This window comes from Cynocephalus volans, chromosome 3, assembly GCF_027409185.1.
Source record: "Cynocephalus volans isolate mCynVol1 chromosome 3, mCynVol1.pri, whole genome shotgun sequence".
Lineage (NCBI taxonomy): Eukaryota > Metazoa > Chordata > Mammalia > Dermoptera > Cynocephalidae > Cynocephalus > Cynocephalus volans.
In genome coordinates, this window is record NC_084462.1 from 70,964,089 (window position 1) to 71,036,177 (window position 72,089).

Genomic DNA, 72,089 nt, shown 5'->3' on the forward strand with positions numbered 1-72,089 from the left:
GGCTGGAACACAGAGACAGAGGTAGTCATGGCATAGAGAGCAGTGACCCTGTGTTCCATTCCACCCTCACGACAACTGTGATGGGGGGATGTCATCAGCCCACTTCACAGATGAAGAAACAGATGTGGAGAAGTTGCCAGGGCCACACAGCTGGGTGTGGCTGGGCTGAGCTTCATATCCCACCCTGCTTGACCACCAGGCACTCAGCCTTCCCATGACCTGCAGAGATGCACAGTGAGGTTGTCTCCATCGTGTTTCTCTAACGACCAGTGCCCAGGGAGAAGGCAGAGGCCCACATGCAGAGCAGTGTGGGACACTGAGGGACACAGAGAGGAGAAAAGGGGGGTGGGAGTATAAAGAGGAAGTCAAAGACACATAGAGAGATGGGAAAATACATTGCTTATCCTCCCTATACGAATGGATTTGGGGGAAACTACACATTCCAGGTTTCATCCCCAGATCTTCAGAATCAGAATTTCTTGGAGTGGGACCGAGGACTCTGCATTTAAAGACAGCCCCTCGAAGTGGCACACTGGGCTGATATCTGTACCTTACTTTGAAATGCATCAGAAAAATGAGATAAACTGATGGATAGATAATATGTGATAATACAAATAGAGCAAAATGTTAACTGAGCAATCTAGGGAGCGGGTAACACTGTTCACTGTACAATTCCTTTCACTTGCTGCCTGTTGGAAGAATTCCACGGTGATTGTGGTGATTAGGCCAGGCTGAGACCACTGTTGTAGGGGGAAGGCTCCCTCCACCCTCTCCCACCACCACCACCCTCCAGCCACCAGCCTCTGGTCTTCTCAGTTTCCTGGCAATCCCAGGATGTACAGCAGACTGAAGCAGGCACCACCCTCTCCCTTGGGTTCTCAAGGAAGTTAGGCTGCCCTTTGGGGCCTCCTGTTCTAATATAGAGAGCAAGATTAGGTGGACCCTGGGCTTTGTCCTGCCAGTGGATCTGAAGATGGTCCCCACTTATACCAATGTGGTGAAGCAGACTGGAAGTGTAGATTTGGGGCAGAGCTTGGAGGGGCGCGGCTAGAAGTTCTCTCGGAAGAATCTGAAGCCGAACTGCTCGCAATGACCCTTCAGCACCTTGGCCAGAGCTGGGGAGCCACAGAAGAAGACCTGCACCTTGCCCTTGTTCTCAGTAGCCACTTTCTGGAACACCTGGAGTCCATGGGGTTGGGGAAAAGCAGAGGGAGGAGAGATGGGACTGCGGACTTGCCGTGACACACCCACCTGGAGATAACAGCACAACGGGTCTCAGCGATGAGCAGCCCCATTTTACAGAGGAGGTTGAGGAACTCCATGGCACAGCTGCTCGGCTTTAGAGCAGAGCCCAAAACAGCCATTCAATTAGGAGCCATTTGCTCAGCTCCTAACATGACCCACAACCTCAGGTAGGGGGCTAGGGCCAGAAATAAATAAGACCCAGGTTGTGCACTGAAGGATCTGCATCTGTGGGAGAGACACACACTGAAATAGATAGTGTTGGAGTGCAAGACTGAGATATGCAGAGGGGGCTCTGAGAGCCCCCGTGGAGCATATCAAACCTCCTGTTAGTTCTTGGGGCTGGCTACCTGCTGCCATTTAAATGTCCCTTTCTTGAAGTCAGTCTTTTTATTTCCAGTGAGGATCCTTTTCCACCCCAAATTCTGCTTATGAGTTGCCTTTTGCTGAAAGTCCTCTTTGACGCCCACACACTGCTGACAGCCCCTCCTGCCTCAGCTCTCATGACCGGGGCATGGGTCATCTGCAACAGTACCTTCTGGGCCACTTCCTGCAAACTCTGTACCCTGACTGGTAAGTGATCAGGGAAGAAAAATAATAAAAGCGATCTGAGAAATAAAATAGAAAGATTGTAAACTTGTGTCTATGGGCCTTGGTTTCCCCATTTGTAACAGGAGAGGATAAGACTTGGTGCTTCCCCAGGACCCTGTCCACTTAGGCCTTCTGACTCTGGTTCACAGGAAGTCAAGGCTAGAGGGGCCTTTGAGTTCATATAGACTAAATTCCCCTCTGAACAGATGGGGAAACTGACGTAATGATGGAAAAAAGTAAGCTAGTGATGTAGCCGGAATGAAGGTCCCCTGCCTACCTCTCCCACTTTGAGATTCTTTCTGGACTCTGGATGCTAACCTCATACTTTGCCCCTGCCTGCATGGCCCTGATCTCCCTGCCTTTGCCTCAGGCTCTCAGCCTCCCTGGTCCCTGCAGATTGTGGGGCTCCAGCTGGCCTTTACCTTGCTCCAGTCTGGCTGTGCAGGCTGGGTGTGTGTCTGGAGCCCTGTGATGGAGTTCTTCTTCTCTTTCTTGGCCAGGAGGTCAAGGGCCATCTGCAGGTCTATGGCCTTCATGTCGTTCTTGCCCAGTGCAGAAGTCATGTACATGTGCAGCTCTAGGAAGCGGCCTGTAGGGTGGGAGGACAGGGTGGTGCTGAAGGGCTGGCACTCATGATGGGGACAGGGCAAGATGCTAGCCACTACCTTACCTGGGGCTGAGACAGAGACCGAGAGGTCTTGTAACTCACACTTTCAGCCAACTGTGTTTGCCCAGGACCTGCCATGTGTCCAGTGCTGTAGAGAGGACAGACGACCTGCTGATTGACCTGGGCCTACTATATGCATAGCATACGTAAGTAACTATATCCACTGTCTAAGGTGAGCTTCGCAACCACTCCAGGAGTTAGACCTTATATTTATAGAAGGGAAGATAAATCCCAGGGCAGCGAGCATTGCAGTCTCTGGGCCCCAAAGCTCATTCCTTTCCATTCCTCGTGGTGTCTGCCCTCAGTCTGGCAGGGGACACAAGCCATGCACATATGAAATGGTAACTTAGACCAAAGGGTCAAGGGTTGAGTGAATGTATCAGAGAGCAAATACTACTGATATACCAGGAAGAGCTGGAGAGGACAGGGCTGCTGCCTGAAAGGGGTGGGGAGTGGGTCACGTCTTGGAAGAGAGGCAAGATCTAAAGGGGAGGTGAACGGAAGGCATCCTATGAATGAACAGCATGAGCAGAGGATGAGATGCTGGAACAAACATGATGTTTGTGTGGCAGAATGTGACTCGCTGGCTGGAGAAGAGGAGATTTGGGTAGGAGCAAAATGAGATGGGACTGGAAACAAACTGAGGCCAGAATGTGAAGGGTCTTGAATGCCCAGCTAGCAATGGAAGCTGCTTGAACACAGAGGTGCCCACCTGGGAAGGTAGAGGGTATTTGGGCAGAACATCCAAAGACTGAAGAGATGGGGGAAGAGACAGGCATCAGGGAGCCCATTAGGCCTGGGCACCCACAGTTCTGTGCTGCAATGGTACAGGTCTGCTGAGATATTGATCATTCAGCTGTCAGGGCAATCAGAGCCCCCAGGTGGGCACCTCTATGTTCAAGCAGCTTCCCCTGTTTACCCAGATGTGACATACAAAGGCTATCATTTTCTATGTGAGATATGATAAGAAAGATTGGTGAGCGCAGCCTTAGACTTGTGCATTGGTTCAAGCCAGGGACGGCAGGGCCTGACCCAGGATGTTGGACGGAGCATTCATAAACTAATAATCACTTCATCTGCTGCTCTCCCTTCATTCTCGCCCAGACTGAGGGATTTATGCCATCTCAACCTGCTTTGTATTGTTTCATACGCCACCATCAACCCATTTTTTGTTCGGCTGAAGGTCTCAGCCACTGCTCTAATACAATGGCCCTAGCAGGGATAACAACATGTTATTTCACATATCGCTTAACTCGGAGTAGTGCTGGGTGGTGTGGGAGGGATGGAGATGTGCAATAAGGGACGCCCACCTGAAAGGACCCTGACCCTTCCTACCCTCGCTCAGAGTCACCACACCCCAGAGAGGGGTAAGAGGAAAGAGGAGACACCACATGGGTGGGAGATGAAAAAGGAGCTGTGGAAGATGACCTGGCATGGTTTTCACCCTCTCCAAACAGTTGTTTTTGAGACAGTCATCCCATTTCTGGGACACTCTCCTAAGGAAGTCATCCTAAGGAAAGAAAAAAAATGACGTGCACAGATATATAAATTTCAGCTTTGTTTGCAATAGTGAGGAATTAGGAATAAACAAAATATCCAGTAGGAGGAGCTTGGTTAAATAATTTACAGCACAACCACTATCTGTGTTATTCATTACATACCTATTAAACATTAACACTATTACTACTGCAGCTACTTTTATTGAGCAGTATTTACTACTACTACTGCCACTACTACTAAATTTATTGAGCAGTTATCAAGCTCTAGTCACTGTTCTAAGTGCTCTAAAAATGATATCTCATTTAATTCTCCTGACAATCCTATGAGGTGGGTACTAGTAGTATCCATATTTTTCAGATGAAAAAATTGAAGAAAAGCAGTTAAGTCATGTGCTCAAGGTGCTATAGCTATTAAGGACAGAATAAAGACTCAAACTCAAAGAGAATGATTGAAGCTTAAGCTACAGACATTAAAAATTATAGATCACAAATTCTTTAATTCAAACCTTGATGTTTAATTAAAGTTGAAATAAGAGACCACAAGTTTCAGCTGCAGTTAATGAGACACCTTAAAGAAACCTGATGTAGTAAAGCTGTTAACTCAAGTGGCTTTGAGAATGCAAAGCTCTGGGTTAGCTGTTGCCCTTTGTTTACACAGATTAGGAAGAAGCAAACAGCAAATATTTATATACCAGTAGCTAGAAATTTTAAATGAAATAGAAACTTTACCTCTAGCTTGTCATCATAAAATTGAGTTTCTAAAGAATTAATATATGTAAAAGCATTTAGAACAAAGTCAATACTACATAAATATTTGCTGTAATTGTTACTTACAAGAAAGGGCAAGGAGCTTTACCACAATATTCTAAACCTTAATAGTTATCTCCCAAAGACTGTTGACTTGAACTTTAAGGCCTTGAATGTTTGTTATAGTAAACTACATCTGCTTGAACATTTCTTGTAGAAAACTGTGTTTGATTACTTGAACTTACAAACTGTGTTTGTCATAGGGATTCAAATTTGCTCATGGCAACCTTGTGATAATGAAATAGCCAAATACAATCTAGTTCCAATGAACTCTATCTACAAAACTACATCAATTCTCTTAAAGTCAGGATATTTCTCCTTGTATAAGTTATTTCACAAACAAAACAAAACAATGACTCTAAGAGATTAACTTTAAAACACAGTGTAAAACCTCAGTAGTCCACAAAGTTGTTCCGTGAAGACATTTTATCATAGTTAATAACAATAGCAAATGCTTAGTAAAGATGTAGAATACAACACTTGGGAGGTGGGAAGGAAGAATTGCAGAGCTGGGGGAAGGACACTCAAACATTCGTTTTTGATGAAACTGTAAAAGAAGGGACCAAACAGTTAAAGACTTCATACATGCTAAGGTGTTTAATCTTTATCCTGGATCACTCTCTAAACTTTTTGATTGCCACTTCATCAGGAAAAATGTTGAGCATTCATCCCCAATAAATACATATGTTTATTTACATATTCATCTCTACTAACAGATTATATACATTAAAAAATTTGTGTTGGAGTAGAAGAAGCTATATTCACCCTCCCACCTTAAACAACTAGAAAAATGGACAAAATATATAAAACAATGGTTTCCAGACATTGGCCAACAGGTAGCACAGGACTATAACTGCTGAGAGGGGGGGAACAAATAAGGAAGCCCTACAATTGCCCAGATTATTGCTTGGTGCTGACCTCACTGAAGTGAGGAGACTGAAATTGGAGTTAGGAAGTCCAAGACAGCTAGAACTCGCTAGGCACAATACTGGAAAAGGGAACTGCAGAGAGAAAGAGAGGCAAGGAAGAAAGCAGGGAGGGAGGGAAGAAGGAAACTCACTAGCTCTGGAAATCAGCATAAATTTCCCCTGAGTCTTTGGCTAAGTATTAATCTGTAACTGTGTGAAAGAAAATTACCAGAAAACACTAGGATGAACAATATCTGTGGTTCAAACAGAGCTGAGAATAGTCTACGTTCCCGCCAAGAGTGGAGAGACCTTGTAGTATACAAAGAACTAGGTAGAGTCCTCAGAATGTATCATCTTAGCATGGGGCTAAATTAACCCTCTACAGAAGGCTTCTCTGGACTCACCCTAACAAAAGTTAAAAGCAAGTCTTGGAAGGATCCACAGAGTTCTAAATACCTGTGCACCAGATCAAAGTACAGTACTATTTAAAGAAATACTACAAAATCCAGAGCACAACAACATAAAATTCATAATGTCTGCTGTTTGATAAAAAATTGCCAGGCATGCAAAGAAGCCAGAAAATATGATTTAACCAGAAGAAAATTAGTAATTAGAAGCAGACCCAGAAATGAAAGAAATGATAAACTTAGTAGACAAAGATGTTGAAACAACTAGTATAAATGTGCTCAAGAATGTCAAAGTGAAAAAAAAATTTTTTTAAAAGATGAGAAAAATGAAAGACATAAAAAAGGCCCAAATGGGACTTCTAGAGAAGAAAAATACAGTAATGGAGATGAAAAATACATTGGATCGAACTAACAGCTATTCTATGTCCTTCAGTTTTCCACATAAATTTTAGACTCAGCTTGTCATCATCAATGTTTTAAAAAACTGCTGGAATTTTGATTAGGATGCAAATAATAGATAAGGTACTGCAGAAGAAAAGATTGGTGAACTTGAAGACATAACAATAGAAACTATCCAAAATGAAGCACAGATTGAGAGAGAGACAGAGACAGAGACAGAGAGTGAGAGAGAGAAACAGAGTTTCAGGGATCTGTGGAATAATATCAAACAGTCTAACATATGTGTAAGTGGAGTGACAGGATGTGAAAGAGGAAACAGAAAAAAATATGTAAAGAAAAGTGACTGAAAAATTTTCCAAATTTGATGAAAACTATAAGCCCATACATCCAAGAAGTTCAATAAACTCCAAGTACAAGAAACAAAGAAAACACCACCAAAGAGCATCGTAATAAAATTTCTGAAAAATAATAATAAAAATAAAAACTTAAAAGTAGTAAAAGGAAAAAATATACCATGTAGAGAGGAACAAACATAATGACAACAGTCCGTCCTCTTATCAGAAACTGTGCAAGCCAGAAGACAATGGAAAAATATCTTTAAAGTAATAAAAGAATAAAAATCAACTGTGACGATATCTTTCAAATATGAAGGTGAGATAAAGACTTTTGCAGACAAACAAAAGCTAAAATTTGTCACCAGCAGACCTGCACTGCAAGAAATGATAAAGGAAGTTCTTCAAGCAGAAGGAAAATTACACCAGAGGGAAACCTGGATCTATGCACGAAAAAATGAAAAGAACTAGAAATGGCAAATATGTGTATAAATATAAAAGAGGAGTTTTTCTGATTTTAAATCTCTTTTTAGAAAATAATTGACGGCTTAAAACAAAAATAACAACAATATATTATGGGGTTTGTAACACACATTGAAATGAAGTGTTTAACAACAGAGACATAATGAACAAGAAAGGGGCAATAGAAGTATACTATGGTGAGGATCTCATACTGCACAAGCGGTATAACAGTATTTGAAGACAGATTATAATAAGTTAAAAAAGTATATTATAAACCCTAGGGAAACCACTAAAATAATAAAATAAAATAAAATAGTTAATGATCCAATCATGGGGATAAAATGGTATTATAAAAAATATACAATTAATCCTACATCAGGCAGAAAAAGAATAAATAGGACAAAGAGAAAACAAAAACAAAATGATAGACTTGAACCCAGTTATATGAATATTTATGCTAAACATAAATGGGCTAAAAACTCCAACTAAAAGACAAAAATTATCAGATTAGATTTTAAAAAATGACTCAGCTATAGGCTTTCTGTAAGAAACCCACTTTATTTATTTATTTATTTTTTTAAAAGATGACCGGTAAGGGGATCTTAACCCTCGACTTGGTGTTGTCAGCACCACGATCTCCCAAGTGAGCTAACCGGCCATCCCTATATGGGATCTGAACCCGTGGCCTTGGTGTTATCAGCACCACACTCTCCTGAGTGAGCCACAGGCAGGCCCTAAGAAACCCACTTTAAATATAAAAATGCAGATTGGTTCAAAGGATGGAAAAAGAAATACCGTGGCATAACTAAATAAATTTTTTTAAAAAGATGAAGTGGCTCTATTGATATTGGGAAAAATAGACTTCCAAACAAGGAATATTATCAGGAATAAGGTGCTTAATTCATCAAGAAAACGTAAAGATTCTTAATGTGTGTGTCTCCACTTGCTGTATAATGAAGACTTTGGCAGGTCTTTGTTTCCAGTCCTTAGGAGGAAGACTCTAGTCACTGGAATTTCCTAAGTAACAGGAGTGTGTTGTTCACGAGCCCATTGGATCACACCTAAATTTATGCTAAGAGATGAGACGATTTAGGATGGAGGCTGGTCACCAGAAAGACCAGTGATACGATTAGAGGGTTGGGGCTTTGAGTCAGCCTGACCTCTGGTGAAGGTAGGGGGACTGAAGATTGAGTTTAGTCATATGGCCAATTATTCAATCATAAAAACGCCAGAGCTCCATGGAGCTTCCTGGTTGGTGAACACATTGGTGTGTTGGGAGGGTGACACACTTTGGATCCATGGGAGAGGGCACATCACAGAAGCTCTCTGAGACTTTCTCAGACTTCTCCCTATGTGTCTTTTCATTTGGTTGGTCCTGATTTTTATTCCTTATAATAAAACTGTAAGCACAAGTACTGTACATATGTCAAAATGTCATCGCATTTACTGTACACTTAAATCAGTGAATTTTATCATATGTAAACTACACCTCAAAAAGCAAACAAAAAAAATTAGTGTAAATAAGAATCATCTGAGAACCACATTGAAATGTACATTTCTGAGCTCTGCTCTCAGAGAACCTGATTTGGAAGGTCTGGAATGAGGCCTGGGAATCAAAATTTTAACAAATGCCCATTAGAAGACATATCATAAAAAAAGAGAAATTGCAAAAATAAAGGATATACATTTTTACAAAGTGTAAATCAGAAAATGAAAATTGGAAGGAAATTCTTCAAAATGCCTGGAGTAACCTGGACAGCTGCATGGAATTATGAGTTACGTTTTCCCCTTCTACGAGTATTTTCCCCTTATTTTTTAACTTTACAAAACGTTGCCTTTTAGTGAGCACCCCCCGTTGATAGAAATGGAATAAATACCTTCTTAAAAAGAACCTGAGTTCCTTTTTGAATGGTTCATTTTCTGTTATGTGAACTTCCTCTCAATAAGTATTTTATTTTTAAAAAAGACCCTGACCACCCTTCCCAGCCCGCCCCCCTTGCCCCATTCCCACTGTCCTCAGGCCTGTCCTTCTCCTACCATCTGGAGTCTCCTCGGCCTGGTCCAGCTCCAGTTTGGTCAGCAGGCTCACAAACCACTCAAAAGCCCTCTGGTCTCGATTGATCCCGATAAAATCCACCTAGGGAGAGGGAGCCTTCAGTTCAGAGGTGACGTCCCCCTCATTCGCAGCATGCTCACATCTGTGATCCCAGGGCTCATATGACCGCCTAGAGTTAGCAGGGCACACATTTTCATCCCCACTTACTGGACGGGGAAACCAAGGCTCACAGGCATGAGGAGCCTTTCCCAGGTCACAGAGCAGCACGGGACCAGAGCCCCAGTCCCTGACTCCAAGGCCAGAATTTTCTCTAATACAATCTTGTTTACAGCAAGCAGTGCTCTGAAATAATAGCTTAGGATAGCCAGAAAAACATTAATTTTTTTTTTTTACAAACTCTTTTAAGTGGTTTCTACAGAATAATGAATTTTTAATAGGCAAACATGTTTGCATTTCTAAAGCCACCACGAAGTCGTGGATAACAAGCATCATGCCTGGAACTGAATCTAGACTGCTTGACTCTCAAGCTATGCAGTCTTCAATGAGATGCTCGCCTTCAGGGCCCAGAATGTCTCTCAGAGGTGGTAGGAATGTTGACAGGAGGGGCTTGAACATTTAGGAGGCACCAGGAAAACTCAGGGTATTGGGGCAAAGAGAGAGGGTAGCTTGTAAGGAGCAAGAGGATCCCAGCAGAGAAGTCATCTATCCCTCCCCTGCCTCTGCACAGGATGGCTGGCTCCTGTACCAGGCAGTGTCTGGGAGAAGGTCAGAGGCCTGCCTGCAGGAGGTGGCGTTCACCTTGTGGAGCTTCATGTCGTCATCCTGGCCGCCCTCCCTCCAGGAGTATTGGCATTTGGGGCAAATGTGCGTTCTTTTCTGGTGCCTGAGGGGAGGCAGGAGGAGGGGATTTTGAATTTGGAGTGAGTATAAGACTTTTCAGGACTCCAGACAACAATGCAGGGGACAGAGTGGAAGTGTGGAATGGCAGAGCCCACCCTATGAGAAAGGGGAGGGATGAGACATGAAAAAGAGAGGGAGGAAGAGCAGGAGAGGAAAGAGAAAGGGGAGAGGGAGGCAGGTGAAAGGAGAGGAAGAAGGAAGAAACGGAGGAGGAGGACGGGGAGGGAGGTCATCTATCAGGGTTCTGACCCAGGATGCAGGCAGGGCCACACCCGGGCCACCTACCTGTACATGAAACTCTGCAAGATGGAAGCAAAGGGGGTGATGCCAATGCCCACCCCGATGAGCACCACATGCTCAGAGGTGAAGATCCTGCAGGTGGGGGTTCCATAGGGCCCGTCGACATAGCACCATGCATGGGAGGGGTTAGAGGAGAGAGAGGAGCAAGGGTGGGGGTGGGGAGCTGGGCTCTTCCTGCTACCAAGGAATGGCCCAGGGCCGCAGGACCCCCCTTTATACACAGACAGTCATCTCTGGGGCTAGAACACAGGGCTAAGTGGCTCCTACTCCAGTGCCCTTTCCATGCGCTGTGCTCCCAGCACAAGTCTGGGGGGAGCCCCAAAATGTCAGAATACAGAGTTGGTTGAGAATAAAGATCCAGCTAGCTTTCCTGGTGTGCACCACGGGTGCCAGGCAGACAGGGAGAGCATGCACGTAGCTCTGCACACCACATCTCTGTTCCTGGAGAAGAATCAGGCAGAGAACCAGGCTGGACATTCGTGGATGTAAGGAGCTGGGGAATGGTTTGGTTAAATTATCTGGATACCTGGAAGTCAGCTGTGGGGATCTGAGGAGCTTGGGTATCAAGAGCCACAATGACCCTTCCCCAAAGGCCCCAACTTCATTTCCTCTGGTTGGGGCAGGAGTTCTTGGTCATGTCCACCCACTGGAGCCTCTTACCTTGATGTTACAGAATTGGTGGTTCTCTGAGGACATCTCAGAGACCTGCAGGGAGTAGAGCAGAGAGTAGGGAATGGGAAGTGTTAGGCATTTTTAAGAAGCTTCCCAGCTCTTGCTAGTCTGAGCAACTTTATAAAAAGGGAATTGCTTTTTCCGTCCAAGCCATGCCAGGAACATGGAGCCCTTTTGAGAGAGAACATCAGTGGTGTGCTGGTAAACTGACTTCTTGGAAAAAGAAAACAGCCACCCTGATTGTTAGCATCTGTCCATTACTGTGGTGTAAATACTGCCATCATGGCTCCCACAACAATGACTGTGTTTAATACCCAGCTTGCAAAATTTCTGAACATGCTAACAATGGGAGCTTATGGTCCAGTACAAGTCAGTTTCAGGGTGTGACTGCAGAGCGTTCACCCCATTCACGTCCTCAGCTCCGTCTCCAGCCGCTCCCTGCTTTCTCCTTTCTAGACATACCTCCTGGCCTGGAACATTCTTTTCCCTCTGCCTAGAACACTAGTGCCTCTTCCCCAGCTGGCAAATTCCTTCCACACACACTGTATTTGTCAGTGTTCAGCTCACTTGAATTGCTACCCCTCTCTGAAGCTCTGCCCAGCTGCTCCAGACAGAAAAGCCGGGGCCTCATCTGGCTCACAGCACCATCCGCCCTTGGGCTCTACTCTGGGGTTGCTGATTGTGTGCTGCCCAAGGGCAGGGAGCAGCCTCCCTGCCTGCAGGACCTGACTGCTCCAGGCCTGAGCACATGGTAGACAGTCAGACAGGGCACAGTAGACAGTCAGACAGACTTGTCCAAGTCAATGCCCTGCCTTCCGGAAGGTGAAGGAAGCAGACCTCAGGATGGGCCTGAAGGGGTCTGTGATATCTCCCACTCTGGGGCAGGAAGGCAGAATCAGGAGCAACCTTCACAGTCATCCAGACCAATCCCGCAGCCCACAGAAGAGGGGCCAAATCTGAGGATGTGGAAAGGACCCGTCCTCGTTCCCACAGAGCTGGTGGGGTGGGGGGTAGGAGGGGAGCCTGGGTCTCCTGCTGCTCATCCAGTGTCATCTTCTTTGTCGGGGAGTGACTAAAGGCTGTGTTCTCCATGGCGTGGACATGAACCCCTTGCGGTATCCTTGAGGGAGATGCTCTCCTTTTAATTTTCTTTAATTGCAAAGAGCAAGCCTTACATTCTCTCCTAATACATCCTGAACACCTCTCTAACGCTTGCTAATCCCTCCTCTTTTTTTTTTTTTTTTCTTCTAACAAAGTGAAAAAGAAAGGGAGGGTCGGAGGGAGGGAGAGAGAGAGAAACTAGTGGTAGATACAGCCTCAGGCTCAGAGCCTTAGCAGGCAGAAACATCTAGCAAGAATTTAATATTAATTCTCGTTGTTCTTTACTTTTAATTATTTATTTATTTTGTACACTCCATTGCTCTTTACTTTTAGAGCTATCCTCTGTTCATCACACACAATACTGGTTTTCCATTAAAGATAGCAATCCAAAGAGTCCTTTTTAAATACCATTAAGTTTGAAGTTTAAAGTAATGTTGGGATGTAAGAGAAATATTAAGTAGGCAGTGTTACTGGTGGGCAGTGAACACTGCAGAGGTTATGAAGGTGGCACACAGACGGTGTGGCTGCAGACACACATGTAATGTGAGGTCCTTCCTGAATGAGCACCTGACCCAAGGCCTTCTCTTCTCAGTCCCAAGCACCCACCATCCCTGGAAAGACAAACCATCTGACTCTCCCGCCTCCAGCCCCAGCTTCCTCAGCCTTACCTGGCCCTGGTCTTCGGAAATGGCTCCCCACAGTGCTTGAGTCTCTTCTTTTTTCTCGCATAAGCCAGGCCTGTGCCCCACTGCCATGGAGTGTCCTTGGGCCTGTAGGATGTCAGCTCTACAGTGACATCCTTGCTGAAGGCCACCGCTCCCTGAGCTGAGGCGCAGGAATGAGTGAGCTGGGGCTGCAAACTCTGTTTTGTTTCAAAACAGAAACTGCTTTATTATTGATATGACAAAATTGATACAGACTAGTTTTAAAAAATTCAGATATTATGGAAATGATTAAATAATAAAGTGAAAAAAGTATCAGATGACATAATTACTCTAAACATCTTCTCTATGCCCTTCGAGACTTTTTCCTAACACACACACACACCTCTCTCGTTTACATAAGTGGAGCACGCTGCCTAGTAACCTGCCTTTTTCACTTACTACATCTTGATGTGCTTTCCATGCTAACACATTTAAATTCACAGCCTTTTTTAGGTGACTTACTATTCCAGTATAAGGGTGATTAGTGATTTATTTAGCTACTTCCTATTGTTGGGGATTTTGATTACCTTTATTTTCTCCTTATTGTGAACAATCATCTTATAAAAAATAGCACGTTTCCCATTGCTATCTCTTGACCCTGATTTACTTTTTCTCATAGCATTTATTAACAACTGACATGTTACGTATGTATTTTGTTTGTTTGTTATCTGTCTCCCCACCAGAAGGTAAGCAGTGACTATGTCTATTTAGCTTATTGATACATCTCTGGCATCTAGAACAGAACCTGGAAACAGTAGGTACTGTGCTCAATAAATATGGGCTAAATGAATGAATGAAAAAGGTGATTACCATATTCTTGTGCACCTGTCCAATTAGCTTCTTAAATAAATCTCTAAAAATGGAATTGCTGGGCCAGTGGGTATACATATTTAAAATGCCAACACATATTATCAGACTACCTGCCAGAAAGATTGTGCCAACTTATTCTGTGGCAGAGGTGTCTGAGGTCTCAAGGAAAGAGCTTTTGGTGTATTTACCCACCGATCCCCAGTGAGCCATGATACATCTAGTTTTGAAAGTCAGCTTCCTCCTTCAGGAAATTTCCCCTACTCCTCCATATCCCAAAGCTTTGCTCTTGGCACAATTCTGGAAAGGTCTTCTGGTCCAGCCAGGCAGGATTCCACCTTGTTTTCTCCCCTGGACTTTAAATTCCCCAAGGGCAAGGCGGGGCCCGGCCAGGCCTGGTGACCTCTCTTCCCTTGACCTTCCTCAGGGTTTCCATATATTAACCTGTCTCCCAGCCAAGAGGTGCAGCCTACGCTGACTAAGTTTGCATTTGGCCATCCTCAGCCTCCCTTGTCTATCCTTATTTTTTCAGTAGCTTCTCTGATCTCTTTTTATTCCTCCAAAACCTCCACGGCACTAGCAACTTGTCAATTTTATGGGTTTCACCAGGGCTCAAAAGATAATGCTGACATTGATGATGGTGACGAAGATGATGAGGGTGTCCCTCTGGACCACGCAGCCCATTTCACTCAACACTTTACATGCATTTATTCAGTTTGGACTTTAAAAGAATCATGTGAGAAAGATAAGCCAAAGATAAGAACTACCTCCATTTTGCAGATGAACACACTGAAAGTCAGTGAGGTTAAAGGACATGCCCAAGGCTCTATGGTTAGAAAGTGTTGGAGCACACACTTGTAGGTGGGTTTTCTGATCTCAATTTCCCCTCTCTTTCCATTGTCCCCTTGTCCCTTCTAATGAATGATGCCAAACTGGGAAGGACCTGGGGTGGTCAGGCTTCCAGGAGGCTCCCAGACCACACAGTCAGCAGTTGCCTAGCCTACCTGTGCTGCCATCCAGACTGTGTACACAACAGTTGCTCAATGATTGATGGCCACTGACCAAGAAGAAGGCCACTTGGTCCCCGTGGATTCGCCACCATGGTGGACTCCTTCTTCCTCTGTAGCCACCTACCTGGGGCCTCTTCTGACTTCTTCTCATCCTTAAACTCCTCGACAGCCTCTTGGAATCACAGCTCACTAGGTCTGATGTCTTGAAGGATTCATACAGGTTGTTTGTCCACTGGCCTTGGGACCGGATGTGTAGCCAGATGGTGTCTGAGCAAGAGACAGGGCAGGAGGGGAAGGGGGTCCCTGCTGGCTTCCAGAAGGGAGTAGGCCTCGTTTCACTGGAGACATTGATGCTGGGCCTCAGTGGCTCAAGTCCCTGGTTGAATGTCCTTCCTCAGGACAAAACTAGCAGCCACAGCTATGGGACTCGGACAGCTGCTCTCTCTGGTACAGACTGTGTGATCTATCTTGATGCAGTCAACCTAAGCTTACTAAGGGGTCAGTCTCCTCTACCAAGAAAGGGATCAGAGAACCCCAAGCACACTAAGAACTCCCTAAGGTTGGGGACGCTGCCTCCTCCATCAGGCCAGGGCAGGGACTATCTCCCTCCCACCATTCAATGGCTCTGCACACAGTAGGTGCTCAATCCATGGTAGGACCAATTGCTTTCATCACACCCATGCCTGGGAAGTAGCAGATGCTACCAAGGTTCTCTGTTGTGTGACTGGTGGAAAGGCGGCCCCTTTCCAGAGTGTGAGGCGGCCCCTCTGCTGAAGGTACCAAAGAGAATCCACGACATCTGAGTAAGAAAGACCCAAGAGACCCCCTGCTCTGAGTTCGTGCCCTTCTCCTTTTTTCAAACCGTGGACTCTTTTGGCAGACTTGTGAGAGTAACAGTCTCTTTCTCCGAATAAGGTTTTTAAACACATAAAGTAATATACATAGAAATTACAGATGAAACCAATTATAATGAGATTATCAAAACATTAAAAAACAAAATTTGTCATTTAAGAATACATGTGCTTCTTTGTTAACACACAAAATAATGAGAACTGGCAGGACCTAACGACCATTGGAAATGTGAAGTAGTGACAAGCATGAATGGAATCCCCAAGCATCAGCAGCAACCATGATGTGATAGAAAAGAATCTACGATTTTTATTTGGAAAAAGTCACAGATGTTAATGCTACTGTCTGCCCACGTTCATAACTGAAGAAAATGCTAAATTTCAGTTAGAGGTTAGTGAAAATGATTCCAAGTTTATGAATAAACTGGTGACCTGGTTTGATGCTATATCTTACAGAGACCTTGAGGGGTGTGGCCATGATCTCAAAGTTTTATGAGAGGCAAACTGAGAAGTCAGGACCGGATCTCAGGTCCTGTGATCCCTGCTCTGTCTGCCTCCCAGAGGCTTCCTCCCCCATTAAGGTGAAAGTGCCCGGAGGCGCTTGTATGCCTTGTCTACATAGATGTACCCTGAAGTGCCTCCCACTGAGAGACTTACAGGCCTTCCTAGAAGTTGGTTCAATTCATTCAGCCACAGCTGCTGAACTGAGGCCCACTCTTGACTCCAATCAGCCAGCTCTGTAAACAAAGTCGGTGTATCTACCAGCCCCTACCCAGACTCATTCAACTCCCTGCAGGAGACTCAGGACCCATGAGACAGGCAGATTTCAAACTGAGACCCAGAGGAAATCCCTTCAAGAACTGGTCAAATAAACGACACATCCATATAATAAACATAGTCATAATCGTATTAGTATCCATACACTGGAATACTATGCAGCCACAAAAAGGAAAGGTCTATATTCACTGATATGCGAAGATCTTCATGACATCCTGTTCACTGAGAAAAAGTGTGCCACAAAACATGTGTATAGTGTGATCCCATGTGTGCAAAATCATCTCTACATCTGATTATCCATGTAGATATACAGAGAAAGATCCAGAAAGCTGTTCACCAAAAGATTGGCAATGGGTTTTTTTGGATGGAATTATTTGAGGGATTTTAGCTTTCTTCTGTGCATATTTCTATAATGCCTAAATTTTCTGAGAGCATAGATGTTTTTTACAAAGTAGAAAAGGAAAGAAAAATAGGAGAAAATACTCCCACCCTCTCCAACCCCCACCCTCTCCAATCCCCATCTCTGCCTTTGCCCCATTGTACATTCAGGACACAACTCAGGAGATTCCAGGGCGGAGGGTGTGCAGCCTCATATGGGGAACCCTGGCCTTGGGTCTGACCCTGAGCTGTGGGAGCTGGGCCAGGGGTCCTGCTGGGCTGGGGCAGGGAGGCAAGCTTCCTCCTTGAGTAGAGGTCAAGCTTTTACCGAGGACCCTTCACCCCTCATTAAGCCAAGTGAGGGTCTTGCTGTGGTAGATCACCCAAAGCCTTCCCTGACAGAAGCATCAATGCAAGCCACCCTTGCCACACGTGGAGGCACATCTTGGGGGCCTGGCCTGGAGGGCAGGGGTCTCGGTGCCAGTTTCAACAGCAGCCCAGAACAGAACGAAGGTACATGCAAGAGCAAAAGTCAGGGGTAAGCTGTGCAGTTCCACGGGTGCTGAGGACCCTGAAAGAAATGCGAGTGGTTCAGGGACAGGGGAGAAGGATTTCAGGGATTCTGCTGTCTTGGGGCTCTACAGAGCTCATACCCAGGTGGGAGTAGGAATCCTGGCCTTCCATCACAGTCCCCTTGAAAATACTGGCTACACTGTCCTCTGAGCCCGCTACTCCTCTGTGCAAGAACCATCCACGGCTCCCAACCGCCTGTACCATCCATCCAGATTCCAACTCTACATTCAAAGTCCTCCTCAGTCCCAACCTGGCTCTAATTGGCTTTGCCAGCCACATCACCGGCCTTTCATCCCTTTTCTCTCTGTCTCTCTGTCTCTGTCCCTCCCTTCCTTCCTCCCTAATTCCTCTGTCCCCTGGCTCTAGCTACATCAGACTGTTGCATGTTCCAGGTTTTCATGCTTCTGCTTTTTCCTCTGCCTCCTCCCCCGTTTCCTTCCCTATCTAGTAAACTCCTACTAATCTTTCAAAATCCAGCTGAAATGCCACTGTGTCTGTGAAGACTTCTCCACTTATTCCCACCAAGGAGGCTGTCCCTGTAACCCTTCAGCACAGCCAGTATAGCCCTTGCCACCCAACTCGATTAGCATTTGCAGGTCTGCCCCTGTTTCAGAGGGAGCTTTTTGAGGCTGACTCTGAGTCTCCATTCTTGTTCACCCAAGTGTTCCGAGTTCCCAGCCTGTACTTGGCACAGGGCAGGAACTCAGTGAATATTTACTGAATGACTAGAGGAGCTGGCCATACCTTTCTGCTCAGGAGCACTGCTGATGGTGAAGGGGTGCCACTCGTAGCGAGCAATGGTGGGGATGTTCAGGTACAAGTAGTCTCCAGGCCTATAGTGGAAAAGAGGGGGCCACTTGATGACGACATGAGTGACCTGGGAGAGAAGGAGATCAGCATCAGCCCTGCAGGTCCAAAGCTGCCAGAGTCCAGGGCAAGAGGGCAGAGGCTGGGCCATTGTCCTCCTCCATAAACCAGGCAGGCCCAAGATGTGACACCCTTCTGTGCATTTCAGTGGGGGCTCACTCCTGCAGCCAACCTACCTGGAGGTGGGCGACAATCAGAGAAGGGAGCTCATGGTTTTACCCCACTTCTCTGGGTGTAAACACTGCTTTTTAGTGGATCCCTTTTCTCTGAAGCCTCTCTGGCTGCTCCAGCCCCTATCTTAGAACTTCTGCAGCACTTAGAGCCAGTACTTGGCCCGCATTCCAACCACTGATGGGCATTTCTCCTTGGATCATGGCATCCTCTTGGACAGTAGCTTCAGTTTATTGAGCACTTACTATGTGCCAGAACTGTGTGGAGCACTGTAAGTGTCATCTCTAGTCCTCACGGCAACTCTGGATATTATTTTCTCTCCACTTGATGGATGAGAAGCAGAGGTTCAGTGAGGTTAAATAACTTGTCCAAGGCCACCACGTAGGAAACTGTGGGATTTGAATTCTACCGAGGCTACCTGAGGCCAGAGCCTAGACACAAACCATAGCCTCATTATTCAGCTTCCCATGTCCTCAAACTCAAGTTGTTCAGAGCTAAGCCCACCCCAAACTGCCTTCCTTTTCTCCATAGATGGCACCACTCAGACACCTGGAAGATGTCTTACGTTCCTTTCTCTCTCTCACCCAAAATGTAGCTAGATACCTCTCGGGTCTTTCTGTGATATGCACCCCACTCCACCCCACAGCCACTGCCACAGCCTCACGGCCCTCATGAGCTCTCTTCTCCAGATTTGCAAGTGCCTCCCAACTGGTCTTCTCCAAGGCATCTTTTACAGAGCAACTAAAGAAATCCAGTTAGAATATGAACAGACCACATTTGTACCAGCGTAATACCACCATCCCCTTCTCCCACCATGCTCGGGGGTTCCCTATGGCCTGCAGTGTGGGGGTCCCAGCATGGGAGACTGTTAACAATCAGACTCTGCCCACCTCTCCAGCTTCTCCCCGACAACTTGGCTCCAGCTATGCCAAATTGCCTGTGGTCCATCAAGGACAGTATACCCTTTCACAGCTCTGTGCCTTTACATTACCCCTTCCTGTCTTGTCTAGCCAACAAACTCCTATTCATCCCTCAGAACCCTGAAATGGCATATCCTCCCTCACTCTGAAGCCTTCTCTGACTTCCTGAAGAAGAGGGGTTTGATATCTCCAGACACTCTGCTTCTCTCACCAACACAGCCCTGCTCCGTAATGAAAGGGCTGATCCCCTAGAGAGCAGGACAGTGCCTGAGTCTTCTCTGTGTCTCTGTCACCTGTGCAGGCCTTGTAGGCATTTAATACAGTATACGCTTACTAAGCTGAATTGAGAATGTTCTACCTAGACCTGGCCTTTAGTGGTATCCTGCCTGCCCTGCCACTCCTCTCCTACAGTGTCACTCCTGCAGGGCTGGACTGGGTCTTGTGTTTCCTTGTCTCCTCCACAGCACTGGGGCTGCAGCTACACTATTCTCTATTTCCTTGGTGGTCTAACAGGGTACCCGATTGCTCCACCTGACTACCTGCCCCTGGGAGTGAGATGGGAAAAGGCCCCCTTCACACCTTGGAAGGGAGGAGATTGACTTCCATGATGTGCAGGGCCACCATATGGGACACTGTCAGCCCGATGGCCTTCTCCAGGAAGAACAATATGCCAGGGACCAGAAGCCACTTCCAGAAGTTGGGCCCATGTAAGACGAGCAAGAGCCACATGGGAAGGTAGGACAGGTGGGTCCAATAGTATACCTGTGGGGGTAGGAGGTAGTAATCTGCCAGAGCTCAAGGCCTGAAAAGTGGAACAGAGCCAGGGCTCAGGGCCATCTTCAAAGCCAGGACAGTGCCCACAGCCTTGACCCTCTCCTGGGGAGGGGGTTGGGTTTGGGGTTGGGAAGCTTCATTGCTCCTTTGTTGTGAGGGCTGGACCAAGGGAGTCTGTAAGGAAAGATTCTGAAACCAGAGGCAAACATCTAAAACATCTGCCTGGGGATGTTCTGGGCAGAATGGAGTGACCCCAAAAGGATTGGGAGCAGCAATATCCCCATCCCCCTGACCCATTCTCAGGAGGAAGAAAGGAAAGACAACAGTGGTTCCTGGAAGTGGAGAAGAAAGAGCAGAAGACAGTTTTAATACCTGCTGTGCTACTAGCTATGGGACCTTGGGCAAGTTCATTACTTTTCTGAGTGTCAGATTACTCATGGTCAAATGAGGGTGCTGATTCCTACTTCAAAGGCTTATTGCTGGCCCAGCATAGGTGCTCTGTGTATGTCTATTTCCAGTGTGGCCTGGTCAGTCCAGAAGACAGTCAAAGTCTCCAAACCAAATCGTCTGTGACCTCCTGAATCTTGAGGAGGCTGGGGAGAGGGAAGCAAAGATGGAACTAACATTTTCAGAGCACCTATGTGCCAGGTATTCAGTTAAAGACTTCACATATATTCTCTCATGTAATTCCTAAAATAACACAAAGGTAAAGGATTACACCTCTGTTTTACAGGTGAGGAAAATGAAGTTCAGAAAGGCTGAGTAACGAGTAAGTAGTGGGGAGAAGATATGAACCCTGGGAGCCTGTGTTCCTTCTCTTGCTGTGCTGTTTTGAGACCAAATTATTCAATTAGGGCAAAGAGATAAGCCAGGAAAAAGGCAGAATCTCCCATAGCAAAACATCTTCACTGGGCAGACATAAACCACAGCCCAGTGGCAGAACCCAAATCACATGCAATAACATGCAGAGCAGTCTGAGAACTTCCTGAGCCCTGAAGTAAATCTGATGAAATGCAGCAAGAACTAGGGAGGGAGCCTGGCTTGGGGATAGGCAAAGGGGCCAGGGCTGGGGCACCTCGAAGTGGCTGCTCCTGTGGACGCATGAGCTGGAGCAGGCAAACATGAGGAGGAACAGCAGCAGCAGAGCGACACCAGTCGGGGAGGCTGAGCCGTATACCCAGCCAATGTCAGGCCTTGTGCTGAGCAGCAGCTCCCAGAACCGGAAGGGGCTGGCCTTGGACTGAGCCTGGAGTGCTGGAGATAAGCACAAGACCAGCTCTTCCCACTCCATCTTCCCTTTGGGGTCCCCACCCCTCCCCATCCGACAGCGGCACAGCCAGGGACTTTCATCCAGAGTGCTGGCTTATCCAGGGCACCCCTTCTCTGCCCACTGGGCAGACAGGACACACAGGGACTGTGCCCCATATTCTAGGCAGGGGGCTGGATAACTAAGAGGTGTAGGAGAGGCCAAGGGTGCCCACTAGCTATCCCCTACTCACCAAACTTCACAACGTGGGCCACAGTGTGCAAGAGGGACAGCCTGACCACCACGTAGCCCATGAGCTGATGGAACTGGATGTTCTGGTCCAGTGGAAGGACCTGAGCCAGCCATGTGGCCCGAAGCCACGTGAGGCAGCGCCTGAGCATCAGCACCTGGCTGGGCAGAGTGGCAGAGAGCCCCACTTCACTCTTTCTGTCCTGTCCTTTCCCCCTCTGTGTCTCCCTGCATCCTCTGAGCTGGCTGTGCTTTCTGAACAGGCCCCCTCACCACACCCTCCTGCCCCCAAGACTCTGCTGCTCCTCTAGGTCCACAGCTGGGGTCTCCAAAGGAGGATCTTCAGAATTGGGATGGGAAGAAAATGTCACAGAATGTCTGCCTGTATTACCTTTTAGCTAAACACATGAGAAACACATAAACTTTTGCAAATATTCAATACCTGCATTGACATGGTGCCCTTGTTTACTCTGCATGTCAGATGGGCACATGCCATACGGAGCTCTCAAGGTGTCCTGGGAGAAGACCAGGCTTTCCAGAATGCAGAGTGGTTGACAGGGGCTACCTCACTTGCTCCTTTACTTTCAGTTTATTCACATGTGCCCAGATATGTGGACTTGCAGATTACAGTAACCGGTTTTAACTAAACTAAGCCAACTACCCCTCACAGGACAAGTAGCTTAAAAAGATTCCCTGCAGAGAAACCGCAGATTAAAAGTAGTGTCAATAATGCAAAAGCAAGTGATCAAGAAAACGTCATGTGCTCTGAATGATAAATGCTGGCGAGGTTGTGGAGAAAAAGGAACTCTCATACATTGTTGGTGGGACTGCAAAGTGGTGCAGCCTCTATGGAAAATGGTATGGAGGTTCCTCAAACAACTGCAGATAGATCTACCATATGACCCAGCTATCCCACTGCTGGGAATATACCCAGAGGAATGGAAATCATCAAGTCGAAGGTATACCTGTTCCCCAATGTTCATTGCAGCACTTTTTACAATAGCCAAGAGTTGGAACCAGCCCAAATGTCCATCATCGGATGAGTGGATACAGAAAATGTGGTACATCTACACAATGGAATACTACTCAGCTATAAAAACGAATGAAATACTGCCATTTGCAACAACATGGATGGACCTTGAGAGAATTATATTAAGTGAAACAAGTCAGGCACAGAAAGAGAAATACCACATGTTCTCACTTATTGGTGGGAGCTAAAAATTAATATATAAATTCACACACACACAAAAAAGAAAACGTCATGTGACTCCCCCTCCTGGTATGAACTCTGTCTGCCATGCATGAGATTAAAAATAAAACCCACTCCAACAAGAAGCTGATATCATCAAAAAGTGTACTTGTGGAAGAGATCTTCATCTCTGATCATTAATAATGAATCTCACCTTATAGTTATATTGAGCCATAAATTTAGTATCTAATAACAGGGCATATATATAATGGCAAGTAAATAAACATGTAAGGTTTTGTTGTTTTCTGTTTGTCTTGTTTTAATTGTAGGAGTGCGTGATCAAAAACGCTTGGAGACCTCACTCCATGGCCCAGAGTATCATATTCTGACTTCTCGGTCTGGTGTTCAAGGCCTCTTGAAGTGTGTTCTCTCTTTGATCGGAGCCCTGCACAGGGGTCCGCCATAGGGTTGTTGTGAAGACCTAATGGGAAGTGCTCAGCAGCGCCTGGTACATAGCAAGTGCACAAAAAGGCCAGTTATGTTATCATTTACTAGCTCTGTGAGTGTGCACAAGTCCCGGCCCCTCTCTGGCTTAGGCTCCACCTCTGAGTGTAGGCCCAGCTGATTTCTAAGGTGCCGCCCTGCCCTGGCATTCCAGTGTCCACTACGGGTCGCTTTGCCTATGAGGAACCCGCATCGGTCCCCCTGCCTGTCTCCCTGCAACGTGCCGGCCGAGCCCTACCGCGATGAAGCTGCAGTCGAAGTTGAGGCACTGGCCACAGCCCTTGGCCACTATGACGCTGGTGCCAAGGGCCCGGTGCGCGCTGGCCGCCAGCGTGAAGAGCAGCACGTGGAGGCCGGCGTAGACCGCCAGGCAGAGCAGCGGGCTGCGGTGGTTGTGCCAGTGGGCGAGCGTCAGCGGGCGCGGACGGCGCGGCCGAGAACGGGCGGCAGGGGGCGTCAGCCAGCGGGCAGCGCTGGGACAGAGGGACGGGAGGGAACTGCGAAGGACTCGGCAGGGACACACACACACACACACACACACACACACACACACACACACACACACACACACACCCCCCCCCCCCCACACACACACACACACACACACACACACACACACACACACACCCCCCCCCCCCCCCACACACACACACACACACCTTTCCGCCTTGTGGCAAGCCGGCCGGCTTCCTTGTACACTAGGAAACAGAGAGGTCAAGTGACTTCGTCACAGTCATACAGCTAGGTGAACTGAGATGGTCTGTCTGATGCCACAACCACGGCTATTTTTATTATTTCTCTTTACTTGCCAATTTTTTTTAAGGCAATCAAAAAGGATAGAAGAACCTGAGACGTGTTTTGGTAAATAACCCACCAGAAAGTTAATATACAAAATGAGTGAACTACAAAACCAGCGCTATTCCGAGCTTGGAGTCAAACTTGGTTCTGTCGTTACACTCTATTTTCTGCGCAGCACTTACTCATTTTGTACTTCTTTAGTTTATGTATTGGTATAAATTACACGTCTTTCCCTCTGGAATGTAGTTCCATCAGGGCAGGCACGTCATTCACTGCCATGGCACTGCCATTATTCAGAACAGTGCCTGATACAAAGGAGCTGCTCAACCAAAATTTGTTGAATAAATGACTACCTTTGCTAATTATTTGTGTGATTCCGGGCAAGTTACTTCAGGCAAAGTTAACTTTAATTTCCTTTTGTAAAAACGGGCACTGCTATAAAATACACTGGTTTATGTAAAACAGCCCCAGCACAGTACACGCTTAATACTGTGAGTCGATTCTGGAGAGACATTGCAGCATTACAATGGGGGCATTATGATAGCTGCCCTGCAGGACAGGCCTTTGTCCCCTAGAGAAAGGGAGCAAGGCTGGGCTAAGCTGGGAACCGGCTGGGACGGGGTGGGGATGGGCGGGGCCGTGGCAGGGCGGGGCTGGGGATCCCAGGTGCGCTGGCGCCACCCTTCGTACCTGGCATCTAACCCCGACACAGGCGGTGTCCATACCCGAGACCGGCTGTACCTGATGGTGAGGTTCTCCATGACTCCGGGGAAGCTCTCCAGCTCGTCCCGGAGCTCGTCGATGGTGATGGCACCGTTGCCGTCCTTGTCGGCCGACTCGAAGAGCGCCAGCGTCAGCTGGTCCAGCTTCTCGTCCGGCAGCGAGATGGCGCTCTCGCGCAGGCACGACTGCAGCACGGTGCGCAGCTCGTCCGCGTCGATGGAGCCACTGCCTGTCCCAAGTGCGTATGAAGCCGACTGGAGGCCTGCCCCAGCACCCGCTCTCTACCTGTAGACTGTCCCTGCCCTGCACACACATTGCACCGAGTGGTGGGCTTTTCCTGTTCACCCACCTCCAGCTTTCCGCCAACCAATTCCCCGTAGAGGTGTGGATCAGACAACCAAAGGACCAAAGTTACAGCTTGGAAACCTTCCACGGCTCCCTACTACCTAGCTCAACGCAGATGAACACCGGAGAATCTAAGGCCTCAGCGGGTGCCTTTCTACAGAATCGACAGCTTCCTTCTGTAAGTACCACTCAACTTCCAAGTCCATCTGCCTGGAAAATACACCTTCTTGCTTAATCTATAAGGAGCTGTGTACCCAGAGCCTCAATTATCTAAAGGCAAACTGTTTGGGGGGTAGTGGTGAGGGGGAGTGCCCTGTTGTTCCCCCAAGTTATAGCAGACCCTCTGTTTACCGTGTTCTGAGAGAAGCGCTCCAGCCCTGCTAAGCGGCCTTATGTGAACACGAGTGGTTATAGTGTGACGGGCAAAGAAAGCCAAAACTACCAACGGAGGTGAGGTTTAGGGCGTTTTCCCCCCTGTATAAGTTTTCATTTTTCGTTAACAGCAGGGCCCGCGACTCACCACTTCTTGCCTGCTTTGTGTATAGGCATACCCAGGGTGGCAGCCTGCTTCTGCCCCTCCCTTACTGTGTGGTGGTGGCTCTAAGGCCTTGACAGTAGGAAACCTCACTCACTTCGCTCGTCTATAAACTGGGGATCATCATTCCTCCCTTTCAGAATTGATTCAAGGATAATAGAAAATTGCAAAGCACCTAGTGGTCATCATTTGGGCCACAGTCTGTAATTGCATTGCAATGCAGAGTCTAGCATGCCACTCCAGCCACACTGCCTGTCCTTCTGCTTTCCTAGTCAGGAGCAACAGGTTTCTGACCGCATCCAGAGCACCAATCCCTCTCCTGCCCCCTCTTGTCCATCCACCTTTATTCTCTCCTTGGCCAGTTTCAAATCCAGAGTCCTCCTTTACAATTATTCTTGTGCACACATTCTCTTCTTGTCCTCTGTCCATCTATTTTACCGACCCTAAAAATACCCCATCCCTGGGTGAAGCCAGCTACCTGTTTTCTCCCTGCTTACACCAGGGCAGCCAAGCTAACATTGCTGAAGAAAAGTGTTTGAAAGAGCAATATGTTTTTGATCCCCAGCTTCAGCAAGGCCTTCAACTTGCCTGGCAATTGTCTCATGCTCGTCTGGTAAGATCACTATTCCGCTCTCTGCAAGGACCACTTTACACCTGTGTCCACCCAATCCCTGCCTGGCTTTTGGAGAACACCAAAGCCATTGGAAGGGAATGCCCCGTAGTTCTCGCCACAAAACAACAAACCTCCTTTCACCTGCCCTGCCCTGTCTTCCTCCCCACCTGTGTCCACCTGGAAGAGGTTTGTGTTTCTCCTTCCTTGTGTCATGGCCAATCTCTCCATATGAGGTCATCAGTAAAACCCCAGGTGTGAACAAAGCTTGGCAGTCAGAAAGCAGTCAGTGATGAGGGTAACACGGAGACTGGAGTGGGGTCTGAGGAAGATGCTCAGGAAGCAGGCATGGTTTACTATCCATGGGGTGGGGGGAGATGGGAGGTCAACTCGGGGAGTGGGTTCCAGGAATGAGATCTGGATAGACTGAGTCAGGTGGGGATAGGAGCTAGAGAAACCCCACAGTTCAGAAACAGGTCTGCAGCTAGGCTGAGCTTTTCAGAATGCAATTTCAGTCCTGTGACTCCCCTACTCAGTACTCTTCAATGGCTCCCCACTGCTCATTAAATTGAAACTCCAAACCATGGCCTCGAGTCGGGTCCTGCACAGTCTGGCCTCATCCAACATCCCAGTCTCTTTGGGGGCCACTTCAGCCTCCTTTCCTCTGTTGATTAGGTCTTCAGAGACACCCCCCCCCCCCCCCCGCAAGCTGCATGCAGCTTTTAGAGCAAGGTTTGTGAAGCTTGCTTTCATTATACACTGTGAAGCAGGGAATGCTATTGTTAAAGTCCTCTCCTGGTCCCTATTATGTTTTCTCCCACCATTCAGAACCTCTTGAAATATTGCCTTTTTGCTCTGCTTTGCACTTTCCAGGAATAAAAATGGGAAAATGGCATCCAAGTTAATAAAAGGTAAACAGTCCTTCCTCTCAATCTCTTCTAGAGCACCTCCTCTCCTCCAGCTCCTTCCTTCTGCCTTCACATTGGCAAATGGATGTACTGCTTCTTACAGAGAAATCGAATCTAGCAGACTGGGGTCTGCCCTCCTCTGCAGAAAAGGCCAGCACCCCAAATAGTCTGGCTCTGCCCTGAGGAAACTCTAGATGTGTGAGCTTGGAAAGGCTCATGTCACAGAGAAGGGAGCTTATGATTTATAGGGACACCGGTAACTGAGGAAGGGGCTGTGGTGGGTTCCCAGAGCCAGGGGAGATTGGTCAGTGTTGTTTCAAGACAGGGTGGGATGAGTCAAGGCTGTGCCCCCAAAAGGAAACTGGCTGTTCCTGGGGGCTTCTTAGCTATCTGTGTTTATTTCTCTTTTGTTGCCCTTGGTGTTCAAAAGTCATTTAAAAAATCTCCCGTCTCAGTATGTAACATAAGCCTTTCTAGGAATTTATACCGAGGAAATAATCAAGTAAGTCACCAAAGATGTATAGATCAGGATATTCAGTGTTGTTTATAATGCCAAAAGGGGGGCATGGGTGGGGGGGAAACAATGGAATTCTTCATTTTGGTAATGGGGTTTGGGTGAACAGTAATAATAACAGCTGACACCTGTAAAGAGTGTATTCTATGCTAGGCACTATTCTGAGTTTATGTAAGTTAACTAATTTAATCATCACCTCAACCCCATGAGTACGTACTATTATTAATATCATTATTTCCATTTTATAGATGAAGAAATTGAGGTACAGAGAAGTTAAGTAACTTGCCTGAGGTCCAATAATTAATAAGTGATGGAACTGAGATTTGAACCTAGATAGCTTGGCCTGAAAGTCTGAGATCTTAACTACGAGGCTATGCTGTGTGATACATACAGTGGAATATGATGTAGCCACTAAAAAATGCTGCAATAACTACAATGAGTTGCCATTTCACACCTGTTAGGATGGCTATTATCAAAAAACAGAAAATAGCAAGTGTTAACAAGGATGTGGAGAACCTGGAACACTTGTACGTTGCTGGTGGCAATATATAATGGTGTGGCCACGGTGTAAAACAGTGTGGTGGCTCCTCAAAAAATCAAAAATAGTATTACCATGCAATCCAGAAATTCCATTTCTGGATACATACCCAAAAGAACTGAAAGCAGGGAGTCAAACAGATATTCATACACCAATGCTATAGGAGCATTTTTCACAATAGCCACAAGGTAGGAACAGCCCGAATGTCCACTTATGGATGAATAGGTAAACAAAATATGGCATATACATACAATAAAATATTACTCGGCCTTAAAAAGGAAGGAAATTCTGACACATGCTACAACATGGATGAAACTCGAGGACATTATACTAAGTGAAATAAATCAGACACAAAAGAACAAATATTGTCTTATCCCACTTACATGAGATACAGATTCCTTGAGACAAAGTAAATGGTGCTTGCCAGAGAATTGGGGGAGAAGGAAAGAGGAGCTAGTGTTCAATAGGTACTGAGTTTGAATTTGGAAAGATGAAAAAGTTCTGGAGATGGATGGTGCTGATGGTTGCATAACAATGCGAATGGACTTAATGCCACTGAACTGTACACTCAAAAATGGTTAAAATGGTAAATTTTATGTTTATCTTACTACAATACAAAATGATGCTATAAAGCAATATAATTCTTATATGTTGATATTATTCACTGAAAAAAGGCAGTATGTATCGTATAATCCCATTTTGTTTTTTAAAAAAAGGTGTGTGGAGGGAGGGAGGTTTTGGTGATGGGGAGCAATAATCAGCCACAATGTATATCGACAAAAGAAAATTAAAAAAAAAAAAAAAAAGGTGTGTGGGGTGATTGTACGTAAGTATGTGAGAAAGCATTACAGTAAAATATTGGCGGTGACTTTTGCTTTCTTTTTTATACCATTCTGTATTGTCTAAAATGTTAACAGTGAGCTTATATGGTTATTATTATAAGGGAAAAGCAGCAAAGTGATTTCTTTTTTCAAACATAGAAAAAAACAAAAGAAGTTTCTGGCTTCTGGTAAGTTGAATCAAGGGCATTTGTCTCTTGGGCCAGAGTCCCCCTCTCTGCACCGCCCCCAGAAAGGAGGCAGGGATCAGACAGAGAGATGGGGGGATTGGGGAAGAGACACGAGGGAGCTTAGTGTCAGCCGCACCTGGAGAACACATCCCGTGCTGGGCTTGGGGGTTCTGGGTGGCACTTCACTGAGACAGCCCGCTTCTCACATAGAACTCCTGCCCCCTCTCCCCACTCCAGCCCACACCCAGGAAGAGCCCATACCATCGACGTCGTACACCTGGAAGAGGAATTTGAGTTTGTCCATGGGGTTGCCTCCCGCAGCTCCTGGAGGGTGATGGTGCCGCTTCCATCAGAGTCAAACAGGGTGAAGAATCGCTCCGCGAAGAAGGACTGTGGGCGGGAAGGGCAGGAAGCAGGCACGAGTGTGGCCGCAGGGCCTGGGCTTTGAATACATTCACTGTCTTCGTGTGCGTGTGCATGGTGCCTGAACGCCCAGTGTGATCCTCTCCAGCGGAAGACCTGTTCAGATCCCTGCAGCGAAGATAACTTGATTTGGGGTTCAGGGCCCCTTCTAGACCCTGGGCTCTCTGCCCCCTACATGTCATTGCTTCATCAGCCTTGCAGTTCAGACCTCTGGTGGCCCCTTACCCAACATGGGAAAAGGATCAGACAGAGGGTCCCCCTGCAGGCTCCTCCCAGAACCTGTCTCATCCCCCTTGGGGTCCCAGTAAATCTGGGAAGGACTTATCAAGTAGATTCCACTTTACCTGTGTCTTTTCCTTTTCTTGTTCTTGAAGGCCGCTACAGCCTACACTTAAGGCTTGTTCTAAAGTGCTGATTCACTCACTCATTCATTCAACCATTATGTACTGTGCAGCCCTGCTCACCAGACCTGATGTTAGACATTGCAAGCACAGAAATTAAGAAGACAGGATTGGTTGGGTCTGTGTCCCAGAGGTGCTGTGTCCTGGGATGCTCCCTTCGAGGTGGGGGAGGAGCCTGTAAGGCTTTAGTGTCTGACAGTGAAACTTGAGGAGTTCACAAGTATGCAGTGTGGGCCGAAGTCCGCCATGGACAAACCACCCTGCCTTGTAGCTTTCTTCTTCTTCCCCTGCATCTTTTGGGCAAGGCCTTTATCACCCTCTACCACCTCAAGTGGCTTTTATCTCAAGATGTTTTATAGCCTCCTGTTTTGATGGGAATGCATCATTAGGCAGAATGGACTTTTTTCCCTTCTCCATATTTGCTGTGTAAGGAGGTGTGGCATTAGAGTTCTGAGCAGTAGCCCTCCCTGGTCCCCCAGCAGGTGAGGGTCCTTCTGATCCACATAGGGTGTTCAAATGCTCATTGGTTTGCTCCTGTCAAGGACACAGACCACCACCCCATGCCAGCCCAGAGGGCAGTGGGGAGAGGCTGGCATTTCAGTCTCACTCTTTCCATCTCTGTGGACATCTGCTTCCATCTCTACTGTTGTGAGCATGAAGACTGTGATGGAGGTGGGCGGAGGGGCTATGAAGCTGGGAATTCTGTGGTCCTGCAAGCAGGGCTTTAATGGATACAAACCACTGAAAAACTTATTTCACGGAAGGAGACTCAAGTCAGAGCATCAACTCTGTCATGAGGCTAGTGGAAATTGTAAGGTCAATAATATTCCCTTAGATTTGACTAGCTACTGATTTCCAACTTCATGTGCTATTTTGAAGACCCCAGGAGCCCATGGTTACTAATAGGGATGGAAGAACACCAGAAATATCCTGCCTGCCATGCCTAGAGGTGGGGGTCTCAAGCCCAGAGGAACCGCAGGGAACTTCCTTTCCCTCCTTGTCAAGTCTGTGTCCTGAGAACCAGGTCGCTCTTCCTCTATAAAATGTAAATGCAGGGCCCCCACTTTGGGCCGACACTTGCCTCTTTCACATTCAGAGCTGTTTTGAATTCTTGCAGGTTGATCTCCTGGTCTTCTCCCGCAATGGTTTCAAACTGATGCGTCAGCCACTGAAGACACTTGGCATACTCGTCTGCACCCATGGTGCAGGGAAACAAAGGAGACAGGTTTAGGGGTTGCACAGCCGAGGGCTCATGAAGCCTTCTGATGGTCCCAGGGCCTCTGCCCCCCCCTCTCCCGTGGGGTTGAATCAGCTCTGGGGTGGGATTAGAGCCTCCTGCAGCTGCTCCTTCTCCTGCTAAGTCTCAGTCTCTTCCTCCCTTCTGGTGTTGGTTGGCCTGAGCTTGCATCTCTTTAGGTTCTGAAATGACAGGGCCCCAGTGGGATGGACCCACACTGTGGGGATCAGGTCAGAGAGTGGCCCACTCTGGGGGTGCTACTAACACAATGATGACAATGACTTTCCCACCTCACATTTATACAACTCTTTACTGCTTTCCAAATACTTCCCACCACCACTACTTTATCTGGCCTGTATGACAGTCTGGTGGGCTATGACAGTTGACAGGGAAGAAATAGGCTCAGAGCAGTTAAGTAACTTAGGTAATTGTACTCAGCAGGTTAGAGACAGAAACAGAGCTAAAGTCCAAGTCCAGTGTTTCATTCCTAAATTATGCTACAGAGCCTCCAGCCTCTGCTTAAACACTTCTAGTAGAAGACAGGCCAAGCCATGACTCAGACCTCAGACCTTGGCTCTCCAGATCCAGGGCGTAGTCTACAATGTCACAAGGGTATCAGCCATCTAAAACCCTCCCAGGTGGGCTATGTATACTGTGATCCAAACATAGGTTAGTGATAAAATTAGGAAATCCCTTTCTGTGGCATCAGGGCCCAGCAAACCAAAACTGAGGCAGTGAGTGAGGATTTATAGACTCTTGTTGCTAGAAATCCTCCGAAAGGATGGCTTTGTCTATATCCCATGAGTTTAATATAACCCTAAATGACTTAGCTGTAGTCAGTCCTCATCACTTGTGGATTCTGTGTTTGCGAATTCGCCTGCTCGCTGAAATTCATTTGTAACCCACAATTAATACTCACAGCACTTTCATGGCCAGTTGTGGACATGCCCAGAGTGGTGAAAACTTTGAGTCACCGGATGGGCTTGCTCCCCACTCGGGTCGCACAAGGACACACTCTGTCTTCTTGTGTTACCCCTCATTCGGTAAATAAGTGTCCTTTTCATGATCTTTTCAGTGCCACATCTTTTTGCATTTTTGTGCTTTTTGTCAGTGATTTCACTGTTTAAAGTGGCCCCCAAGCATAATGCCGAAGTGCTGCCTGGTGTTCGTAAGTGGAAAAAGCCTGTAATGTATGTGCCTACGTAGAAGATACTTGTGTTAGATTAGCTTCCTTCAGGCATGAGTCGTAGTTCTGTTGGCCATGAGCTCAATGTTAATGAATCAAAAATACATATTTTTAAAGTCATCTTTAAACAGAAACACACATAAAACAATTTTACATATTGATACTTTCAAAAAATATTGTGCCCAGAGGCTTATAGGAACCTAACCTTGTATTTCCTTCTAGGAGCAATAGCACAGAATTCACTAATTCAGTGTTTGCAGTGACTTTGTAGAGAACATAACTGTCATGAATAATGAGAACCAACTTTATTTATAAATAAGGACTAAAAATAAATGAGCTAACTTTCACTTAAAGAACAAGATAAATAATGAAATACATATACAAGTATAAGGAAGGATTATTAAATATAAAGTCTGAAATTAAGGTGCTAAAAAGTTTTTTAAAGTCAAGATAATAAATTAATTTTGATTATAGCAATGGTTTTACAGATGTATACATATTTTAAAACTCATTAAATTGATGCAGTTTATTATATATCAATTATGCCTCAATATAGTGAAAATCAAGTTTAAAAAGATAAAATAGAAAAGCATATTTAAGGAAAAAAGAAAAAAAAAAAAACCCCACAGTATACAACATCAGTATTGAGAAAAGCATTAGAGCTCCAGAAAAGGAAGAGGCTACAGAAATACAAGAGTATTGAGTGCAAATGTTTGGTGGACTTGGTGAAATAAATTAATTTATAATCATATAAGAAATTAGAAAGGCAGTTAAATGTCAACCATTTAAAATAATGTCAGGGCCAGCTTGTTCTTTCAGTTGAGTTCTATCTAATTTTCAAAGAGTGATAAATCCAATGCCACTATCTTAGATTATAGAAAGAGATAGTAATATTCCCAATTTATTTTACAAAGCCAGCATTAGGCAAACAATAAAAAGAGCAAAAAAGAAAAATTCTATATAAGTTTAACTTACAGAGATAACAAAACTCTAAGTAAAATATAACCAAGTCAAATCTAGTTTATTTTAAAAAGTAATAATTCACTTTAATCAGGAAGGATGTATTCCAGTAATGTAAGTATTGCTCAGTATTAAGACATTTATCAACATAATTCATGATATTAACAAATTAAAGGAGAAAAATAATTTTATTATGTCCCTAAATGCTGAAAAAGCATCTGGTAAAATTCAATAATCATCATTCTTAACAAAAATAAGAAAAATGGAAGGAAACTACCTAAACATGACAAACATGTTTACAAACTATTAATTCTCTCTCTTGTTCTATTTGTAATGCTTAGTTAGTTTCCTTAGTTTATTGCATTAACTCCAATCTCCAAATATTGGATAATAGCTATGGCTAGTTTCTGGATCCAAGATAAATAGATCAAAATCAATCATCTATATCTATGTCCATCTATGTTTATAGGGATATAAAAACTGATATTGATATCTCTCTGTATCTATAACCACCTTTCTTTACATCTCTAGCTACCTGTTTATCTATCTATCTATCTCACCAGCCAAAGCAGTTAGAAATGGAAAATTTAAAAAACCCCATTTATAATTGTTATAAAAAGTTGAATTATTGGGCCGACCCTGTGGCGCACTTGGGAGAGTGCAGCGCTGGGAGCGCAGCAGTGCTCCCGCCCGTGGGTTCGGATCCTATATAAGGATGGCCGGTGCGCTGCTCACTGGCTGAGCGCAGTGCGGCCGGTCACAAAAAGACAAATAAAAAGTTGAATTATTAAGTATATGCTTTTGGCAAAATGACTGTCTAAAATAATTATACAGCTACTGTATACGACCTTATTTACATTTCCTTATCTAAACAGAAAGACCTAAATATAAAAACAAATAAAACTATAAAATTTAGCAGAAATTATAGGAAATTATTTGTATAATCTTTGAGTAGGGGCACAAGATGGAAATCCCAAAGACATTAAAAAAAAAAAGAAATTGGTAGATAGGTAAAAATTAATTTCTGCCTGATATAAGACACCATAAGAACATTCATTTGAAAGATGACAGGCTGTAGGGAAATATTTGCAATACACATTAGAGAATAACAATAAAAGGGCAGTAACAATAGACAATGGTTTTTTGGGTACTGATAAGTTACAGGCTCTGTGTTAGTGTTCTTTTAGCATAGAAAGCCATATAGTTTGATTAAAAACTAAACCACAAACAGCAGCAACAACAAAAAAACAAAAGCCAGAAATAGACAAGTAAAAAAAAAGAAAAAGAAAAGAAAAAATATATATATATATGTATGTATGTGTATGAAAGAGCAGTTCACAGGAGAGAAATCATATTAGCTGATAAACATTCGAGAAGATGTTCACCTCACTTCTTACACTCAGGGAAATGCGACCTATAACAATTACACTTTTTTTGGTGGGGGGAGGCATCAAAATGACAAAAATCCAAAAGACTGGTACCATTCATTACATATAGTCCTGGCAAGGGTGTGAATTGTACAACCTTTTAGGCAATTCTGTTTTGGGGAATGTATTCTACAAAATAAAAGCATTATTATATAATGTCCATGTCCATCGTTCAACCCTGTTGACAACATTGCCGTTTGAAACAGCAACACTTTGGAAATCTGAACGTCCATTGGGAGGAGAGTGGTTGAGAACACCCACCCCCATAACATCAAAAAGAGCTAGTTCCACATGCACTCATTAGAAAGATGTTTGTATATTTCGGAGTGAATAAGACACTTTTGGGGCTCAGAAAAAGAGACCCTACAGTGAAGGCCTCAGAAGCAAACTTTCTTTCTGATCTTCTCCTGCCCTCCTGTCTCTGGCCCCCCACTGTCCCCCTGAGACAAACCATGGAAATTAGAATCCCTCTTCCCCACAGCAGGTCATAGAAACCAGAGCAGTTTTTCTCTAAAATTAGCCATAAACCTAAAAATATTACTCTAACCTTCCCCCACCTTTCTGTGTAACAGTTGACCATAAAAAAATTAACAGCCTCATTCCAGAGGACTCCTACCCGATTCCTGAGAGAAAGGAATGCTGCACAGAGAGGCCATGTAGAATCTGGGCAGACCTTGCTGGGTTTCCCCACTCAGTCTATTAGCATTAGCTCATACCCTTTTTTGTCCAATCATATTTCTACATGGCTGTCCCTGCTTCATCACACCTAAAACCAGACAGGTTCCCCTGTAGCTTTGGGTTTCAATCTGAAGGCTCCTGTGTCACGTAAAACTATGATCAAATAAGTTTGTTATGGCTCTTCTCTTGTTAATCTGCCTATTGCCAGTTTATTTCAGCAGATTCAAAAATTGAAATTTCCCACAGAATGTTTGAACTATCTTACAGCAAGTTGCAGAGCAATGTTCATGGTATAAACACATCTTTGTTTAAAAAAAAAAAAAAAAGATTAAAAAGATTGCCCCAAGTCACTTATGATATGTGTACATAGGTTTTAATAAATATAGTGTGGAAGAGAATTTACCATGCTGGTAGCCTTAAAGAGATGGGATTAGAAGGATGTTGGGAAAATAGAAGAAAATGGTCAGGGCCCCTCAGATGTTCAGAATCTCAGGCAGCATCTGATGTAAATGTGCACATGCACCCAGGTGTTCCTTGTTACTGTCTAATGTGATTGCACGTGTGCTCTCAGGTGTTCTGAGTTAGGGACTTAGGTATGAAGGACTAACCACTCTGATGATCGAAGCTTCTGGAGACGCTCCAGGAAGCCATTAGGTCGGCTGCTCCTGGCTCTGAATAAAGCCTATTATTTCTTCACCCACTGCTCCTAGGACCTTTTCCTATTACCCAGCTTGTAGACCTGCGTGTGAAGGGTTTGTGACCCAGTCTGGAACGGGCTCGGTGGGTGTCTGAGCTAGTCCTAACTCTACAAAAGGAGAAACAGGGTTTCAGTTCGATGCTGCTTTATGCCTCAGTATGGTTGATCTGATTACTGCTGTGAGCATGTACTACTCTTGTGATAATATATTTTAAAACTATTTTGAATTTGCTTTATGTTTAGTTTGCTCTACTTTTTCTATTTTCTTAAGGTAGAAGTTTACATTACTTACTTGAAGTTTTTCTTATTTTTAATATAGGTATTTACAAGTATAAATTTTCCTCTAAGCAGTGCATGAGCCCTGCATCCTATAAATTTGGGTATGTTGCGCTTTGATCTTTATGTCAAAGTACTGCCTAATTTCCTGGTGATTTTTCTTTTTACCCATTGTTTTTCGTTTTTTGTTTTGGCAGCTGGCAGGTACATTTTTTAACCCATTGTCTATTTAGGAGAGTGCTGATTAATTTCCACACATTTGTGAGTTTTCCAAATTTCCTTCTGTTAATTGTGGTCAGAGAACATATTTTTTAAGATTTTAATCTTTTTCTAAAAAAAGAAAAGGAAAACTTTAAACAAAAAAATGTTCACGGAAGGATTTTCATTGTCTTTCAATTCTGCTTTTCCATGAAACTTTTGAAGTGCCTTTGTATTTGTATTGTGTTTTACTGATTTTTTATGCAGTTTATTTTGCTAAACTTAGATATTTAATTTCTGTTCTTGATTTCTTTTATTAAGTGGACTTGTTGATTTGCTTAGAAATTAATTTGCCTTTGAAAAGTTTATTCCCCTTCCTCTGAAATTAATTTTGTATTTGCATGCTTTTGGAAGTCTTTAGAGAGCTTTACTAATAATTGTAGAGATTATAAAATGAAATATGTAAATTTTAGTAAGTTTTATATCACCAGTTTTTGTGAAAATTTGAAACCCTGCTTTCTACAGAGGGTAGAAAGCAGGGTTATTTGTTATTCATCTGTAATGCAGTTTATGTATTTGTTATTTGAACAAATAAATGTGCATATCCTTGTTATGTTAAAAGAAAAAGAGTAGGACAAAAAATAACATACTAGAGAAAAATCATAGAAAAAGTAAGTAAAACTATTTTGAGATCATTAAGGATTCACATACAGTTGCAAGAAATAATACAAGAGATTCAATGTACCCTTTATCCAGCTCCCCCAATAGTAACATCTTGCAAAATTGTAGTACAAGATCACAGCCAGGATATCAACATTGATAAAGTCAAGATACAGAACTTTTTGTTGCTACAAGGATCTCTCATGTTGCTGATTCCCAGCTACACACACTTCCCTCCTGGCCCACTTCCGTGCAGGGGGTGGCCAGCGGTCTACTAGGCCTCCTCTGACCACCCCAGCCTCTAATCCTGTGCCACCCGGTGAGCTCTGTTCCTGGGATGCAGCTCCCTACGGGGCCTTCTTTGTAGGGTGATACCAAGAGTATCACTGGCCTCTTTCCCCTGGCAAATTAATACCTTAGTAAAACAAATGTTTTACACAACACAACCTCCAGTGGACCCCAGAACACCCTGTGAGGCAAGTCAGCTCAAGGGGTATAGCCCATTGACCAGATGAGAAACTGCCCTCTGAGGTGCAGTCCTGCCATGGGGCTTCAGTAACACGAAGGTGTCTTGTGGGGTGCTGCTAGGGGTGGTCGTTACTAGGTGGAGGAGGTGCACGTGTACTCTTAGCCTCTCCCTAGGGTGTGTCCCAGCATAAGTGTAAGTTCTCTGTTAGAGCAGAGCTCCCCAGCTCACACCAGCACTTCAAACTGCCTCTGGGCCCGTCCAGAAGGCATCCAGGGTCCCCAGGCCTGGCCCTTCATCCTCCATGCCCGTTCTGTGTGTCTGACCCTGGGAATCCTAGGTCTTCACTCCCTTCTCAGCCTTCTCTGCCCCCACCTGCTGCTTGTTCCTCCTTCTCCAACACTCAAAGTGGGCTTGGGGCTTTCCTGGAATGCCTGAGCAACGGCTCCGGGGCGGTCCGTGGACCACCCACGATGAATCGCCTGAGTCATTGAAAGTGTAGGTTCCTGGGTGGCCCCAGACCAGAGGCTCTGAGATGTGGGGCCTGAAAGTGTGGATTTTAACAAGAACAGAGTTACCGGTTTTACCTGAGTAAAAAGAAACCCTCAGACAGTGCTTCTATGGTTTTTTTAGTACCCCTTGTTTTCTGGGTGACCCTGTGCAATTTACCTCACTTCTCTGTTTCTCTGACCTCTTCACAGGTTATGTTTTATGCTCTATATGTGTGATATGTGTGTGTATATGTGTATGTATTCTTCAGTTTCCTCATCTGTGAAAAGAGTTGGCAAAGGGTCACCTTGCAGAGTTGTGGCAACACAGAGAACATCTGTCCCACACATAGTAATTAGTTGCTCAGTACACCTTTCTCCTCTTTTTCATGCCTATTAACTCACTTCACCTTCCAAGTCAGCAAGTCTGGTATGGGTTCCCATTTCTCAGAAGGAACACAGAGAGGAGATACCCTTCCAGAAACCTTGCAGTGATGGGGCAGGGCCAAGCCTGAGTCCCGACTTTGAACTTCTTGGGTGCTCTGTAGGGACCAGCCTGCTAGGTCCTTGCTCCCTCATCACCTGTAAACATCTGCTCCTGGTGAATGTATGGAGCTGCAGGCATCTCTGAGGTTGCTCCAGGGAGCCCCTGCCAGCGGCCAGTCCAAAGCCCCCAGGCCTACCTCATTCGGGAGGAGGGCAGAAAGGTGAGGAATTGAGAGAGCCTGCAGCTGGAAGTGGCAGGGGCTGTGGCAATGCCCATGGCCGGCCCCCACCGATACAGGCCACTGGAGCAGGGACCTCAGGCCTTCTAGGGTGCCAGGCACTTTACTCCTAGTCTACTGGCCCCTGGCACATTGGCCCCTTTGATCTTTGGAGCAGTCTGGTGAGGGAGGTGTCCTTATTATTACCACCCCTACTGTGCCATCACAGAAACAGACCATATCTTGTGAGAGTGGAAGGAAACTTCTAATCAGACCTTCTCATCCCCATGGGCCTCAACATCAACCAGAGCACTTCTTTTAAGATTTAGCTGCCCTGAGCTTCCCAGGTGACTCCATACCAACCCCAGAGAACTGCTGCCCCAGGCTCAGCCCCACCCAATAACAGCTCAGCTTGAGCCTTCACTGACAGGGATTTCACTGCTATTGGCAGCGACCAAGCCTGGAGTGCCTGCCTCTGATGGCCTGGAGCTGAAGTCAGCTTCCCAGCACTGCCACCCAAGAGCCTCGCACCTCCCCCTGACCTCGAGCCACCTCTCCACAGTTTCAAGGCTGCCCTCCACAGGCCATAGGGCACTCTTCTGTGGAGCAGTGGCTCCCGACTGCCACAAGTGCCTGTCAGAAGCAGAAGGTGCTTGTGGAAATGCACATTCTGCCTTGCCAACTTTGGGGAGGGGCCCAGGAACCTGCACAGTTAACAAGCACCCTGGACACTTGTGACCCATGTGCAGGTGGTCCAGGCCAACACCTGAAGACATGCCACCCTGAGAGTTAACCAGCCCCCACTTACTTCACCTCTCAGGACCCCTTGGGAAGGCATTTCACAAAGCAGAGAGAGGACTCTGAAAAATAGGCTACTTGAAAGTGCTAACCGAGGGAGGTTGGGGACAGGGTATCTGGTGTTCACTTTCCACTTCTCAGAAATGAGTTCAATGTGGTGGACCTATAGAATGAGACAGGTAACTCTGGGAAGGGGTGAGAAGTGACTGGACAGCTAGAGGGATGCAGGCGACGAGGGCATGGGGAGGAAAAGAAGGTAGCACTGAAGATGACAGAAAAGGAGCTGGAATCTTCAGATTTCAGAGCTCAAGGGGAACAATGTGCTCCCCAGAGGCCAGAATTTGCCCCAGAGGACCAGGATTTTAGGTCTAGCTGAAAGACCACCCCATAAGCATCCCTTCACAAAGGGCTGCTATAAGAAACAAATGAGATGCTGTTTGGGAAAGTGCAACTGGAAAGCACTGTACAAATGCTGGTTTTCACTACTAGACTGACTTGGCCAATTCCTTATTTTACAGATGAGAAAACCAGCCCAGAAAGGACTGGCGACTTATCCAAGATGGCACAGCTTGCTAGGAACAAGGCAAGTGCAGAGCTCAGGTCTCCTAACTTCTGCCCATGGTAGATACAGTCATCCTCTGTAGATCCCCCAAAGGCAAAGATTCCCACCTTTCCCTTGTCCCTGCTATCGAAAGCCAGACAAATGAGCCACTTACCCTATGTACCCGTCAGGGTCTGGCTGAGATGGCTCTCCAGGCGTGCTCATCCCTTCTCCTGTCTTCTAGACCACAGGTCCCAGAAAGGCTGCTGTCCCTACAGCAGCCTGTGTCATGAAGCCACCTCTCCCAACTCCTCCTTTTCCTGTCTTTTCTGAAGACTTGCCCACACCCACAGCCCCTCAGTGATCCACATACTGACTGGTAGCTGGCTTGGTCCAGGGAAATTCCAACAAGAAGGGCTGGAGCAGGGGCGGGGCAAGAGTTTTGCTGGGAAAGAGGTTAGCTGTCTTCTATCTGGCCCCTTATCTCCCACTTTCCCTCCTTAAAAGAGATGGCTGTGCGGCTGGGGAGTCTGGAAGAGCACCACAAAAAAATCACCAACAGCTCCAGGTAGACCCTGCTCAGTGTCTGATGAGCCACGGAAGACTTTATTAATAACAATGATAACAATTCTCAGCAAAAATGTTTGAGCACTTACTCTGAACCCTGCACTGCGCTAAGACTTTTACATGTATTGCTCAGTTTAATACATAACACGGCCCTGCTTGGTGAGGGTTATCATCATCACTTTATGGATGAGGCAAGTGAACCTTAGAGAGGTGATATCACATGTCCAGGTGGCTTGGCACAAATTCAGCCTATGCTGAGCTGACTCTGGAGATTGTGCATTTAACTACCATGGAGCTAACTGCGGTCCCAACATATTGTGTAAAAATATACTGGAGCAGTCGCATGCAAAGGTTCAGCTGTTTTAGTCTGTTTCTGTTGCATATAACAAAATATCTGAAACTGAGTGATTTATAAAGAAAACAAAATTTATTGCTTGTGGCTCCTGAGGCTGGAAAGCCCAGAGTCCAAGGAACACATCTGGTGGTGACAACAGTGACCCAGGGATCTCACACTGCAAGATGGTGGAAGCAGAGACAGACTCTCTTCTCCTTTCTTTTAAAGCCCTCAGAACCACACCCCTGACCACCATTTTTAATCCACTCACTACTGCACGGTCCTACAATCTAATCACCTCTTCAAGGCTCCACCTTTCAATTACCATAATAGGATTTCCCACCCTCTTAACAGTCACAGCGGATACCAAGTTCCTAATACATAAAACTTTGGGGACACAATTCAAGTTTCATTGAGTTTGAGAGGTACACAATTCAATCCACTACACCAGCCCAGAGGGGGCCTGAAAGCTATTTTTTAAAAAAACTTATGGGAAATTGTATAATACTTACATAAGGCCACCCTGCAACTAAAATTCAAAGTGATTTTTACTTTTTGTCCTGCCTGGCAAGAGATCAGCTCCAGTTAATAACTCTGGTTGTTTTGTACAGATTAGGGCCTCCTAGTGATGATTTTAAATGTCTCTGGTTAATTTCCAAAATCAGGGAAATAATTAATTATTTCATTTTGTTTTAAAGCAGAGTGGTAGAAGAAATCCCCCCAGTATGTGGCCCATGTTGGGTGTATGTTAAAGGGCTCCTCAGATAGTGGCCTTGTCAGGACTGCTGAACCAGCAAGGGCACGACAGAAGCCCCTTTGCTGTCATCCACATGTCCCTCTGCCCACAGGCTCAGTTAGTTCTCATTTGGGCCAGTCCCGAAGGAAGATAAATTCTGCAGAACAAGAATGATCTTTTGGTGACCTCTGGAAATGCTCCCATTCTGACTTGGCCATATATCAAATCTATTGGGTTTAAAACAGAATCTCAGAAGGGCATGAAGAGCATCTGTTTTTCTTTCCAGGGGTACTGTTCCGGGGTTTGTGCTGTGATGATAGCATTTTAGAAATTCAGTTTCATAATCTTGGTTTAGGCTTGACTTGTTTTCTTAGAATCAGAGTTGGAAAGATTTTCAAGGTCATCTAGTTCAACCAATCCTTTTTAGCTTCAGTTCCTCTTCCACCTTTCCTGACTTGCTCACCTCCATCTATGACGTGCTCAGTTGCTTGGGAAGCAGCAATCTGGGGGCTACTGTGATTGTTCAAATAGTCTTTCTCCTACTAGTGTGAAGAGAGAAATAGAAAAGCATTCCATTAAATGACTTCAGAAACAATATATAGGAAATGGAAAATTCTTTTGAGGAAATAAGCCAAGTAGTAAATATGGCCAGTTAAGGGAAAGAAACAAGAATGAGAAGTGAGACAGAGCTGTCTGTATCCCTCAGTCATTGCAGTTATCTGTGTGTGTATGTCTCTCTGTCCCATTGGACTGAAAGATTCTAAAGGCAAGGTCTATGCCTCATTAATTTTGAGTCCCAGGAAATTGGTATAGTGCCCAGAACAGTGCCCAGCATTTTGCGGGTACCCCATGTACATTTGTGGAATGGACAAACCCACCTCAATTCAACAAATATTTATGAAATACTATGTGCTAGGCATACACAGAGATAAGTAAAACAATCCAGCATGATAAATGCAGATACAGAAGTGTATCAAGAGAAAGAACTGAGAAGGGAGCATTGGGAAGACTTCCTGATGGAAGAGAGTGAGCATATATATGAGTTTGAGAGGTGGAAAAGGAAAAGGACATTCTGGACAGCTGGAAGATCATGTACAAGGCCGTGGAGGCATGAGAATGCTTTCTGCTCAGTGAACTATAAGCAGTTCAGGTGTAACTAAACAATGACACAGGGAAGGACAAGTTTGAAAGCAGAGCTGGAGCAGGAGCAGAAGTCAGATCATGAAGGGTCTAGTATGAAGAAAGCTAAAGAGCTAGGACTCCGCTGAGAGCGGGCAATCCAGTAAAAAATGTTAAGCAATGGGTGGTATGATCAGATGCTTGCCAATCTTCTGAAAAAATCTAATTTATATCCTAGTGTCAAAACATAATGCAAGTTTTTAAAACATTTAGAAATGTATTTCTAAAGATTTCTTCCTTCTAACAAACCTTTTGGAAGAACAGACTTTTTTCCTCAATAACAATTTTGTATGATTATATAACTTGTAAGCATTAATTATAGAAAATAAGAAAAATGAAAGCACAAAAACAGGGTACAAATCACTGAAGTCCACCCACCCAGATAAAATCACTGTTAGAATTGAATGTTTCTTCCTACTCACTTGCAGAAGGTAGCCCAGCATGGGATTCAGAGGGGAGTTGTGTTTGATGAACTCATTCTCATGAGCTGGTTTGCCTTGTGGGAAGGGGGCCACTCTGGAGAAAGCTGGAGTGAAGGGCTGGGGGAGGGGGGTGCCTGGGGAGTGGAGGAGGAGGGCATGGATCTGTTTTCCAGCTCTGCCCTCCAACTCTGGTCTGAGCTCTCTGAAGAGAGAAGGGGATGCTCTCCCCAATTTTGGAGAGAATTCAGGGGGCTCTGGTACTATTTGAACACTCAGGGGTCTTGAATTTTAGAGGCCCAGGAGATTGCCCCTGACTGGGAGATGCTTTCCAAAACAACACCAACTATGGGGAAATGGAAGAAGAAATGTCCTCAAATGGCTGCCAGGTGGTAGACAGCTCCAAGAACCCCAGAGTGACCACATGTGAGCAGGCTGGCTTGTGAGCACATGTTAGATACTTAGCTGCCCACCCTGAGAAACAGCTGGGGAAAACTGGGAGTGGACTGAGGGAGGTCAAGATCCTGCAGTCAGCAAAAGGTGGGCATAAATGCTAATGTCACTTCCTTCACACCAACAAGCTGAGTCAGAAAAGGAGGAAGCAGCACCTTGGGACTTCTGGTTAAGATGTATTAAGTTCATTCTTTGAGGACCCTCATCTATACCACACACAAAGTAGTAATGACAGCTAAAATATTTTTTAAAGTTTAAAAGACTAACAGCTCTCAAAAATAAGATGGGCATCTCTGTTGACAAGAGATAAAGCAGAAACACGCAACAGCAAGTAAACCTGAAGCTATGGCCTTACTCAGCTCTGGGTTCAGAAGTGAGTGGAGGCTGCCAGGAGCTCTGCTGCTGGCAAGGGATGGGAGCCACTCAGCTGAGTGGGGCCCCCTGCCTATGGTAGAGGGCTGAAAAAAGCTGAGACCAACCATTTCCTGGGATGCTGATTTATATTTTGTACTCAGGAGAGAAGGAGAAGTTGACAGAGTCTCTATGAACCACAGAAACTTCTGCTTGGCTACTGGACCCAAATTATCCTCAGGATCTCCATAGATAAGAGCCTCAAGCCACCAATGTAAAGCCAGTATTGAAATGGAGGCCTGGCCCTTGCAACCTTGTCAACCACCCATGAAGCAGCTAGCTGAAGCCTCTCTCTGCAGGCCTACCTAGGAGACTCACTCACCACTGAAAAAGAAGCTGTCTAGGCCCCCTCTCTGCAGCCCCACTTAGTAGCCTCACCCACTGCCCAAGAAGTGGTTCAACAGCCTCACCCTTGGCAGACCCACTCCTGAGCTGTTGAGGGGAGCACAACCTAGCACCTGGCCCCAAGAAGTTGCACAACAAACTGGCTCCCAGCAGATCCACACCCAGCTAACTGAGCCAAAGCTTGCCCAGTCTTAGGAAAGATATGAACATCCAAATCCAAGACACTCAAAGGTCTTTGAATAAATTCAATCCCAAAATGTCCTCTCCAAGGCACATTGTATTCAAGCTGTCAAAAGTTAAAGACAAAGAGAGAATTCTAGACAGGCTGGTTAGCTCAGGTGGTTAGAGTGTGGTGTTGTAACACTAAAGTCAAGTGTTTGGAACCCCATACCAGCCAGCTGCCAAGAAAGGAGGGTTGGGATGGGGTTGGGGGGGGGGAGAGAGAGAGAGCATTCTAAAAACATCAAAAGAAAAGTATCAAGTCTCATATAAGGGAATCCCCATTAACCTAACAGCAGAATTCTCAGCAGAAACTCTACAGGTCAGGAGAGAATAGGATGATATATGCAAGGTATTGAAAGAAAAAACCTGCCAGCCAAGAACATTATATCCAGCAAAACTATCCTTCAGAAACAAAAGAGAAATAAAGTCTTTCTCAGCCAAGCAAAAATTAAGGGAATTCATCACCACCATGCTGACCTTACAAGAAAGTTTAGGGGATTCCTACAACTGGAAAAGAAGGAACAATAACGACCATCAAGAAAACACCTGAAAATATAAAACTTACTGGTAGAGTAGACACACAAATTAGAAACAGAATTGAATCAAAACATCAATACAGAACACCATCAAATTCCAAGAACAAATAATAAGAGAGGAAGAAAGGAAGAAAAGATATACAAAACAACCAGAAAACAACCAACAAAATGACAGCAGTATCACATATCAATAATAATCTTCAATGTAAATGGATTAAAAGCCCCAATTTAAAAACATAGACTTGATGAATGGATAAAAAAACACAACCCATCCATATACTACCTATAAGAAACACACCTTACCTACAAAGACACACATAAACTAAAAGTGATGGGATGGAACAAAATATTCCATGCAGATAGAAAGCAAAAACAAGTAGAAGTGGCTGTACTTATATCAGATAAGGCAGACTTTAAATCAAAATCTTTACTAATAGACAGCGAAGGGTATTATATAATGATAAAGGAATCAATAAAGCAAGATAATATAACAATTATAAATATATATGCACCCAACACTAGAGCACCCAGATATATAAAGCATTATCAGATCTAAAGGGAGAGAGAGAGACACCAACACAATAATAGTTGGGGTTAAACACCCTTCTTTCAGCATTGGATAAATTGTTGAGACAGAAAACGAGCAAAGAAACATCAAATTTAAATGGCACCATAGACCAGATGGACCTAACAGACATTTACAGAACATTTTATCCAACAGCTGTAGAATACATATTCTTTTCAACAGCACACAGACCATTCTCCAGGATTGATCATATGTTAGGCCACAAAATAAGACAATAATGAGAGGAATTTTCATAACTACACAAATACATGGAAATTAAACACACTTCTGAATGACCAATGGGTCAAAGAAGAGATTAAGGAGGAAATCAAAAATTTCTTGAAACAAATGAAGATAGAAACATGACATACCAAAACCTATGAGATACCAAGGCACAATTAAAAAGATAGTTTATAGCAATAAACACCTACATACAAAAGTAGAAAGATTTCAAACAAACAACCTAGTGATGCATCTCAAAGAACTAGGAAAGCAGGAACAAACCAAACCCAAAATTAGTGGAAGGAAAAAATGATAAAGATCAGAGCAGAAATAAATGAAACTGAGGCTAAAAAATAATTAGAAAAGATACATAAGACAAAATATTGTTTTTTTATCAGCACCACACTCTCCCCCCAAAATATTGTTTTTTTAAAGATAACAAAAATGATAAACCATTAGCTAGATTAACCAAGAAAAAAGGAAAAAAGACCCAAATAAATCAGAAATGCAAAAGGAGACGTTATAACTGATACCACCAAAATACAAAGGAGTATTAGACACTATTATGAACAACTATACACCAATAAATTTGAAAATCTAGAGAAAACAGATAAATTTTTGGACACATATGACCTACCAAGACTGAACCAAGAAGAAATAGAAAACACGAACAGACAAGTAACAAATAATGGGATTGAATCAATAATCAGAAATATCCCAACAAAGAAAAGCCCAGGACAAGATGACTTTCCTGCTGAATTATAGTAAACATTTACAGAAAATCTAATACCAATACTTTTCTTAAAAAGTTGAAGTGGAAAGAATTCTTCCAAACTCATACTATGAGGGCAGCATTACCCTGATACCAAAACTAGGCAAGGGCACAACAACAACAACAACAACAAAACTATAGGCCAGTATCCCTAATAAACAGAGATATAAAAATCCTGAATAAAATACTAGCAAACTGAATCCAACAGCACATCAAAAAGATTATACACCATCATCAAGTGGGATTCATCCCAGCGATGCAAAGATAGTTCAACATATGCTAATCAATAAACATGATACATCACATCAATATAATTAAAAAAGGAAACCCACATGATCATCTCAATAGATGAAGAAAAAGCATTTGATAAAATTAAACATTGCTTCATGAAAAAAACTCTCTACAAATTAGGTATAGAAGGAAAGGATCTTAATATAATAAAGACTATATGTGACAAACTCACAGCTAACATCATTCTGAATGAGGAAAGCTGAAAGCTTTTTGCCTGAGAAATGGAACAAAACAAGGATGCCCACTGCCACCACTTTTATTCAACATAGTACTGAAAATGCTAGCCAGAACAGTTAGGCAAAAGAAAGAAATAAAGAGCATCCAAATTTGAAAGGAGGAAGTCAAATTGTCCCTTTTGCAGATGACATGATTTTATATAGAGAGAAACCTAAAAACTCTACCAAAAAAACTCCTAGACCTGATAAACAAATTCAGTAAAGTTTCAGGATACAAAATCAACATACAAAAATCAGTAGCATTTCTGTACACCAACAACAAACCAGAAAAAGAAACCAAGAAAGCAATCTCATTTACAGTAGCAACAACAACAACAACAACAGAATACCTAGAAATAAATTTAACCAAGGATAATGTATTAGTCTGTTTTATGTTGCTATAACAGAAATACCTGAGACTGGACAATTTAAAAAGAACAGAGGTTTATTTGGCTTACAGTTCTGGGACAGCTGCATCTGGCATGGGCCTCGGCCTGCTTCTACTAATGGCAGAGAGCAGCAGGCTACTTGCGGGAACAAGTAGATCACATGGCAAGAGGAAGCAAGAGAGAGAGAGAGGAGGTGCTGGGGACCTATAAACAACCAGCTCTTGCAGGAACTAATAGAGATCTCACTCAGGACCCCCACCCCCCAGAGACAGCATTAATCCATTCATGAGGGATCTGCCTCCATGACTCAAACAGCTTCCAGCACTGCTACATTGGGTATCAGACTTCTATATGAGTTTGGCAGGGACAGCACATCCAAACTCCATCAGATAAGAAAGATCTCTACATGGAAAACTATGAAACACTGATTAGGAAAATTTAAAGAGACAAAAAAATTGGAAAGACATCTCATGTTCATGGATTGGAAGAATCAATATTATCAAAATGACCATAATACCCCAAACAATATACAGATTCAATGTAATCCTCATCAAACCACCAATGACATACTTCACAGAAATGGAAAAAAACAGTCCTTACATTCATGTGGAACAACAAAAGACCTTGAACAGCCAAAGCAATCCTGAGCAAAAAGAACAAAGCAGGAGGCATGATACTACCTGACTTCAAAATATACTACAAAACTATAGTAATCAAAACAGCATGGTACTGGCACAAAAACAGACACACAGACCAATGGAACAGCACAGAGAATACAGAAATTAATCCATGTACCTATAGCTAACTTAATTTCAACAAAGGAAACAAGAACATTCTTTGGGAAAAAGAAATTTCTGAATATTCATATGCAGAAGAATGGAAGTTGACACTCTCTCTCACCATATACCAAAATAAACTCAAATGGATTAAAAACTTAAATGAAAGACCTCAAACTATAAAACTTCTGCAGGAAAACACAGGGAAAATGCTTTAGTAGGTAGGACTGAACAAAGATTTTATGAATAGGACTTCAAAAGCACAGGAAACAAAAGCAAAAGTAAACAAATGGGATTATATCAAACTAAAAAGCTTCTACACAGCAAAGAAAACAATCAGCAGAGAGAAGAGACAACCTGCAGAGTGAGAGAAAATATTTGCAAACTATTTATCCATAGGATTAATATCCAGAATATACAAGGAACTCAAACAACTCAATAGTAAAAAAATAATTTGATTAAAAAATGGGCAATGAGCTGAATAGACATTTCTTAAAAGACGACATACAAATTACCAACAGGTATATGAAAAAATGCTCAACATCAGTAATCATGAGGGATATGCAAATCAAAACCACAATGAAATATCATCTCACCCCAGTTAGGATGGCTATTATCAAAAAGAAAATATCAACTGCTGGTGAGGATGTGGAGAAAGGAGAACTCGTATGCATTATAGGTGGAAATGTAAATTAGCACAGCCATTATGGAAAACAGTATGGAAGTTTCTCAAAGAACTCCAGATAGAACTACCATAGGATCCAGTGATCTCACTACTGAACATATAACCAAAGGAAAGAAAATCAACATGTCAGAGGGATGCCTGCACTAACTGTCCACTAACAGATGATTGGATAAAGAAAATGTGGGATATATACACGATGGAATACTACTCAGACATAAAGAATGAAATTCTGCCATTTGCAGCAACATGGATGATCTTGTAGAAAAAATTATGTTCAGTGAAATAAGCCAGGCACACAGAGAGAAATACCATAAATTTTCACTCATATGTGGAAGCTGAAAAGTTTTGCTATTAAGGAGAGCAAAGGAGTGGGCAAAACTTCTTGAAAGTGTTGCCTGTACTCAGTCTTCACTTCTTCATTTCCTATTGTTGTTTTTTTTTTTTAGAACACACTCAAATCAGACTTCTGTCCTCAGAATAAACCTTCCTTAGGAAGATTACCAATAACCTCTGCCTGGCCAAACCCAGTTGCCATTCTCAGTCCTCAGCAGTATTTGACAAGGGTGCACACTCTTTTCTTCTTGAACCCCTGTCTTCACTTGACCTCCAGGATCTCACTCTCTCCAGGAGGTTTCCTTTCTCACTGTCCTTCTCAGAGTCCTTACTTATTGATAGATCCTATCCAACCCTTGGAAGCTGGGTCTCCACACCTCTTTTCTCTTCTGTGTAGACCCACTTCTTCATTGACCTTACCCAACCCCATGGTTTTCAAATCACATACAAGCACATATCTCCAACTTCTGTCTCCAATCCCAACCTTGGCCCTGAACTGTGGGATGATTGATCCAACCACTTACTTTACATCTCCATTTGGATGTCAATATGTATCTCAAACTTAACATGTCTCAAACTGTACTCATGGTATCCCTAACTCTGAGCCACCTTGGGATTCCCATCTCAGTAAATGACCCCTTCTTGATTCACCCAGTTGTTCAGACTAAAAACAGCTATTCTTTTCTTTCCCATATACCTGACATCCAACTCATAAGCAAATCCCATTGCTTTTACATTAGAAATAGATCCAGAATCCAATCACTTCTCACCCTCTCTGTACCCACCACCCTAGCCAAAGCCACCGCTGCCACACACCTGGACTGCTCTGACAGCCTCCTAACTCACCTCCCTGTTTCACAGTTGTCCCCATATAGTCTATTTTCTACTCAACTGCCCTGGAGATCCTGTTCAAATGTAAGTTAAATAAGGTCATTCCCCTGCTTAAAACCTTCAGATGGCTTCTCATCCCACTTAAAATAACCTCCAAAGCCCTCAAAGACACTCCATGACATGGTCCCATGACCAGTCTGCCCTCATCTCCTGTTCTTCCCTCACTCATTCAGCCCCAGCCACACTGGCCTCCTCAGAATTTCTGGAGCACACCAGGCATACTTCTGCCCCAGGGCCTTTGCACTGAGTATTCCCTCTGCCTGGAACAGTATTACCCCAGAGATCTATGTGGCTAACTCCCTCACCTCTTTCAAGCTTTTGCTCATATTGCATCTTCTCAATGAAGTCTACCTTGAGCACCCTGGTTTAAAATTGTATCTCACCCCATCCCAAACTACTGATCCCCATTGCACTGCTGCATCCTCTTTTTTTTTCATACCATGCATAAACTTCTCACATACCATATAATGTGCTTACTTATTATATTTATTGGTTTTTGTCTGTATCCCCTCAGTGGAATGTAGGGTTCATGAAAGTAGGGACATATGTCTGCTTTATTCATAAATGAATCTCGAGACTAGAACAGTTGCTGGATATATAGCAGTCACACAATTGATATCAGGTGAATGAAGTGGGCTAGCTGCATCAGCCTCCCACAGAGGGATCTCCCCACCCCAGTCAACTGTTCACAATGCTCCAGGCCAGTTCTAAGGAGGAACAGAAGAAATCAGGACAGGTTGCTTCCACTCCCAGCCTATGAACTCACTGCATGACCTGGGTAGTCACCTCCTGTACAGGACTTGGTCCTTCATTTGTTCAATGGAGTTTTTTTGCCCCTGTGTTCCTTGCCTCAGGACATGGTATAAAAGCAGACAGGGATATATATGTATACATTTGAAGCCAAAAAAGTTGTCTTCATTTACATTATTCAACTCATGTCTGGGGAAGAGGCTCAGTTGGAGCTATTTACTGGTGATTTGCTGAAGACAATTTTTCCTGTCGAGGTCTGACAACCAGTTTGGCACCCCTTGGGTCAAAAAATATGTGGGAGCTCTGCTTTTTTGCAGATGTAACTACAGTTTGTTCTAATGAGATGAAATATGGCCCATCTCCACCCTGTCCCCCAAATGACCTTCTCATGGAAAACAAGGCAGGTCATATCTTCCAATATCATTACAGGGACGTTCCTCCTCTTGTACTCCCCTGAGGGCTTGGCTCACACTAGGAGCTTCACCAGCAGTTGCTGCTTTGATTCTTGTCAGTTTTCTGGGCCCTGGATCATTGTCCCTCAGCTTGAGGGAAAGGTTTAGAGGGCAAACATCGTGCCTGTCCTGGCAGACAGGTTCTGCAGGGAGCCCAGGGTCACAGTGAGTGTTGTTAGCATGTGCAGGACATCTCTCAGTTGCAAAATGCTGTGTGCACACATCCCAGGAAATCCCCACAAGACCCCAAGGGGTAGAAATTCTGAGGCTCTGTTTGTCAGATAGACAAACTGCTGGGCAGAGAAGTTGAATCAGTGAGTTAAGAGGGACCTAAGGGGCAGAGCGTGGACCAGAATGGTCTGCCCCAATAGCACCTGCCCAGTTCCCCTTCTCTCTGTGGCAGAGATGTGCCCTCTGTTTGAAATGCCTCACTCATTTCCAACACAAAGCCTTTGCAGGAGCTGCCTCTTCTGCAGGGATGTCTCTGGGAGCTCTCATCCCTCAGAAACCAGCCCAAGTCCACTTCCTCCTGGTGTTATGGAACAGACTTGACAAAGAAGTGGTCGGCACTCAGAGGGTTGGAGAGTCAGGTATTTTATTACGCTGGTGGGCCCAGATGAGCTAGTACTCCCAAAATCTGAGCTTCGAGCTTAGGCTTACCAGGTTTTTATAGGTGGACTCTTCCAGGTTTTTTTGTTTCATTTTCTTGGAATTCACATGGTCTAAGCAGATAAGCAAGCTCGGTTACAGAAGCAAGGAATGCAAGCAGCTGATTAACAGCCGGGCTGATGCAGTATATAAGTACTATTTCAAAGGCAAAACAGGCTACAGAAGGAATTAATTTTGAATTTTCCCAACACTGAGGCCCTTTCCTGCTGCCTCCAGCCCAAAGCTATACTGTGTTTCTGTTACCGAAAGACCAGGCTCAGCATGCCCTCTTACACTAAATAAATGATTTGAAAGTCCAAAAGTTAGTGCAAGGAGTGGAAGGTTTATTCAGATTACCGGTACTGAGCTAAATGTCTAACCAAGCAAACAAAGAGAAAAGAGAAGCAGTGGGGTCTAGTTTGTCCTAGTCCCAATTGGCAGGGCCAACATATTCCACTGGCATAGTAATTGATAAAAGCAGTTCTCCACACTGTTGTCAGCAAAAAGAAGAAAAGTACCACCCAGATTTAAGTCAGAGAAACAAAGCATAGCCGGGAGCCCTTCAGGATGCACCTACATAGTAGCAGATACAATCCAACCAAATAGCAGAAGAGGGCTCAGAAGACCAGACAAAGGCAAAGAGAATTTTAGAGGCTTCTGGACTTCCAGTCATTGCGTGCTGTGGGAATGAATCCCACCACTCTTATGAATCCCTGTCAGGGGAAACCTGCTCAAGCAAAGTCTTCCTTATGTAGGACTGGCCTCCCCATCTCTGCTAGTTACCCATCAGGGCAAGCCACTGCTGGCCAGAGGGAAAGCTTCTCACAGGTTGAGAGGAGTTTAAGCTGTAGTTGTCTGGCAGTCACTTTAAAGAGGAAGAAAATGGGAAAAAAGAAGAGTAAAAGAATAAAGCATTGCCTCATCAGAATTTAGGCTGGGGACTCCAGGAGAGACTTACCAGCAGCAGAGACATGGGAGCAAAATAGTCCCAGTGGCCACTTGCCTCTTGCAGCTACAGTCTTCTCCAGTGCCCAAAGCTTTCCAATTTTCACCAGTGACTAAAGTAGACTCTTGGATTCTAAAATCATAGAAAAGAACACTGTACCCAGCAGTTAAGCAAGTGATGCTTTATTAAGAGAGGAGATAGACTTATGCATAAGGGGGGGTAGCAACAGTAAAGCTAGCCCACTGAGGGGAGCTGTTCAGGGTCTTTTATAGGGAAAGGAGTTAAGGGGTGCAGGCTGGTGTCACTGGAGGTGGTCTATTCTGTTCTTCTTGGTTGCATCATGGATGCATGGTCAGTAGGTCCAAGATGGTGGTGGTGGTCATCATTTTAACCCCAGAAGGGTCATTGTAGCAGTCACCTTGAAGCTCTGTGTGCAGGTGGGAATTCCTAAAGGGGTCTTAAGGTTAATCTGTAACTTTTACAATTATGGTAAACAAGCCTTGGGGAGGGGTTTTGCAACTCAATAAATATCTGTTTCCTCTCTTATCTCAGTCCTGTTACACTTTCCTCTGTGTAACCAAGATGGAAAAAAGAGAAAGAAAGAATTCACTTGAAGTACCATCAATGAGGCCTGGAGGGACTGCCACCCATCAGGGCAGCAGCCCTGATCCAAAATCAGCCTTTCTTTTTATTGACAAGACAAGGAAGTTTCACAAGAAAAATCAGTTGATTCAATCATCAAAGAGAGACATAAAAACAGGCAGTGTAAAACTCGTAACAGCAGTAAATTAACAATGTGACATTCCAGAATGTAATTTGTAAAAAGCTAGGTTAATTCACCAACAAGCAGCTTGTCCTTAGTAAACATTTTCTTTTCCACATACTTTCTACAGCAATTTCCTTAGCATATTTAAACAGCATTCAAGCAGTTTCCTTAACATATCTTAAGAACAATCAGTACATTAGTCAATAGTCATTCAAGCTGGAATCAAACCAGCAACCTAAAATAGTCAAAGTACATAATCCCATCCCTAAACAGTGATTAGAATTGATTAGATGGCTTTTGCCAAACGTATCTGTGGACTCTCCTCCCCTTACTCAAGAGCCTTTTGGCTCATTCATGCATTACCTAAAAATCCTATTCTAAGATCAAAGGAGAATCAAGATTTCTAACCCACTACAAGTCTATTTTACTAGGGCGGCCCATGGGGTAATCATTTGCCCTGGGGGTCTCATGACTGAGGAGTGGAAAAGTAACAAAGTGTCCTCAGCAGGGAAAATTGAGTCAGTTAGGTTCACAGGCCTAGCCTTACTCTGTTTCATTCCTGCAGCCCTTACTGTCTGGGCCACAAATTCGGCTTGACATGCTGTCTCGCAACATCTCATACCATTGCTTTGTATGGTAACTTGGTCTTTGGGTCATCATTAAACTTTCTGTGTGTGGACCTTGTCTGCCCAACTAGCCTGACAGTTCTAAGTAAGCAGGACCCACAACCACTCACTCACTATTTCATTTCTGCATTTATTCAAGGATATTCTATGCCATTCCAGAGATAAATCAATGATCAAGGGAGAAGTGCTTCCTGCCCTCACAGAGCTTATAACTCTTATTTAGTCTTTATATCCCCACAGGACCTGGTATAACTCACTTGTAACCAGCAGGCAAGAGTTAATAGTGACAGCTTCTGGCCAGCAAGTTCTAGCAGTGCCTGTCCCTTTGATCTGGTCAAAGCCCAGCAGGGACTATTTTTAAGTAGGAAAGCAGAAAGGACCACAAAGACAGGGTCTGTGTGGAGCAGCCATTGAATGGCAAGCCTAGAAAGGAATTCCTTTGGTCCCAGATCTTGGGGTACTTGAGGCCCTCTACCCACAAAAGGGTCAAAGCCCTTACATCTTGAGGAGTCCTTAAAGCTCACCGGGGAAATGCTTTGTGGCACTGTGGGGAGATTGAGGCATGCAGAGGGTTTGTGGTTGTTCTGGCAATGGACCCCTGGCACAGTGCTCTTTTTCTAGTACCCCACTGAGGTATGATTTCCAGCTTAAGGGGAAGAGTTGTTTTCCTGCTCAGCTGTTGAAAGTGATTCTGGCACACAGGAGTGTACAGGTGAAGGAAATAAGAGAAAGAGAGGAAAAAGGGGATCTCACAGCAGTGGCTTCAGATATTTTGTAATAGGTTGGAAAACACTTGTTCTCTGGTTCTGGGCAGCTACTCAGTGCCTGGTGCTTGGCCAGAGACCAGGGCAGAGGGTGACTAGCACATGGTCCTGTGCTCAAGGAGCTCAGTGGGACAATGAACCTAAACGTCAAGTCATCCCAGCAGGCCTCATGATGGGAGTGAGACATTGAGTAGTGAGAAGGGCTGGCCTTGACCTGGTCTCTGCCCCTCCCTGGTAGGTATCTGAACCTCTCCAGGCCTGAGTTCTCTGTAGCATGGAGATCATGCCTGACCTGCCCATCCAACCACTTGGTTGTAAGGATTAAATGAAATAACATACGAGGAAGCATCCGGCCCATAACAGACACTCAATTCACTTTCACTCATTCAGAAGGTTATTTTAGTTCTTCTCAACCACCTACTTTGTTCCTCAGATTCCAGAAAAAGAATCCTAATTAGTCTTCATGAAGCAGAAATATCTGAGTGTGCATGACCCCAACTAACCACCCAGGGGTCATCGTCCTGATCCTCCAGCTCACCCCACCAGCCACAGAATTGGCACCTTTGGTCCACCCCTTACTGCCTGAGGTCAATATGTTTCTGTTCCCTGTTCCTCACTTTTCTCATATCTAGAAAGGGACTGCTAAGACCTACCCCCATGAGGCTGTTAGGCCCCCCTGAGACAGCACAAGTACAGCAGGTTTCACTGGACATATGGTGGCTCCTGTCCCCTTCCTTCTCCTTCCTTCCTGGAGGGGTTCTGCTGCTGATAGCAGGAAATTGTTCTCCAGAGAGTGTGGGGCAAAGCTCTGAGGCTGGGCATGGACTTCTCCTCCTTGGCCACCTCCAAATCCCTCTCATCCTTCTTCTGCAGCATCCATAGCACAAGAGACTCACAAGAGTCAGATGACATGTATGAGACACAAATGGTTGTGGGGAAGTAGCCATGGGTATCTAGCTACAGAAAGAAGTCTGCCTCTCTTATCCCTCCTGCACTCCTACCTTTGAACTTGAAGTCTAGAGACTTAGATAAATTAGGTTTGGGTACAGACTTGGAGATTACTTATTCCAGTGGGGTCCAAACACTTAAAATTAATTTTCACTTATATGGGTAAAATTTTAACCGACTACCCCCAAAATGCATATGCAGATTTTTTCTACAAACGATCTAGTGGTAACCTTCATTTCTAGATGGGGAAACCGGGGCCCACAGAGGAGATGTGGCTTCCTCAAGGTCACTCAGGAGTTGGTAGAGCTAGGACTAGAACCTTGGTCCCTAAATGCCCAACACGGGGTTCTTTTCACCATGCTCGACCTGAGGAGATAGCTGGAAAACTCAGCTCTGCACCAAGATGTGAGGAGGGAGAATGCAGGGTGGAGTGCCTGGTGGCTGAAGTGGAAAAAGTATCTTGGGCTTATCCAGAAATCTGTAAACTCACGTCTGAATCTAGCTTCCTAAGAATCAGTTCTTGGAATAAGGCCAGTAACTATAAATCCAGATTTTTTGTTGTTAGAAGTATTATTCATGCCTTTTGTTTTCAAGAGATGCCAAGAACCATCAGGCCTTGGGAATCTCAGAGACAGGACATGTGAGTCTCAAATGGTACGCCTTGGAGAATGTCTGCCTCTGGTTCCCACTATAAGTCACGGCCTAAGATCTTCACCGAAGCTGACCTGACTTGCCTTTCCCTGCCTTTTTCTACCTTTCCCTGCCTTTCTTTTCCTTCCATTTCCTCCCTTACTCTCCCTTCCTCTAATCCTGTATGGTTTGCACCCACAGGAACCACAGCAAGAATGACACGGCCCTACTTTAGGGCAGCAGTCCCAGCCTGTTCCTGTAACACTGGTTCCACAAGACAAACTGTGGAGCACCCAGCAATTTGGTGCACATGGGCGTATTATGGGCTCCAATTTGGCCTAACATTCTGAGCCAGCTGACATGAGGGCATTGCCACTCTACAGAGTCTGAGTTCACCTGAACCTGCTCTTTAAACCCTGGAGACACAGGGGGGTTGGGGCTATGGCAGCTTAGTATAGTTTGGGAAATCTCCGGCAGAGCCAGGCCCTTGGTTTCAGCACGAGGTTTTGATAGCACTCCTCTTCATGTCTTCACCTGGTGAACTCCTATTCAGCCTTCCAGGGCCACCACAAATGTTCCTTTCTCCAGCCCACTTCCTCCCCAAGAGAGCTAATTTAGTTCTCTCCCCTAGTTCTCACTGTACTTTACTTTTACTTTATCAGGACATACCAGAATTGAAGGAGAACTTATTAAGAATTTAATGTACTGCAATAATTCATTAAGAAATTGATTGATGTCATTTATTGATGTTTATTCACCAAGAAAGAACAAAAGCCATCCAGAGCCCCACCCCATGGAGGGCAGGCTGATTTTGTTCCTACCGTCAGTGAGGGTTCTCCAGCCTCCTAAGAAACAATAAACAATTCTTCCTGTTTCCAGGTCTGAAAGAGGAAATTGAGTGGGCTGGGAGAGGTCCCTTGTGTGAGCATAGCCTGCCCTGAAGACAACCTCTAAACAGGACTTTGTGTTTAGAGACCAGTGGAGGCAGTTAAGCCAGATTATCCCAGAGGGAGTGGAGAATGGGGACTTGGTACTCCAAGGTAGCAGGGTAAAGATGTTTTCAGGCAAAGAACATTGTCTTTAGTGAGTGTATAGCATGTAGCAGAGGGCTGAAGATGTCGTCTGCCTGAAATAACACCATCCTGAGCCACTGGCATACTAGCACTGTCAAAGACATCTTCTAAACTTTGGGACACAGGCGGGGTGGAGATGCTGCACACAGTGCTGGAAGGCCAGGCCTGCATCTGTGGTCACCAGGAGCAATGGCTGTCATGGCAACAAGAAGCTGCAAGACCCCTTTCCAGACTGTTAAGTCCTAGGAGGGGCTTTGTCAAACCCAGGGGAGAGGAAAATGTGAAGATATGATGATATAGGACTTCTGGTCGATCTGGCTTAAGGAGGGTCCAAACTGGGTTCAATTTTTTTTTAATAAAAACAAGTCATGCACATAGTGAAGACTGAAACAGCACAAGAGAGTAAACAAGCCCCTAGGTCTCAGCCCCTAGGTTTCACCTTCCAGAGGTAACATCATCACGGGAGTTTTGTTTATGTGCAGACACATGACATACATGCTTACACAGCTGCCTAACCATGCATTCACGCAGACACACACACAGACATACACAAGGACACACAGACACCCCCCCCCACACACACGGGAGTGCACTGTGCTGTCTTTTGCCTTTCACCATCTACTTTGAAGATCATTCTATGTCAGCTTATTCAGCATCACCTCATTGTTTTTTACAGGGAAATGTATCCCATTTCTGGTCCCCTTTCAATGGAATTAATTTGATTTAGACACACTCAGGACCATTGCATTAACCGCACTCCAAGTGTCGTGGCATATTCCTATATTTATATAGGCATTTATGTAATATTTCCTATATTACTAAGGTTTGTATCTGCATCTATGTCCCTTCTAGTGTGTGAGCCCCTCAAAAGTAGGAAGATGGAAGACAAAATAAAAAAAGATGGAAGACAGTTTAGTAGTTGCCAAGGGGTAGGAATGGGAGTGGGGGTATAACTCTGAAGGAGAAGTGTAGGGTGGCTCTTTTGGTATCTTGATCTGCATCTTGATCATCGTGGTGGTTACATAATCCTATACATGTGATAAAATTACATAGAACTGCACACGTGCACACACACACATCCACAAATGAGTACATGTCAACACTGGTGAAATCTGAACAAGGTCTGTGGGATTGAACCAATGTAATTTCCTGGATTTAGTACAGATGGTGCCCGACTTATGATGGTTTGACTTAGGATTTTTCAATTTTATATTGGGCTTATCCAGGTATTAAATGCGTTTTCGATGGGTTTATCAGGACGTAACCCCATCGTAAATTGAGAAGCATCTGTATTATAATGTTGTTATTTAAGATGTTATCGGGGGGAACTGGGTGAAGAGTATGTGGGGACTTTCTGTACAATATTTACACTTTCCGTGAGTCTATAGTTAGTTACTTCAAGATTAAAAGTTAAAACAGCTACAAGGTTGGAGTCTCCTCCATCTGGCATTCTCTTCCCAGTCTGTAGGGCAAGGTGCAGCACAGAGAGGTGCTCATTAAATGTAAGCTAAAGAAATGAAAAGTCTGTCTTTTCTGGGCCTCAGTTTCCCCATCTGCACAGTGAGACCACTGGACGAAGTGACCTCCAGTGGCCTTTCCAGTCCTCACATTCTGTCCTTTTTGGGTGGCACACACTCCTGACATGAAGCAGTCGACTGACCCCTTCAAGCCTGGATCTGCTTACACACGCTCTCTCACCTACCCCACCCTGCAGCCTGATACCCCACATGATCCCAGCAGGATATAATAGCAGTGTGACAAAATGAGTAGCTTAATTAAAATAGAAGACGGAGTACTTTTTGAATGATGGTCTTTCCAAATGCCTCTGACGCGAGCACGGAGCAGTTTGTCAGATGTGTCATCTAGGCCTGGCTTATTCTACAGGGTTTATGCACACAGCTGCGTGACAGGATCCTGCTGCTTTTCCATTGTCTATATCTACCAAGCCCTGGCCTTAGGATTTAAAAGAGACCTTGGCCTGTGGTGGACAATGCTGGTGCTCCATCCAGATCCCTCATCATCCTTTCTCCACCTCCAACAGCCTGCACTCTCATCTCTGCTGCAGAAAGCTGCCTTAGGTGCTGGAGGGTCTCCACCCCAAAGCAGAGAATGCTGGAAGTGCCAGGGAATTTACATCCTTCTCCTTTCCCAGTGCACGGGTGAGGAGCATGAGAGCCCAGCTCCTCCCCTCAGCTTGGGACACCTGATATATAGTATAGTTCACACTCCAGACTTGCCCTGTGGGCTTGGCAGAAGTCCTCATAGGACTTTTGTCTGAGGTTGCCCCCTGTTGCTTCCCCCCTTTTCTGTTCTGTTTCCCTATCCCCTTACCAGTGTCCCCTGGGGGCTTGATAAATTACTGGCATACAAATTCACCTCTCAGCATTTGCTTCTGGGGAACCCATATAAGCAATGCTATCCTCAAATAAGTTCTAGCCATTGAGCTTTGTCTAAATGCTACTCCCAAAAGTTTGCTCACTGACCTTGAGTCTTGAGTCAGTGTCAGAAAGACACAGTGACATAGGAGTGGCGACAGTGAGAGTCCTGGGGCAGGGGTGCTGGGTGGCATCCTGATTTCACAGATGCAGGGGAGGGGAGTAGTTGGAAAGGTTGGAAATAGGTCACTGGATAAAGAATTCTCAGTAGGGGCCACCCCGGGGCCCTTCAAATTCATCAAGACGGTGCTCCAGTAGACTGCCTCTTCACTAGGGTTCAGCTCTTCTGTGGGTCCTTTACAGCTTTCCACAAGGGGTTGCTTAGGACCAGACCCGGAGATATAGCTCAGCCCTCTCACCTGACTTCTGCTGTCACACAGGAGCTCACTGGGACCCAGGCTGCCTCCATCCCTGCCTGCTGATATGAAAATAATAGTGAGGCAACTACTTAATAATGATTGAGGCAGAGCAGAATGGAGGCTGGGAGTGCAGGCTGTCAGGTCGGCATGTACAAATTCTGAATCCTGGCACTGCCACTTTTAGTCGCGTGTGCTCAGGCTTCTGTTTCCTCATTTGTAAAATATGATAGCACCCACCTCACAGATTGTGCTGAGAATTCAATGAAATGACACACAGAGTCTGTGTGTACCTGTTTTAAAGGTGCCTGGGATTTAATCAGGCATGGCATGACATGCAGGCACAGAAATGACTGTCATGAAGGAAAAAGTTTATTATACATACAGATCTCTGGAAGCAGGAGGAAGGCATGCCAGGTGAGGCCATATGGGGGAGCACCAGGGTTGGCTGGTATTAAATTCAGGAAGGACACTTAAGATGGTGCCACCCAAAGATACTAAAAATGGTGGTTCCCACCATATGGGACTTCCCCGTGAAATAAAAAGACAAAGGAACTCATAACCGTAACAGACCTCCATGCCATTGGTCCCCTCTGAAACCCTACTTTACATTCTAAGGGAATCAATAATTGTAAACCTAAAAATCACCTAATTAACATAAGGCCCTAGCAGCTTCCATTGGACAGTTAAATTTCACTTCATTAGCCTAAGCACCAATCAGTTGGAACAACACAACTCACCGCAAGAAATATAAGCCCACCACCCAGAGGGAGGCCAGGCTAGGTTCTGTCCCTATGCCTGCACACATCGCCAGTGCCAATAAACTCTTTCTAGCCTGATTTCTCATCTGAGTACCAATTCTTTCAGAAACTGTCAGCTGGGAGGCAGAGGGGAGCAGGAGACACTGTGTGAGCAAGAGCCTTTCTTGTGGTTTCCACAGGAAGGTATTGGCAGGGCAGGGTGAGTTGACTTAGGATTGGCTAGTTGAAATGATTTCAGCAAGCTCTGGGACATAGGGACTGTCCCTAGATTGTCTGGTAGCTGGTCCCAGGGTGATTAGGGCAGGGCTATGGTGGCCTGGTGTGTAAGAGCTCGATAAAGGTCATTGGGGGTATGAGGTCTGGATTGGTTGGTTTGCATATAAAAGTCACACTCACAGGCAAGCAAATAATTGTTTGCTGTCTCTAAGAATAGTCCCTCCAGGGTCAGCAAGGCCCCTGATGTCAAACCATCAAAATATAGAAAATAAAAAGACATGTTCAGTACACTGAGGAATATATTTTTATTCCACTGACCCTGTGCCATATGCTCATAGACCTGTGCCTTCCTGACAGAATCTCTGTGAAGTTGTTTTGATCATTTCCTTTTCACAGATGAAGAAATGGAGGTTCAGGGAGATGAAGCAGTTTATCCAGAGTGACAAATCCAGTAATTGGCAGAGCCAGGATTTGAAGCTATCTGACCCTCAGACCTGTGTTCCTAAGTTCTGTGCTGTATCATATGTAGGTCCTTGCATGAGTCCTCTGGCCTGGGTGGGTACTCACAGGACCTTGCTTTTTTGTCGACACAGAAGGTTTGCTTTGTCCTCCGTTTCCTGCCAAGCCTTACTATTTAAAGTGGCTTTCAGGGCTTTCATCTGAACTTGCCTTTACCCAACTGATCACTCCTCTGCTTCAGTTCACTCCCTCAGGGCAGATGTAGCAATCCTGTAGCCAGAGGCTGATATCAGTAGATCTGTGAGACTAGGGAGGCTGTTAGGACTGAAAGCCATTCACCTAAGAGTCTCAGCTCTTCTTTGTGCATCTGGAAGCCTGGTAGGGGTTTTGGTCTGGGACAGAGAACAGTAGGGGTTGAGGAGCCAAGGGGATGTGCAGGAGAGGAGAGAAGTAGCTGAGTGTGCATGTGTGTGTGCACGCATGCATGTGTGTATGTGCATGTGTGCATGCGTGTGTGTACATTTGTGTATATGTGCACACACAGGTTGAGTGGTGGAGGGTTGGCAGCCAGGGCCTGTGGAACAGATGCATTAAAGTGCCTAGGACACATTTCTATGTCCTTCTCCTACTGTGTTCACCAGAAGAAAAGGTCTGTTTTGTGCATTCTATAGGACCCCATATACGGGCATCATTGGCCCATAGCAAACTTATCTAATTAGGTGCTGTATCATTATTTCCTGGAGTTTCTCTTATCTTGATGGAATCTTGCCACCTCAGCTGAAACAGAAATGGCTGCTTCTCTCTCTTCTCCCTGTGTGTGAGTCTTGCTTTGCCACATCACCAGGTAGGCTATCATTCACCTGTGACAGGGACAGAGCACTTGGGCTCAGGTGAAACCACTGCTTATGTTTCATCCACTGAACAAAATCAATGTGAGGGACCTCAAAGACAAGCAAGAATTGGAAGGACTCCCTTTTGGCTTCTAGATGCTGAGCTGTCCCAGACATAGGGGGACCAACTCATCCTGATTTGCCCGTGAATTCCCCAGTTCAGCACTGAAAGTCCCAAGTCCTGGGAAACCCCTGGTCACAGGCAAACCAGGGTGGTTGGTCCCCCTACTTGGACACTGGCACTTCCTGCTCCTCAAGGCCTTTCCCAGGGTTCCTGAGGGTGAAATGGCAGGGAGCGAAGCTCTCTTGTGGGACCTGCTGGTGACCTTAACCAAGGTGTTTCTGGGCATATGTTACATTAGCAGCTTCCTGAGTGGTGGCTCTTAGCACCAGCAGCCCCTTCTACTTCCCAGCATTTTGGGTTAGATTTCTACCAGCTGGAAACAGAGGGTCACCAAGGGAAAAGAAAATCATGCTTATGGGATGACATGAAGTCAGAAAGGAAATCAAATTGAATGAGGTTCTTTGGAAGGGCGGTATAGTGGCCTGAGATAATAAATGTGACAGGGTGTACCAGGAGGTGAACAGCACACATGTTTTTAATAAAGGAAGACAGGAATAGACTCCCCTAGAGGGCTGATAAGATGTTGGACTCCCTGCGTGCTCAGGAGATAATTGCTGACCAAAATTGCCAAATACAACTTTCCAGAGGATGCAGGACACTGATAGAGTAAGATCTGGAATTTCTGTAGAAAACTTAAAAGCTTAGCTAAGGATTTGAGAGCAAGGAGATAAGGATAAGGAAGATGGATGGGTCTGGAAGAGATTCAGAAGCAAGTTAGGAATGCTCAGCCTCACTTGAGATGAATGAACAGAGGAGCAGGAAGAGAGAACCTAGAGAAGGTGAGGCCCTGAGTCCTGGGAGAGGGACGTCTCCACAGGGGGAGGAGGCAACCCACTTACTGAGAACCAAGATGCCCCTCCCCGACTCATATCTTGCACTGGTGCAGAGCTTCACAGTTTACAGAAGCCTCCATGAGTATGTGGTCATTTGGTCTGATCTTCAAGTCACCCTGTTTCATTTTGTAGGTAACAGCAAGAGAAGCACTCTCACAGCAGCGGTGATGAGCATTCAGATGTAGATGGAAAAGTTGGAGAGGCCGCCCACCCACACACTCCCTGAAACCTTGGCCATCTTCATGTCAGCCCCTTCATCTTACATGATACTGTGACAGTAGCTTGTCCAAGCTGCCTAGATTTTCCATTCTTACCTACAGAAGCTTCGCAAATCCACTTTACCTGTATACTCTAAAGACACCTTAATAAAATGGTTGAGAGCACGAATTCCAAAACTGCCCAAGTTCAAATCCTGTCTCCACTACTTACCAGCTCCGGAACCTTGAGCAAATTGCTTAACCTCTTTTTGCCTCGCTTTCCTCCTCTACAAAACTAGAGTGATAATAATGCCTCTCCCAAAGGGCTGTTGTTAGATTTTAAAGTGTTTATGCTTATAAAGCTTAGGATAGGCCCTGACAGGTAGGGAGGGCTCAATCCGTGTTAGCTGCTGCTATTATTACATTGTTATCACCACCATCAACATCCTGGCAAGAGAAAAAGAGGCTTTTCTCAGGGCAGTAGTAGCAGCACTAGATAAGAAACACAGATGCAAAGTTCAAAAGATGAGCTCTTGGGGACAGCAAGAACAAGAAAAGGAGAGTGTGCTGACCTTCGTCCAGACTGCTGAGGGCTATAGGTGGATTTGGGGTAGTCCTGGGTGTGCCACTGGTTTGCAGGCTGATGCTGAGCAAGCCCCTCCCCTTTCTTGACCTCAGTTTGATCATCTGTAAAATGAGGGGCTTGGATCAGTTTAGCTCATAGATCTCTGGTTTTAATACACTGAGGTCTGTGACCTTGGAGGATATCCTAACCCACCAGCAAATAAGATAAAATTTTAAAAGCATCTGAGATTTCACACAGATGCTTTAAAATTTTTCTCTTATTTTCTGGTGGGTTAAGGCATCCTCCTGAGTTTCTATGTTGTCATATTTTCGGCTTATGGAAGAGCATGTTGATTTTCAACACCACATTGTCACAGTTCCTATGAAGCCTGGGCAGGGGAGGCCATTTCCATGACTGAAAGTGGAGCCCAAAGGTCACTGGTTGGCACATCCTCCAGATCCTGTCTTGGTGACCCAGACCAGAAAGTCCATCTGACCTCCTCTTCAAGAAATGTCAGCAAGACCTCTGAGAAGTTGTAAGAGAAAAACAAATGTAAGAAGTCTGGTCCTTTCCTCACCTTCTGCCATCTATATAAAGACCAGCTGTGCAGGATTGAGGGATCCCAGTCTACAGAAATGGCCACCTAGGGTTGGTTGCCTGCTCAGCCACCAGCCTTGGGGCCCTGCAGAGTTAGATAAGGATGGAAGGAACCCCAATCCCCCGTAGCAGAGACAAATCCAGAATCCTGTGTCCAGAATTCTAGGCATTCCTTCAGAGCAAGACACACAGATTGCACTGGCAGCCAGGTTATCTGGCCACAAACTGCCTTTGCTACTTAATGGGCTACATTTAATATTAGATTCCCAGCTGATGTTGAGATACTGCTGTAATTAGTGATGCAACTGGAAGACCAGGTCCTTCCCATGACTTCTTGGACATGCTCCACAGAAAAGGAAAATTCTCTTTCCATAGTGGGAAAGGTAATGTGCCGTAAAAATTTTTTATTAAAAACAAAGCAAAATAAAGTCTATGCAGTCAAAACTATTACCAGGGTTTTTTTTTTGTGTGTGTGTGTGTGTGTGTTTATGTGCTGCTAAATGTAGACTCTGAGAAGACTGACAAATGTATATCAGAACCTCTTTATACATTTTGACCTGCAAAGGTGGACGCAGAGCTTGACGAAGAATAGGGCTGGAGAGCTGGAAGGTATTGGAATTTGGAGTCAAAGTCTGGCAGCTAGAGACAAGAGTTCTGAGATGGTTATGGAGGGTCAAAGAAATTGATAGCAAGCTGGGACAAAGGAGAAAACTGCAAGTAAGAAACTCCCATTGGTGAGGATTGGAAGAAGAATTTTAGGATTGCATGGTCTTGGAGTTTGTTAATAATGTATTTACTGCTCAGAACCTATTTTCGGTGAACCCATTTACTGTTAAGAACTTGCTCCCAAAACAAATGTGTATATCTGAGTCCTCTTGTATCAGGGTCCACTGCATTACAGGGAGCTTTACAAATTAAATTCCACGTGGCACATACTGTTTATTAAAATATACATAATGCAAATGTGATAATTTGGAGCTTACACATACAATGTTAAAACTCAACAGAACCACAGCAGTTGCTTAGAACTTGGACCTACAGATTTTGGGGCGGGGCGGGGGGAGGATTTTATACAAGACAATGCAAAGCCAAGGCCAAGGCCTCACTGATTCAGCTGGTAAAAATATAGTGAGCCACTTTTAGACCCGGACAGTTTACTTTGTAGACAGTGAAAGAAAGAGTAGCCAAATATTTCAGCTCCCCCATGATCCTTGCCCTCCACACCAAAAATGATGACACCAAACAAAATGGGCCAGGTGACGGGACAAGAGGTGTGGGATGTAGCATTGCTGAAGAACCAATTCTAAGCTATTTCGTTTGCTTTTAAGCAATGAGTCCTGGATTTGTCTCTTTGGATCTGCTCTCTGCCTATGCCCGCCCTGCTGAGTGATCCAGGAGGTTGGTCTGTGCAGACAGCACCGAGGCGCTCCCGCGCTTTCTGGCTGTCGGGTGAGCTGACCAATGGGGGCAGGAGATGGAATGGATGGAGGAGGGTGAGGCCAGTTGCTTCTTCCCTGAAGAACCACAGCTGGCTAGCTGCTCTCCTCTGCTAAGGTGGCGGCTCCTCTCAGGAGGTCCCCCTATCAGGTGGTCCTTCCCACACAGCTCCGTCTGTCTCCAGGGTCTGGTAAACTCACCTTCAGCCTCCTCCTTCTAAGTTAAGGGAGACGATGGTATCCCTGCTACTACTAGCCCTTGGATACTGCACTCTTCTGTGTGGTACCCCTGCCCCCATCTTTGTAAAATTCTCTTTATTCATTCTCCATAAATGACTTAATTTAGGAGTGCCATCTATTTCTCTAAGTGGTTTGGAATGTGGCCCCAAGAAACAGACCCTCAAAATGTGATTCTAGAATTGGCTTGCCCACATACTTGAGGAGCACAAGGATATACACCCCTGGCCTGGGAGAAACAAGAAAGCAGATAATCCATGGCATATGGTGGTACCATAAGTACTCGAATTGTCACTGGCAGTGGCGCAGTATAGATTAGAAGGTGCTCTGGATGCTCCATGCTGCACCTTCTCGGCCCATCTCTGACTTCAACCACAGCTGTAATGGACAGTCCCGTGCCTGCTGACTGCTTCCTCTCTCAACGACCTGCCACTCTCCTGCCTCAGCCCCCAGGAATGCACAGCCCACAGGTGTGAGGGAGTTACCCTCCACAAATGGGATAATTCTGAGGCACATACCTCATGACTTCTCTGAGGGTCCCCAGGGTTATTTAACCTCGATTTCCCACAGAGATGCCAGCTCAAAAATACTCATGTACTTCCAGTCTTACTCTCCAAACTCTCTTATCCCTGCTTTTTTGGCTCACCTTCCAAATAGACTCTACTATCTGGGGGAAGCCATATAAATAGAGTTGGAGTCAGGAATGGCCCTAGAAAGGAGTCTGTTAGGATGGTATTCTCTAACTGGATCTTTCAGTCAGCTGGCAGCAAGCATCTCATTGAAGATAATAAGTGGGGTGGTCACAACCCGTGGCATGCTGAAGCTTCTTCAGGCTCAGACTCTCCTTTGTGGCAGGTTGGGATGAGATATAAGAGGAAGGGGAGATAGTGGGACATGCATTTTATTAGCTCTACCCTTGAATGGTATGGGACCATCACAGGAGGGCCAGGACTAGGGTGAGACAAGCAAGTTGTCTAGGGCACAACATTTAAGGGGGTGCTCACTCTCAGAGTTGTGCAAGCACAGGGTTGGCACTTGAGAGTGTGTTTCCTTAAAATTTTCACCCTAGGTGCCTCGCTCGCCTCACTCTCGTCTTCGCCCTGCATCATTGCCCCTGGTAAGAGTGGGGGTTTAAGGAGGCCAGGTGATAAATTGAGTCCTTGCTCAAGTCTGTTTCATAGCAGTTTCAAAGGGTTCATAACATAACCCTCTGGTTATTTCTCCATCCTTGAGTCCACGATTGAGATATATTTTCTTAGCAACTCTTAGTCCTCACATTGTTTTCCTGACCTGAGCATTAGAGTCATTAGATAGGAAGGGCATGTGAGAGCTCCTAAATTAGCACCCTCCCTCAACAAACAAGATGGCAAATCTATAGAAATAATGATTCTGTGCATTTTCTGAGTTGCTCTTGAAAATTTAAAGAATGCTAGGGTGGTATTCCCCATCATACCCCTCATTCAATTCACTTGTATGGCTCCTGCAAAAACCAGACAGATTGTGGAGGATAATGGTATACTACTGAAAACTTAACCAAGTGGTAACTCCAATTACAGCTGCTGTACCAGGTGACACTTAGCATATGACTAATGTTTTGGCAAATGCAATTTTTAAAATCTCTACTCAATGAAGAAGGGAAAATAAAGAGAACATTTACTTGGAAAGGACAAAAGTACACATTCATTGTCTTGTCCCCGGGGCTATGTTAGCTCTCTTGTTCTCTGTTACATTGTAGTCTACAGGGACATTGATCATTTTAACATTCTAAAGAATATTGTGTGGGTCCACTGTCCTGATAAGACATCATGTTAATTAGATATGGTGAAAGAAAATTGGGGCGTTCTCAGGAAGTGTGCTAGAAGGTAAGTGATAAATCCTACCAAGATTCAGGAGATGGTCATGTTAGTGAATAATCTGGGCCTTGCCAGTTCATTCTTTCATAAGATCAGTTTATTGTACCTTTCATCAAGAGATGAAAGAGAGAAAAGAAAGAGACAAAAACTAAAAAAGAGACTGATGGGTCTCTGGATTTTGGAGACAATGCATACTTCACTTGGAAATATTTCTCCAATTCATTTTTTGGGTGACTCAGAAGGCTATCAATTCTGAGTGAGGCCCAGAGTAGGAGAGGGCTCTGCAGCAAGTCCAAGCTGTGAGCAGTGCTGACATTTAGACCATATGACTCATCCTATCCAAAGTGCCACAGACATCTATGGTAGATAAGTACATATGAAGAGTCCCTGGCAAGCCCCAATAAGAAACTTACAATTCAGACCTCTAGGATTCTGAGCCAAAGCTGGGCCTTCTATAGCACAGAACAACTTTCTGTTTGAAAAGGAGGTCCTGAAGTGGATCTTAGTAGAGACTGGGCACCTAATCATGGAACATCAAGTGACTATAAAACTGGAGTTTCCCATGATGAGATGGATATTGTGAGATCCACCACATCAAAAGATTGGACAGATGCAGCAGCAATCCATTGCATGCTGGAAATGGCATATCCAGAATTAGACCTAAGCAGGCACAGAAGGCATAAGTAAGCTACATAAGCAGGTGACCCCAAACTCCAAGACACCCACATGTGTTGCATCAAGACCTTGGTTCAAACTTTGTAAAAGTTCCTAATGACCAGATAAAGGAGGAAGAAAATGCCTGGGTCTAATTCATGGATGGGTCAGCTTGGTATGTTGGTATAAGCCAATAAGGACTACTGCTGCAGTACATCTCCTCTCAGGAATGTTCCTAAAATATGGTGTGGGGTGCTGGGCGGGGGGTGGGGGGGTGGAATCCTCTCAGTGGGTGGAGCTTTGAGAAATACACTTAATCATCAATTTTGTGTGGAGGGAGTAATGACTTAAAGTGAGGATATACATGGGCCGTGGGTAATGACAAATGGCCTGAAAGGATCAAGAGACGAGACTAGAAGATCTGAGAAAGAGACATAGAGATGGGAAAGGTGGGCATAAGTGTGGGGAACTTTGTCTCTTAATTAATGACTATCTGAGGGTATCCATTTCAGAGGAGGTACTGAAAACCCCACTGAATAGGATAATCCATCTGGCGGATGTCAGCCAGCCTCTGTCTTTGGCTATCTCAGTGCTTGCAAAATGAATGGAGTAGCCATAGTGGCAGGGGTGAGGCCATTTGTTAGCACAACAGCATAAGATCCCTGTCACCACGGCTGATCTAGCCGCTGCTGACTGCCTGATTGTACAGCAACGTAGACTAAACCTGAGCCATCAATAGAGTACCATCTCTTGGATAGAGCAGCCAGCTAATTATATCAAATCCCTTCATCAAGCAGGGGACAGCGAGGGCTGGCCCATGGCTCACTTGGGAGAGTATAGTGTTGATAACACCAAGGCTATGGGTTCGGATCCTATATAGGGATGGCCAGTTCGCTCACTGGCTGAGCGTGGTGCTGACAAGACCAAGCCAAGGGTTAAGATCCCCTTACTGATCATCTTTTAAAAAAAAGCAGGGACAGCTATTCATTCTTCCTGGGATTGGCACCTTCTCTGAATATGGGCTTTTCTTTCCTGCCCACAGTAATTTTGCCAGCATTACCAACTCAGGGCTTACAGAATTCCTGCTCTACAAACAGGGGATGCTTTGTGACAATACCTTGGACTAAAGTACCCACTCTATGGTGAATGAGGCATGACAATGGGTACATGACACTGAGGTCCACTGGTCCTAACACATCCCTGGAAACAACCAAGTTCATTGACTTCAATGCACTCACCCAAGATTCAGGACTTAATGTGGTGGCTTAAGCACTGGGGAGTGACATTTGTAGTCTTCTAGATTATCTAAATGCAGCCTGAACTTGATAGTGGCCAATACTGTCCTTAGGTCTGCTCCTCTCCCAGGAGCACAGAGCAGTGCCCTCATGCTCTAGAAGTGGAATTTCAATGGTTCTCAGATAATCCTAAATGTGAACTAGATTGTCATATTTTTCAAGGTAGGAGGACAAAACTTTTATTTTATTTGTTTTTTTAAATATCGATTTACACATATTTTTATATTTTAAATATTTAGACATAATGTATGTGGTGCTCCATTTGTACCTTTTCCCACATCTCCATAAATGTTAGGAGCAGGATTAATAGTGGTCTATGGTTATGTCTCCTGGCATATGTAAAGGGTCCAGAGATTCAGGTATATGGAAAATCCCTTGGCATACATAAAAAATATAAAGACTTAGAATGGATCTGTTGTGTACAACCTGCTGAGCCTCCCTTCCCCACCAACCCTATCCCCTAGGACAGCCTGGAAGACACTCCCTTTGCCACGGCATTAAGATAAACAGTACTTTGAGGAGAGTGGTACCGTCATCCTCGAGGAGTTTTGCATTGGTTGTACTCTCCAGGCTGATGACAATAGTGACAGATTATGGAATTAGATTCTCTGTTCACAGTGTATATAGTGGGATTCTGAAGTAGCAGAGGCCAGGTGGCAGTGCTTAAAGATCACAGACCAGGTAGGCACAATTATCACAATAAGCACAGAGATGAAGTGGTAAACAAAGGGTTTTGGCCGGCATGGATCTGTGGCAA

The 72,089-nt window shown here is 44.9% G+C and overlaps 1 protein-coding gene across 1 annotated transcript; it reads right to left on the reverse strand.

The window, feature by feature from the left end:
* Positions 1-1,047: 1,047 nt before the first annotated feature.
* Positions 1,048-40,705, reverse strand: NOX5 (NADPH oxidase 5). The gene is given in 18 exon segments (XM_063091513.1): positions 1,048-1,179; positions 2,256-2,422; positions 9,352-9,451; positions 10,169-10,253; positions 10,556-10,681; positions 11,232-11,275; positions 14,989-15,131; positions 18,185-18,317; positions 19,978-20,160; positions 21,248-21,426; positions 21,672-21,825; positions 23,599-23,833; positions 24,900-25,110; positions 29,602-29,649; positions 29,652-29,730; positions 31,246-31,370; positions 34,065-34,072; positions 40,665-40,705. Coding segments are annotated over 18 exon segments (2,193 nt in total).
* Positions 40,706-72,089: the final 31,384 nt, after the last annotated feature.